Genomic DNA, 72089 nt, shown 5'->3' with positions numbered 1-72089 from the left:
GGTAATACCCGAGGAATACTTAGATTTCGCATTAATAAGTTACACTGTACATTCTTCGAATCCGATTCAACAGTCATTTACTATCCTACTTGCAACCACAACTATATGAATCCGTTCATCGCAGAATAACCATTTTCATTCAATTTCATATTTGGATTTTGACCTATCAGAATCCGACAAGTGGCATAATGAAGAAAACATTGTACAAAATAAAATTTGTTAGAAACAAACAAATTAACTATGAGAAATTTTGTTAAGAATCCACGCTAACCAAATCCTAGCTAACTGCTCCTAGCTAACTGATTACATTTTATTTATCGCAATTTACATTCTCGCAATTTTATTTATCGTCATTAAATTTCGGTTATTTACTTTACGCACTTTATTTATCGTTATTTAATTTTCTGTTATTTATTTTACGCACTTTAAATATCGGGACACGTATACAAGGTTTTGACATATCATATCGACGCATCTATATATATTATTTGGAATCACCATAGACACTCTATATGCAGTAATAATCGAGTTCTCTATACAGGGTTGAGGTTGATTCTACAATAATATATATAGTTTGAGTTGTGATCGAGTCTGAGACGTATACGGGTCACGATACGTATTAATTAGTTCGAATATTATATATTAAACTACATATGAATTATTGGACAAATAAAATGAATTAAAATACTGATTATAACATATGAAACTAAATAATTCTTCAAGTTTGCCACTAGATTTCATCTTAAACTTCATTTGTATCTTGACGATTCTAATTTGCGTTCAAACCTTTCATGATTCTTGAAAACACCTCAATCGGGAGGATGAACCAACCTCACTTCATCTACGGAAGAAAAGACTGATGTGTATTATTATGCATCTGAAAACTCTCGGAAACTGAGTAAACGTTTAACACGTATCTGTGCTAGCTCCTTTGGCGTTGTTATTATCGAAAATAACTTTACAACTCCTTTTCAAAATTAGCCAATTTTGTCACAGCTTCAACAAGTCAACTTTGACTTTTCGTTCTAAACAACCTTATTATAACCTTGATATATATGCTTGCTCTTTTATTGTTACCAGGGAACCTTCCATATTCCACCATATTACCATCAGCGTTTAATCATCTAAAAACACCATTCTTCTGAAACCACCTCGGATTGATAACCGACGATACAAATATGGCTGCATTAAATGCAAAGGAAACAGTAAAATTGTAGATGGCCTAAAATGGACAAGAGTTTGATGATAAAGAATGGAGTGTTGGGAACGCTCGATAGAAAATTTGGTATTGAAAAACGGATTGAGCTAACCGTGAAGGAGACCAAGGACAAATACAAGGACCAAACCCTATATTCAAAGAATCCATGTAATGCTGGATCCGATGAAATCTTTAGTGAATATCTTGCTCCTTATTCTAAACCCTTGCAGACAATAGTTTCTATCATCCTATGATCTTAGATATTCCGAGATATTATCGTATCTTTCATTATAAATATCCTCCATATTTCTGAAGATATTTTCATAACTATTCTTATCTGATATCATTAATCTAGTAGTGCTATCAGTGTTACATTATATAGAAACTGTTAGTTTCTATATTCTGTAAATTTACGAACTTAAAATATGAATGTTATTGAAGTAATGTTGGGAACTGAAGCATGAGTTAATATAATATAATGACACTTGATCAACGTGATTATATTACAGTAAGTCATGCTGAGTTTCTAAATGGAACATGAAGATTCACAGATTATAACGTCATCATGTGCCATGTTACACGACTCGTTCATTCTACTTCACCTCCGAACATATCAAGAAAATATATTCTTGATAGTTCTATTCTCAGTGATTCTGGTAATTTGACAAATCAAACCGTGCTATCACATTCCTTCCTGCTTAGAACATTATAATCATTCGAAACTCTATATCTACAAATTCTGGACTATTATTCACTTGACTTGAAGTCGGGAAGAGAAAACAAAAGCATAGAGCTTTGAAATATAAGGGAGAATATAAAGCCCGATAACAACACATAAATTTCAAACCGTGTATATCAATGTTTATCGCAACATAAAGACACGGGAGAATTAAAAACATTATAATCCCAAGGGTGAAGTAGAAGAAGGCAGATTCCTCCGGTGGGAATAGGAAAAGAAGAACGATCATTGCGATAGTCAGAATAAGAACAAGGATTAGAACCGAATTAAGCATTATTATAATCTTTTGGATATATGAACTGAGAAAGAAGGTATAGAAGTGGTGGAAACTAATGGAACGAAAAAGGTAAATTTATAATGGAAATATCAGACAGAGTAATCGAGGCAGATTACCGCATTTAATTATAGAGATCTTAATTTCCTTGTTCGCCGAAGAATCAAATCTTTTAGATTTCGAAGATTTTCTTCAAATTCCTTGAATTCCGGAATTCAACAAAGACAACGTCAAAAGTTAAGATGCACCTTACTTTCTAAATTCAACCCTGATTCTGTCAAAAGTTAAGATGAATTTTTACTTTCCTATTTCACTCTTTTGCGATAGTTTCACTCGTATTCTTAGAATAATAAAATCATTTTATCATTATTATTCAATAATGATAAAACTCTATTTATCAACTCATATTCGTCATGAAAATATTTTTATTGTTAACCATGACCACCTCACTCAAATTTCGGGACGAAATTTCTTTAACGGGTAGGTACTGTGATGACCCGGGAATTTCCGACAAAATTCAAACTTAATATTTATATGATTTCGACACGATAAGCAAAGTCTGTAATATTGAGTCTCGAAAACTTTGGAACAGATTACATGAATGCATTTAACCTTTGACCGATTCCGACGATTCACGAACAATTAATTGTAATTAGATATGTGTGTATGTATATATAAATAATAATTTAAAATTATAAAATAAACATTAGAAATAAATATGTAAAACAAGATACAAAATAATTAAGTGTAAATTTAAAATGAATCTATATATATATTTATGATTTCTATGTATAAATTATTATTATATGTATATTGTAATATATATAAAATTTATAAATAAAAGTTAATATATAATATATTATATCACATAATTAATAATACAAGATGAAATATAGTTATCATATTACTTCCATTATCAATGTGGATATATGTATTATTAATAGATTAGTTAATATATAGTATGTATATATATATATATATATATATATATATATGGAATTCGATATGTATAAATTGTTATATCAATATTATTATATTTACTTTCATTATTAATAGTAATGTTAATATCAGTAAACAATTATTTAATATACAGTATAAAGTTTATACATTTAGTTTATCATTAACATTAGTAGTAAGGTATTAATTTTATGTTATTAGGATTATTTGTTATTATTTTCTATGTTAACATTATTATTATTAATAATATTTATTAGAAAATAATACAATCTATTATCATTATCTTTAATAAAATAAATATTATTATTTGTATGATATTAGTATCATTATTAATTATTATTATTAATTATTATTAGTAAAAGTATTATTATTATTATTATTAATATATTTACATTAATTATATATTATATCTATGGAATCTGATATAAGGATCGTAATCTGTCCAACCTAGCTATCAGACTTATTGAAATTTTGTTTGTGTCGGATTTCTGTTAGGGGTCGACTTCATGGATCAATACAGACAACAAATAATCGTACAAAATTGCTTTTTACTTTTATTTTATTTAATTATTTTTTTTCTTCCTGAGTGTTAAATCTGTCGATGAAATTGGATATATAAAACGTTTAATTCTAGCTGTAAATAATATATCATGCCTTTACATTATCTTTCATCAATTATAAACTTCCCTAATAGTTTTAATTTATCAAATTTCAAAAGAAAATTCTGAATAACACACTGTATGCTCTGCTCGTAATTTTTTTTCCAAAAAGCTTGAATTTGATTTTTATTTCAAAATGTGTTAATGAGGTTTTGTTAGGAACTTTTTGTTAAATCTATCTGTAAAATATCATGGATCAATTCTTCCTATCAAGCGAGAATTTTCGAGTCAAAGTTTTTGAGAAATAAAGGTCAAACTGTGTTCATCAATCGAATTCTAGTTATTCTTTTCAATTCAGGTTAAATTAACGATTTGTAAAGTTTATAGGAGGTATTTGGAAACTATTTTATGTTATGATCAATGTCTGAAACTTTCTCAATCCCATAATCAATAATTTTTTTTATTCCCACGAAGAACAACAGCAGGTCGAGTTTTTTTTTTTTTTTTTTTATAATCTTTTTCTTTTTTCTTTGTTGAGTCTAGTGATATTCGCACATATAAATCATTTTCTATTACGATTATAAATAAAATATAAAAAAAATTTGATTGCATTGATATTAAAAGCTTGGCCGATTATAGTTCTGATTAAGAAGATGATGAGGGGATCAGTAAACGTACGAGTTATATTTTTTAGGCTGGACTATTAAAGCAGAAATAGTGAGATGGAGGGGTGGTGCGAGTGTGGGTTGAGGTAGCAAGGGGTCTCGGGTTCGAGTCCCGTTCGCGACAGTTTTCTTTTTAAGACTTTATTTGAGGTAGTTCCACTTTCTATTATTATTATTATTATTATTATTATTATTATTATTATTATTATTATTATTATTATTATTATTATTATTATTATTTGTATTGTTATTATTAATTGTTGTTATTATTAACTAGTACTAATATTATTGTTATTGTTATTGATATAAGTACTAGTTATTATTTATTATTACTATCATGATTACAATTACAATTATTATTATCATTATTGTTATTATCAATATTATTATCACTATCAAATATTATTACTAGTATTGTTATTATCGATTGGCATTATGGTATTATTAATTAGTATCAATATTATTAACAATAACATGATCAATAAGATTATTAACCTTGATATAGTTATATTATCATTATCTGTAGTATTATTATTAAGTAACATTATTCATAATACTATCAAGTAGCATTAGTATAAATAATGTTAATACTATTATCATTAAGTTTATCAGTTTAAGAATTATTATCATTATTATGATTATCATTTATCATTTTATAAATATTAGAACCAATATTATTAACATAAGTATATTATTAGTATTAATATTATTTTAGAGTTATTATTATTTGTATCATTAACAGTTATCATTTTCATTTTTGCTATTAGTATTATCATTATTAATACAATTATTATTATTATTAGTAAATCATTATTATTTAAATTATTATTTTAACAAATAAATCTTTTGTACACTATATATATATATATATATATATATATATATATATATATATATATATATATATATATATATATATATTATGGTATATACTAGGATTGTATTAATAATTCACATAACAAACTAATAAAATTTCATAAATACAATAGTAATCACAAATATATGTATATAGATATATTAATGTCACTAATTATATAAACGTTAATCATTATAAATATATATACATAAAATCGATATATATATAAAATATAACTTAAAATATAATATAAGTATACGTTTTAAAATGGAATTTAGAATAAATTCTACAAAACTATAAATATATAAATAATACATATTAATAAATGAAATTTTGTAATTTACATTATACGTATTAATAAATACACAATTGATATAGGTTCGTGAATCCGAGGCCAACCCTGCATTGTTCAAAATCGTTATATGTATTTTTACTACAAAATACATTGGGTGAGTTTCGTTAATCCCTTTTTAAATGCTTTTGCAATATATATTTTTGGGACTGAGAATACATGCGCTGTTTTTATAACTGTTTTACGAAATAGACACAAGTAATTGATACTACATTATATGGTTGAATGATCGAAATCTAATATGCCCCTTTTTATAGTCTGGTAATCTAAGAATTAGGGAACAGACACCCTAATTGACGCGAGCTCTAAAGATAGATCTATCGGGCCCAACAAGCCCCATCCAAAGTACCAGATGCTTTAGTACTTCGAAATTTATATCATGTCCGAAGGAGGATCCCGGAATGATGGGGATATTCTTATATGCATATTGTGAATGTCGGTTACCAGGTGTTCAATCCATATGAATGATATTTTTGTCTCTATGCATGGGACGTATGTTTATGAGAAATGGAAATATGAAATCTTGTGGTCTATTAAAATTATGAAATGATTAATTATGTTAAACTAATGAACTCACCAACCTTTTGGTTGACACTTTAAAGCATGTTTATTCTCAGGTATGAAAGAAATCTTCCGCTGTGCATTTGCTCATCTTAGAGATATTATTTGGAGTCATTCATGGCATATTTCAAAAGACGTTGCATTCGATTCGTTGAGTTCATCAAGATTATTATTAAGTCAATTATAGTAAGATATATTAGGAAATGGTATGCATGTCGTCAACTTTTGATGTAATGAAAGAGTGTCATTTCAAAAACGAATGCAATGTTTGTAAAATGTATCATATAGAGGTCAAGTACCTCGCGATGTAATCAACTGTTGTGAATCGTTTATAATCGATATGGACTTCGTCCGGATGGATTAGGATGGGTCTTCACAGTCCTCGCGATCCAAACCGCATGACAAGAGGGAAGATAAACTAACACGAACTCTTCGGGCTCCCAAGTAAATTCGGAACCTTTACTACGACGCCATTGAACTTTAAAAGTTCTCACCTCTTTATTTCACAACTTTTTGACCTTCTCATCGAGTATAGAAATCGGCTCCTCAATATACTCTAACTTATTGTTTAGCTCAATCTCGTCTAAAGGCACCCATGATGAATCATCCGCAAGACACTTACGGAGAAGCGAAACATGAAATGTATTATGGATCCCCGCAAGCTCTTCGGGTAATTCCAAATGATACGCAACTTCACCAACACGAGCTAAAATTTTAAATGGCCCAATAAACCGAGGAGCTAACTTTCCCCGTTTTCGAAACCGAATAACACCTTTCCATGGCGAAACTTTAAGCATCACCATGTCACCTTCTTGGAATTCGATCAATCGCCTACGTTTGTCGGAATACGACTTTTGTCTATCTTGCGCCTTTTTCAAATAAGCCCGAATCATATCAATCTTGCTATTCGTCTCTAAAACTAAATCGGTACTCCCGATTTCCTTTTGTCCCACTTCACCCCAAAAAATTGGAGTTCGACACCTTCGCCCATAAAGCATCTCATAAGGTGGCATCCCGATACTAGTATGATAACTATTATTGTACGATAATTCCACCAAATGTAAGTGCTCATCCCAACTACCGCCAAAATCAATAATACACGCCCGTAACATATCCTCCATTGTTTGGTTCGTACGTTCGGTTTGACCGTCCGTTTGAGGATGGTACGCTGTGCTCATATTCACTCTTGTACCCATATCTTCATGAAACTTTTCCCAAAACCGAGATGTAAAACGGGTATCTCGATCCGAAATAATAGATATAGGAACTCCATGCCTTGATATCACCTCCTTGATAAATAACTTAGCCAAGGTCTCCGACGATATCGCTTCTCGAATGGGAAGAAACAAAGCACTTTTCGTCAATCGATCAACTATCACCCAAATCGAATCAAATTGGGTTCTCGCCGTCTTTGGTAATTTTGTAATGAAATCCATGGTAATGTGCTCCCATTTCCACTTCGTGATTTCTAACGGTTGTAACTTACCATACGTCTTTTGGTGTTCGGCTTTAACTTGCAAACACGTGACGCATTGCTTGACATACTTAACAACATCACGTTTCATGCCCGGCCACCAATACTCTTTCCTCAAATCAAGATACATTTTCATCGCGCCCGGATGAATGGAATAATTTGACGTATGTGCTTCATCAAGTAGCACTCGTCGATAATCCCCCATCTTAGGCACCCACACTCTTCCTTGAAAGGACAACAAACCAAGCTGGCCTGAAGTAATAAACTCCAATTGCCCCATAATTCGTTCTTCGTGTTTGTTGTGAACGTAAGCTTCTATTTGAATCACACCAAGTTTTTCAAGAAAATTGTTAGTAATAATCATACGTAACAATTCCAATCGTAACGCCGGGTGATGAATCTTTCGACTTAACGCATCCGCGACCACATTCGCATTGCCTGGATGGTAAAGTATTTCACAATCATAATCTTTTACCACATCCATCCACCTACGTTGGTGATAATTCAAATCTCGTTGGTTAAAGTGATGTTTCAAACTCTTATGATCCGAATAAATCGTACTCTTGACACCATACAAGTAGTGGCGCCAAATTTTCAATGCATGAACCACCACCGCCAATTCAAGATCATGAGTCGGGTATCTCTTTTCGTGTTCCTTTAATTGTCGAGAGGCGTAAGCGATGACTTTACCCCTTTGCATTAGAACACACCCGAGCCCATTTAGAAAAGCATCACAATAAACCGTCATGTCTTCCACACCTTCCGGCAACACTAACACCGGAGCTTGACATAATTTCTATTTTAACAATTGAAAAGCAATTTCTTGCTCGTTTTCCCAGTTAAATCTCGCGTTCTTCCTCGTCAATTTTGTCAATGAAGAAGCGATCTTAGAAAAGTCTTGGATAAACCGACGATAATAACCGGCCAATCCGAGAAAACTTTGGATTTTCGTAGGCGTAGTTGGTCGTCCCCAACTCTTCACCGTCTCTATCTTCCCCGGATCTACTTGAATACCATCTTTGTTCACAATGTGGCCAAGGAATTGAACGTCCCTTAGCCAAAATTCACATTTGGAGAATTTAGCATACAACTTCTCCTTCTGCAACGTCTTTAACACACTCCGCAAATGATGTTCATGTTCCTTCATACTCTTCGAATAGATAAGTATGTCGTCAATGAACACAATTACCGACTTGTCCAACATAGGTTGGCACACTCGGTTCATAAGATCCATGAATGCCGCCGGTGCATTCGTAAGACCAAAAGGCATTACCACAAACTCAAAATGCCCATAACACGTTCGAAAAGCCGTTTTCTCAATATCTTCCTCACGGACCTGTATTTGGTGATAGCCGGACCGTAGGTCAATTTTAGAGAAATACGTTGCACCTTGGAGTTGGTCAAACAAATCGTCAATCCTAGGCAATGGATAACGATTCTTGATCGTCACTTTGTTCAACTCCCGATAATCGATGCACATCCGCATACTACCATCCTTCTTCTTCACGAATAAAACCGGAGCGCCCCATGGCGAAGCACTCGGTCGAATAAAACCCTTCTCGAGTAACTCTTGATTTTGATTTAACAACTCTTGCATTTCCGTCGGCGCTAAATGATAAGGAGTTTTAGCAATGGGGGTAGCCCCCGGAACCAACTCAATGCGACATTCAACTTGTCTTTCCGCCGGAACACCCGGTAACTCATCCGGAAAAACGTCTTCGAATTCATTAACCACCGGAATTTCACGAATGGGTGGTGGCTCATCAAGAGTATCAACAACATGGGAAAGAAAAGCCATGCCACCACTAACAAGGAAACAATGTGTCCGTGCAAAAGTGCATATCGGCACAAGTCTTCTTCGCTTATCGCCATGAATAATTAACTCTCCCCCACTTAGGATCTTCACACGAATGAATTTATCATGGCATGCAATATCACCCAAAGTCATCAGAATGAGATCGATCTTAAACATTTCGGTACCAAACACAACATTACAATCATTACAAACATCAACCCCTAGCACCGTCTTGCCATCCGCTATTTCAACTTCTACCGGACGACTTAACTTAGCTAACAGTTTATTAAGTTTAGGCACAAATTTTGGTGACACAAATGACAAGTTAGCACCACTATCAAAAAGTATCCTTGCTGTATTAGAATTAATCATGAAAGTACCTGAGACAACTTCGTTATATTGCTTAGATTCATCATTGGTCATCAAATAATTGCTACCCCTAGCCGTACCCGCCGCCTTCTCTAGCCACTTAACATTATCGTTGCGCAAATCGGGACACTCCGGCCTCTTGTGGCCTTCTTTACCACAATTAAAACAAGTAAGCTTGGTTGTAGATGATGGTTTCGGACATTCACGTGCCATATGGACCTTTTATCCACAATTGTAGCACGCATAAGAAAAATCTCCGGAAGCACCTTTCTTCACTCTACCAACACTCTCGGAACCCTTCTTGTTCTTTTTGTTTGAAAATTTCGAATGGATCGAATCTTCTATCTTTCTTTTGCCAAAAGTAAAGCCACTATTCCTCAACACGAGCGCCTCAAAACCTTTTGCCATATTGAACAACTCATCAAAACTTTTCACCACATTCACACTTATCTTCTCTTGATAACTATCATTTAAGATTCGATAGAAGTCTTCCTTCAACATTTTATCATTCCCGACATACTCCGGGCAAAATTGAGTCTTGGACAAAAACACGGATTTGAGAGTGTTCAAATCCATCGACCCTTGCCTCAAGGAACGCAACTTGTCCTTAAGCCTTGTAAGATCGGCCGAAGTTCGGTACTCATTAAAAAATTCCGCCTTGAATTCATCCCAAGTGAATTCCATGCATTGTTCTTCACCATAAAGTTGGATCTTTCCGTCCCACCACAACTTAGCATCGCCCTTTAACATACTACACCCGTACCTTGTCTTCTTATCGAGAGGACATTCACAAGTACGGAAGGCCCCCTCCATATCGGAGATCCAACGGGCACTCTTGAGAGGGTCTCGTTCACTTTCAAAAGTGGGAGGTTGATAATCCTTGAAATTCTTATAGAAAAAGTCTCGTCTTCCCACATTATCTTCGTGAAGAACGGCCTTAACTTGCTCCTTTACCACATTGACTAGTTGCTCGTCAATCGTATCTAGGAACATCTTCTTAACATCTTCGAGAAACTCCACCTTTTGACGTTTAAAGATGTCCTCAACTTTGGTTGTAAACTCGGAGTCCTCGCTCGTACCTCCATTATCATTTTCGGGTCCATTTCTCGTCTTCATTCTATAAAACGGAAAAGATTAAACAACGAAACGAAAGGACTTAACACATGTATATACATATACACCACACTACCCCATCTTGCTCAACAATCGTCGTACATCGCTTGTTTGACACGATTTGAACCTGTAACAATGGTAGCTAATCATTGTTACGCGAGCACGTCGCATTAACTTGCTAGTATAACGTCTATCTCTCTTGATGATTACCAACACAACACAAAACAATTAGCACAAGGTTAGTTCACATAAACCTAAGCACTAATCAACCCCCGGTCCGACCCGTCTTCTACAAGTCCCACATTAAACGCATACACATTAAAGTCTAAGTCTAGGCACCTATCTCAAGTAGCCTAAATCCCTTAAACCATGCTCTGATACCACTTGTAACAACCCAAACCAATAACCAACCGAATACGCGAAATAACTTTTTTTTTTAAGTTAGAAGGGTGCGCCACGCGCACCACCTCAGGGTGCGCGGCGTGCACAGGCCCAATTCAGTTCTGTCCGGTTTTGTCAATTTTCAAATAAAGATCTCCCACTTCCCGACATATTTAGACGAAACGCTTTTCACAACATGATATAATAGTTAAAACTCACACGATTCAATAATAAAATAAGTTTTACGAAACCGCGCCCACATATGCCGTAATACGAGTTTCGTACAAAAGTATAAGTTTCAACCAAATTAGTTTAAATTCCAAACAACACTAGAGCATGATGTTTGGGGTTAAGCTACCCAACTCTCGGTCAAACTTCAAAAGCTAACACATCCGAAAGCGTCCCCTATCAAAACAGGCGGGATCTCTAATCCAATCGTACGCCTTTACCCTTGTCAACGCTCGAGCCTATAAAAAGGTAAACAACGAGAGGGTAAGCAAAGCTTAGTGAATGCAATGATTATACACGTACATATATAATATACCTACTTGCAAACACTTACACACATACCGCATACATGCTAGCTACACAATTAGCTTATCGTCTTAAAATACAAGCTATTAACCTCCAATACCACAAGCTAGCAATACAATAGCATATATACAATTTGTACAATATAATATTCTTACGCTACAACACCATAATCATGGTTAACCAATCGTACAAGGAATGGTACTCGAATTTCACTTCGGTGTTCATAACAACCATTAGAGTACTTAACACGTCGTACACTAATCCCACGGGTGGCATCTTAACACGTCGATACTTCACCCTGAGTGGTGTCTTAATACATCGACACTTCACTCCTCATATTACTTGAGGTGGCATCTTAACACGTCGATACTTCACCTCGAGTGGTGTCTTAACACATCGACACTTCACTCATTACCTTTCATGGAGTGGTGTCTTAGCACATCGACACTTCACTCGTCATGTGAACGTGGTGTCTTAGCACATCGACACTTCACATCTCACGCTACACAAATAAATACATTATATACCTACGTATATAATTATTCCACTCACCTTAACGATTCAGTGACGGTTTTATACTTCCGCAAGCTTCAAAGCACAGTACCTAATATAATAAGTACTTCAATCAACACACAAACTAGTTGGACTAAATGCCAACAATTCACTTATGTGCGTTTAATGACTTAAATGCATTAAATGCCCCATTATCGCCAAAACCGTCCCATTAAGGTCAAGACCATCATAAATCACTCAAAGCTAGTGATTAAGATCCAACAACACTAACTAATACACAATAAGGGTATTTCATACCCATATTTCTCAACTAGGTCAATCATTAACATTTTGACTATTTTAAAAGCAACACACCCATTTTGAGTCATCTTCAAACCCAAACAACACCTATTTGCTAAATAACTAGGTGTGCTAGTAATTAACAACCAATTAAGACACATAAACACATTTATCATTTCAAAACCCAAGGTTAGTCAACTTTGAGTCCTCATGACTCAATTTTACCCAAGAATACCCAAAATCACCAAATATGGGTTTTATGTTCATCACTAACTCAAACCCTAACCCTTAAACAAATTAAAATAAGGAAATCAAGATTAGAGCATACCACCACAATCACAACGTAGCTAGTGATTAGATGAACAACTTTAATGCACGCACCTTGACCCGAAATCAACTTCTTCCTCTTGGATTTGAGCTTTCTCACTCAAGAACTCTTCTCTCTCTAGAATTTAAGTGGAATGGATAAAGGTAGGTGTTAATGGAGTTATGACACTCCACAAACAGATCTGGTGTCCTTTAACTCATTCCCAAGTGAATTTACCAAATAGCCCTTCCAAAATATCTCATTAAAAGAAACAGAATCCGGCTACAGTAAGGTTGCGCGGCGCGCTCCCTTAAGTGTGTGCGGTGCGCACAATGTGCTGGACAGTTTCTGACTTCTGTTTAATTACACAATTTCACCCACACTTCATGTACCCTATTTACATCTCTGTACAATAAATATTAGGGTCTTACATAATTCCATGTTTTAAATAATTGCGATGTTTATCTTTTTAAGTAATAAAGTGATATTTTCTTGTGTTATTTCATTGTTGTTGAATTCGCCTATTATATGCCAAAACGTTATGTGATTCTATTTTCTCTCCTTTATTGTCCATAGAAATAAAGGCATTGCATGATTTAAGTATGGGGAGGGAAGAAAAACACACTAAGTATACCCAATAAGTTTCAAATATCCTAAGACATATGCTAGTTTTTCTAGTTTCTCTTAGTTTACTTGAGGACAAGTAAAAGTTGAAGTATGGGAAATTTGATAACGCTCGAATTATACATATTTTATACATGCTTTCTGCGCGTTATCTTGTTATTTTAACATAGTTTTTAACACATTTTTGGATAAAAGCTAACAATTCTTGTAAAAAGGTGCTTTTAATGTGTTTGTTTAGAAAGTGTGATAAAACAGGTTAAAAAGTGAAGAAAAGAGCAAAAGTGTCAAAAATTCAAAAGGTGAGTCGCCGGCTAAGTACCCCAAGCCGTCGGCTAAACAGATAAAATCCAGAATGTTCCAGAATTTAAGTCCAAAATCGAAAAACTTGTTGACCAAGGAAAATCACTGGAGCTGCCAGCTGGGACCTCCAAGCTGCCGGCTAGGATTACTTGTATGTAAGGCTCAAATTCAAGATAAATATAAAAAAGATTTGATTTAATCCGGAAGACACACAAGCCGTCGGCTGGGATAGGCAAGACGCTGGCTAAGCAATGCGATTAAAGTTAATTTGGCGTGAAGATAAAGTTAAACTTGGAGATAAAGTCACCGACAAAGGGCTAGCCGCCAGCAAGAAATCCTGAGTCGCTGGCTCAGGTGTCAGTTTTTGAATGTTATAAATAAGGCCGAGTTTTTCAGTTGTTAATGTACTTTTCATTCCATTCTCTCAAGTTGAAAATATTTTATGTTTTAGGGTTAGATTTTAGTCTTTATACTCTTTGTAATCAAGATTATTCAAGTTTCATTACTTTATTCAAAGTATTATCCCTTTTAATTCTTGTTTTACTTTTATTATGTTCCTATTTATTGTTAGTTGTTTATATTCGTCTTAAACTATGAACTAAACGTTCATAGTGGTTACTTGGACAAAAACTTCAACATCAGGAATTTAAGATGAAGCCGTCGGCTGAGTCATCCAAGTCACCGGATCTTTACAAGCCACCGGTTGGGATACTCAAAGCCGCTGGCTTCGAGCTTAAATTTGTACAGTTTCTGGTTTTTTCTATAACTGTATGATTATGTTTCTGTGATGTTTATTTGTTCTATTTCATTCTGCCCTGATCAAGATTTGTGTTTGCATGCTTAATGATTAAGTAATAAGAGTTAGGATTAACTAGTACTTAATTCTAAGTTAGCTTTTACTCATTTAATTTAATCTTCTAGGTTAATCACACCAAACAAGGTATTTGAATTGCATGAAACTTAAGTTAAGATTATTGGTAGAATTGAATGAGAAAGATGATAATTTACACGTGCATAGTAATCTTGCTATTGTTAGGCCTAGTCAAAGAACCTTAGTTTATATACGTTTGATTGTCGATTGCATGAGAGCTTGATTAAGATTTGTTTAAGCTAGTAACTGGAGACGATCTAATTAAGTTTATTAGCTTATCTATTTGTCAGCCTAATTGCATGTTAACTTAGTCCCCATCATAATATTAAGATGATATGTATTATGTGATTATTCAAATGCTATGAATTAAGATGCTAACTTTGAACACCTAGCTAGTTGACATATGCTTTAGGTCCTACTTTGCATGTATTATGTAGTTTGTAGCTTAGCCTCTTAGGAATAGTAATTGGTCTCTGATTAATATGTGCTACTTATTAATGTAAGTATGAAACTACATATTAGATTCTTTCAATTGTTGTTAAGTCCTTGTAACCACCATCTCTTTTAATATTCTATATTTCCTATCATTTATATTCATTAGGTTCCTTAATTAAAATACTTATTTAATCACTTCTAATTCTTCCCTAAGAATTAGACTAAAGATAATTAGTTAAAAACTTGTATCCGATTCAACGCTCTCTTGAGACAATAACCTAAAATACTACACTTGACCGGGTTGTGTTGCTCGTTAGGGTGTTAAAAGTGAAATAATAAAGGTTATATAAATTTAAAAGTTGAAAAGAAACTAAGCACTCGCACACTTTTTGCACATCAACAAAGTACCTCATTAAGTAGCCCTAACGATTTTCAATTCACATAAAGAAATATGTTCAGTGACCATTGTCACAAAACACACATTATCCCATACACATAATTTAAATCACTATATTAACACATAAGGGTAAATTTGTCATTATCACTAGGCCCAAGTGGAGGTTGTTACATGATGGAATGGGGAGCTTTGTAGAAAAACTACTGGAGCATGAGTATTATAATGGATGGAATAATTTGAGACCACAGTACTCGACGATCTATTATCATAATATGAAGAAGAATCCAAATCTGGTTTGCCGCTAAAGATCGTAGTATAAAGCACCCACCTTTATGAAAATTCTATTATCATAATATGAAGAAGAATCCAAATCTGGTTTGCCGCTAAAGATCGTAGTATAAAGCACCCACCTTTATGAAAATTGTACCGATCAGAAAGATGTGTTATAACTTTTTTGACAACATCAGAGGGTGGTATTATGATAATCGTACTGAGGAAGCGATTATTGTGCTGAATAAAGGAAAGGATTGGTACACAAAATGGGTATTCAACCCGATGTGTTACAAAACTTCACGAAGAAGGATGTAAAGACTCTGCAATATCCGATGCTTTACGAGGGTTATAATATGGAGAAAGTGTTACAATTCCGAAGGGTGATAAGTAATGTTATACACATGGTATCCATACTTGATCAGCAGATGTGCAAAGTTTCGCCTATAGACCTAATGATCGATGTTCACAAGTTTTGTATGAGCTAGGTTCTAGGGGGAATTTGTTAGTGTATAATTGTTAAGTCCCTAGTTTATAACTTGTTTATTTCTTTTATGGTTTACTTAACGATTGTATTTGAACATTCGTATGTATATGTTCTTTGGCTATTATGTTGTTAGTTGATCAAATATACGTTCGTTAAAGTTTAAAATAAAGTTCCAACACATCCGTACATATGAGTATGTCATCCGTATGAATAAACCTAATATTTATGGATGAGCGAGACATTCGTACAGATCAAAGTCACGTCCGTACTGACGAAGATCAGGCCCTTTAAATAGGAGGTTACATGTTTCATTCAAGGGTTGCTCACTTTTGCACAACCCTAGCCGCATATTGGTCTCTATTTCCGTTCTCAATCATTTAACAACTCTAAGTATCAATTAATAACATTAAAACGTTCACTCTATTGCAATTTAACAGATAATTAGAAAATAAATTAAAGTTTTTTTTATAGGAAACCTAATATTAAAGATTGTACACTCAATATTGAAATAATGATTGATTTATTATGTTAGATTAATCTTACACTCTCTGTACTTATAAGTGTATAAAATGTCAATTTTACTCTTATAATAGTACATAATATATATTTTGTACACTTTTATTTGTAAGTGTGTTAAATAAATTTTACACACATGCAAAATAATTTGTCTGTAGAATTAATCTCTACCATTTATAAGTGCGTTGACAAATATAATTTGTACTCAATTTGAAATTGTGAACATATTTCTTTAAACTTTATTGTTCAAAAGTCATTATTATATACTGTAAAATGTAAAATGTAAATCGTAAATCATTGTTGTAATACATGCTTATCAATGTGTAAGAGTTTAATTAACCCTTATATACTAAAAGTCATGACCTTATATACTAAAAGTCATGACCAATTGTGTAGTTTTAGTTGTTTCCGATTGTAGTTATGAGTTTGCGTTCACATTACAATTGGTTCCTCAACTTCGGCTCAATTTACACAACAACCCCTCAGGTTTACACTTTTTCAGGGGTATAATGTGTAAACATATAATTTTATTAAAATGAAATAAACTAATTCCCCCGAATTTATAACGGGTCCTATCTTCTCGCTCGGTGCGAGTTATATTTTTTCGAGACCACCGTTCAACTCGAAAAAGTCTCACGAACCCAACGTGACTAACTATACGCGAAACGAACACTTTTTAAAAAACGCTTAACACAACGACATCCCGTATTTTTCTGTTCGCCGCAGGTTAAATTTTTCTGACAGCATCGTTACACTCGAAAAATTTTTATGAACAAAACGAAACCAACTACATTCGAAACGGACACTTTTTAAAAAACGCTTAAGACAACGACATCTAAGACGGCGCTTAAGACATGAGCCGTTTTTCCCTATGTAAATACACAACGCTACGTTAAATATGAATACACAGGCCGAAAGCCCCCGCCGCATCGCGCGGGCCGGATCCGGACTAGTTGTAACCATTTATAATTGTGTATATATAAAATATAAATAACAATTATATAAATTTTCAATAAAAGTAAAAGTGTATATAACAAATGATTGGCAAAACTTAAGGTGTTTTTTTAGCGAAAACAACATAAATATGATTTTAGCCTTTCTTGCTAGTATATGCAAGATAAACATGCATGATTTTGGCACAACGTAAGGGGTTTCTCATGTAATATATATTACGTAATAAATATATATTCCCACTTCTTGCAATTTAATGCAAAGGCAAATTAATCCTTCTCCTAGAGAAAAAAAAAAAAAAAAAAAAAAAAAAAAAAACATAAACAAATTAAGTTCAAGTTTTTAGCCTTTCTGCCTTTACATAATAAACGTACATGGTTCATATCTTCGTAATATACATACAATATACTTATCAATATCAGTTTTTATTTAGCATAAGTATAATACTATATAATTAAGTCTGAAATATGATCCAATTTCACGAAGTTTCATTATTTTTTATCTTCATTTTCTCGAGAAATGTCTTCCCATTGAGCTTTCGCGAGAAGAAATCCTTAAGGTACTGTTCCATAACGATTGTTTTATACATCGGCAAGTTCCTCGTGTTCTTTAGAAGGCTTTTGGCTGGTCCAACATCGGCTTCAAGCTTCGGATTAAAGAACATGGCTAACGAAATCCTCTTTTTCACTTCATTGACAGTCGCCCTATGCTCGATACTGTTGTATACACCATTGCTCATTATCTGTGTATCAATTTGAATAATTATAATTATCAAATCTCTAGTTCAATAAAAAACATTAAATAAAGAACATCTGTACATGTTTGTCTAAAAAAGTTAAATATGTACCAACTATTATGTCTCTATAATAGTTTGTAACGATTACTGAATTAAGTAACTAAGTTGGACGTATCTTCTGCTGGCCTATATGTTAAATGATTCTTGAATTTTTATATTCTTGACAAAGATATAAAAATTAAAATAAAACCATGTGTTTTGGTCAAACACTAAGACAGGAACACTCAAGTGATGGACCAACAACTTAACTATACCTGGTGTAGATGCTCTCGTACAAGTGGATAAATATTAAACATGTTTGAGAACGACAATCAACCATAAAGTTAGTTGGTGATCTGGTCTTTAAAATAAAAAGTAATCAACTATATATCCCACGTTTTAAATTCCATATAAACAATTATTTATTTATGCATTCATTTCATTTAATTAATAATAATAATTCTCATCTTGAACTTATGAAGAAGGGTAGCCAAAGTCCCTAACCTCAAGAATATCTCCAACATTTACGACGAATGCGTCTGGAAGAAAGCTAACCGGAATCCATACACCGTCTTTTTTGACTTGCAAGCCTTCGACGTCGTTTACTTGAAGAAGAATGGTTATTCCGGCAGCATCAGAATGAGGAGTTAGACCGATAACAAGGTCCGGCTGAGGACATGGCGGATAGTAAGTCATCCTCACCGATTGCATTCCGTCGTCAAAAACATCTATCATCTCTTGTTTTTCGATATCTACTGCTTCTCCCATTAAACCAAACAAATTCATGGCAAGTTTTTGCACTTCTTCCAAGTACTTCTCCATGGTTTCTCTATTACAATATTTGAAATTAGAGGGTTCTATATACTAATTGAACCACTTCAATTAGATATTTGATTAATAGTACTATACGTACTCGTGATCATCATATCATAGCAAACATTATTACGGAGTATTAATTAGTACGAAGTACTTTTTTTATAAAGTCTAACAAATACACCGAAAAGATTATTTTCATAATTATAGACATGTTGATACCTCTGTACTTGAATCCAAAACCTATTAGAAGACGGGTCACCTCAATATTGTGAAACGAATGGTCCTTAATATGATAAAATATTATTAGTATTGCACTACGTGACACATATATATATATATATATATATATATATATATATATATATATATATATATATATATATATATATATATATATATATATATATATGTCACGTAGTGCAATACTTGTGTGTGTGTGTGTGTGTGTGTTGAGATTAATATTGGCTGATTATTTATATCATGATTCTTTGTTGCACGTTAACTAGTGTGGTCTGTCACAATTGTTTAATAACTGAAGTTAAGAGATAGATTATATAAATCTAAAAACATAACATAAAACTAGAAAACGATAGAAGATATTTAGCTACATACCGTAGTATTGGAGGAAACTGTGGAAGTAAATGTGTTTTTCTTCTATGAACAGGATTAGTGATCATATAAAAGCGATCAGCCCAATCAACTTTCTGATCTTGAGTATGAAGTATGGTTTGACCATACCCTTGATAGTCACCTTCAATCAACTTGTACTTGAGCTTCTCTTCAACCGGCATGTCGAAAAACTTCACTACTTGTTCTTTCATTGTCTCTACCAACAATTTATCAACTCCATGATTCACCAACTACATGTTAATCAGTTTTATGTTTATTTAGTGTCATGTAATATAGAGACCGTACGTACGTAATTTAAGTTATACAACAGTATTTAACCTGAAAAATTCCCCATTCTTGGCATACAGAGCGCAATAATTTAAATTCGTCCTTATCAGATCCTAGTACGTTGATGAGATCGTTCATGTCAACGACTGGGATCGAGGGCAAAGGTGATGAGCTCGTAGAGACAAAACTCGGTTCTCTATGATCTTGAATGTAGCGGTGGGGGACATGCAACGTGAGTTCTTTTGCAAGCTCTTGGACACTCTTGCCATCAATTTTTTGCAATGATTTTGAGGAAATCATGTTTTTTAAGAATATGTTGTACGTTACTATACTTGCTAGCTTGTTTGTTTAATTATGCTACAACAAGTGAGAAGTGTGGTGAAAGGATAAATACTTGGTGTGCTATAAAATTATAAGATAGATTAGAAAAGGTATCCTCTAATATTTGCTTTAAATAGGAAAAGTATCGGTGCTTGAATTTGACATTAGTAATTACCACACATGCCATAATAGTTGCATGGGATTTGTTCAATACAACTAGAGTGTTACGGAGTACATTACTATTCGTAGCTTTTATTTTAACTTGTTTTACATGCAGTTTTTTGACCTTGTAGGATAAGTTGCAAATAATATTTTATTCAGCTTTCATATCAAAAATACATCGTAGTATCTAACATATTGACTAAGAGAACATGAAGTGGACATTATCCTTTCTTTGTTACACTTGAGAACGCTGCTTTTTCTTCCTCCTATTCCTTGACATCTGGAACGTCTCTTCGAATAACAATTAACAAGTGGCGAAGCTTAACACTAATTTTGAGGTGTTAAGTCAACAAATATATGATTTGCATTGACCCTTTTAACTGATGTAAGGGAGGTGGTATAAGCATATAAATATCATCCTTCTCATCAACTGGTAGAGCTTTTGATAACAAATCACTCACACTTTAAGGGTAATCACCTTCCCTCTCCCTAATCACTCCCTAAAACATGAAACCTAATCTTTGCACCAAGTTGTTCTAGAAATCAAATTCTAAACTTCATCTTCATCATAACAGCCTTCATATTCATAAATACATATACAGTAAGAGTTCCCATGTTTATCAAATTCAAGCATTAAAACAAGAATTCAATTGAACTTGATATGGTTGAAAAACCGTGTGTACTTTTACCAATTTCAGAATAACGCAGCGGATAGTTAAAATAATAATATTTTATTATTTCATAAAAATATTTACAAGATTATATATTCATATATTTAATAAAACATGCACACGATTAATTTATCCAATGATCCAATTACACCACTAATAATTGTCAAAATATGTAATTCACAAAGTGGGTAAACGATATACCTTTCTTGAAGAAACTAATTGAAGGAGAGAAACCTACGATCAAAAATATGATCGTCTCTTAGGATAGTCCACACTACACTTTCAAACAACGCCAATGGATGCTAGTCCAAACCCAAGTAACAAATTAATCAACCCTTGATTAATTTTATGAAACAACTAAATAATACTCCGTACTATTTAGTCGTCTTTCTTTTCAAAAGGAACTAAAAATATTATATGAGATTGTTTTATTTTTCTCTGTTTTTCAAATCTTTTTTCATCTTTATATATATATATATATATATATATATATATATATATATATATATATATATGCAAAAGTAAACCACTTGATTTTAAAACGGGTAAACATGATTGAGGTTTTAACTTCTTTTGTAATTCCCTTTTTCAAAGTCGTATTTCCCAAATACATTAGGGGTATGTTATGTAACTTATAATTAATAATTTCTATCATGTCGCTTTCATGTGAATAGTAAATTAATTAATTTCGTTTCGTTTACTATTCATATGAATAGTAAATGAATTAATTTCGATTTACTATTTTGTTACTTGAGTAATATATATACATCATATATATATTTTATTTGACGTCTCGGTGTATATGTGTGTGACCCCGAAGGCTCAAATGAAGTTGGCCATATAGTTATATGTTATACCTTGCACATTAATCCTACAGACTTCCACTTGTGCATGGCACAACACCAAGTAACTATACAAACAATGGTAAGCGTCTAGCAACACGTCATTGTCCCCAAATTCATGTGAGGGTAGTTTCTCAAAACTGTTTATGGTACGTTTTAAATGTCATTCGTCCTTTTGTTTCAGATACTTTAGTTAAACTTGAGATATGGATCATCAGTCATTCTCATTTGTTTAACAATTTTGTTTCTCGATCTTAGAACTGAATTAGATCACCAAATTAATTAAGTATCATCTTAATTACATCTGGGTGCGGCCACACAAATATCTTATTCATTCATCGAGGAACTCAAAAGTATCTAACTCCAAATATTTTAGAGGAACAAATCCTATATTGCATACACGTGTCTATCACGAGCTTTACATTATACCCAATAATGACCTTTATAACAGCCTTATTCAGGACAGCGTTTAACCATATCAAAATACAATGCTACACTCATCAAGACGGGCGTGCATCTTAAGTCTAAGGACACGAAGACATAATCACTAAAAGATTTACTACTGACTATGATCCATGTAGTGACATCTGATGGTTGGGTCATTCCAATATTCATCATCAATGAATACATATGAATTTTGGTCTCAACAATTTAACTATTCATCATCAATGAATATAACCAAAATTTTACATTAATCTTAATTCATGTTATTCCCAAAACATGACCGATTATGGAGATTTTGAATAATCAACAATTATTCATGGATTAAACATGCTAAAATAGAACACAATGATATAAATGAAAACGACCATATCAAGTATGTCAATTCATTAATATAAAACTGCTTAATGTTCCAATAATATCCAAATATTAAATTACAAATGAAAAATATCAGCAGCATAACGAAGTCCAATACTACTAGCATGATCATAATGCTTGTTGTGCGTCATGGGCCTCGTGAACGGGTCAGCCACATTATCATTTGTATGAACCTTTAAGAATACTAATATCATTCCTCTTAGTGAATTAATGAAATATAGTCAAACTTTTGAAGAAGTGTCAGATACTTAAATGTACATGTGATTCTTTTAAAAGTATATTAACACTCGAACTATCACAGTACATATTATAGAAGATTAAATGTTGTGTACTACTCTGAGTATAACAATAAACTTCCTTATCCAGATAGCTTTCTGAGTAGCTTCTCAGTCAACAATGTATTCTGATTTTGTTGTAGATTGTTCAATAGTGCTCTGCCTAGAGCTCTTCCAATCAACTGTCTTGCCCATCATGACAAAGAAACAACGTGACTGGATCGAGAATCATCTTGATCAGTTTGGAAACTAGAATCAGTATAAAACTTAATACTTAACTCTTCTTCCAAACCACCGTAAACTAAGAACATATCATTAGTACTCTGCAAATACTAAAGAATATTCTTAACAACAATCCAATATACTTCATCTGGATTATGTTGACAATGACTCGTCAAACTCAAAACTAATGAAACATCGAGCATAGTATATATCATGGCATACATATTGGATCATATAGCCGAAGCATATGTGATACATTTCATTTGTCTCATCTCATCTGCTGTGATAGGACTTTTGAGACCTTCTCATGGTTATGCCCTTTTGTATTGGCAAAGCTCCATGCTTAGAGTTTTGCATGCTAAATCTCTGCAAGATAATGTATGTACTTTGATTCAAACCAATAAGCCAATTGAATCTATTGTATAGATCCTCATTCCAATAATATAAGTAGCTTCATCAAGATCCTTTATGGAAATACATTTTCCAAGCCAAGACTTGACATCTTGCAAATTGGAATGTTATTTCTAATAAGTAATATGTCATCAACATATAAGATCAAGAAGACTACTCTGCTCCCACTAGCTCTAATGTAAACTCAGGGCTTATCTTGGTTTTGAGAAAAATTAAACACTTTGATTTTCTCATTAAACTTAAGATTCTAGCTCCTAGATGCTTGCTTTAATCCATAAATAGATTTTAGAAGCTTGCATACTTTATTAGGATGTTTAGGATTCATAAACCCTTCCGGCTGAACCATATATACGTCCTCGCTTAGGTCGCCATTTAGGAAAGTGGTTTTTACATCCATTAGCCATATTTTATTATCATGAAAAGTAAACATGGAAATAAGTATCCTAATTGTTTTAAGGCTCGCGACTGGTGAAAAACTTTCATCATAACCTTTTGTCACCAATCGAGCTTTAAAAGTGTTTACATTACCGTCCATATCAGTCTTCCTTTGAAGACTCATTTTTTTTACCTCATTGTCTTACAATTGGGTAGAAGATCAATCAAGTCTCAAACTTGATTATCCTTCATGGACTGCATATCTGTATTCATAGAATCTAGTCATTTTTAGATTCAGGGTCTGATATGGCCTCACGCAGCTAGAGGGTTCATCATAATCCCTTAGTTGAGGTTTATTTGAATTAATCAGATAATTAAACCTCATAAGCCGATGAGTTCTACTAGATCTATAAAGTGCAGGTGTAACACGTTCTGGCTCACCAACAGTGCGCTTAGTTTCAACGTGTGGATTGCTAGTGCTTACTGAAGGTATGTTACTTTAAAGTACTTGAATTTCTTCAAGATCTACTTTACTCCCACTGAATTCTTGTAAGAGAAGATCTCTTTCCAGTAATTCAGCAGACCGAGCAGAAAACACGTTGTCTTCAGCTTGGTAGTAAAAGTAGTAACCCATTGTTTCCTTTATGTATCGTACAAAGTAACATTAGATAGTTCTGGGTTCTAATTTGTTTGAAGTGCCATGCTTCACGTACGCTTTACAACCCCAGACTTTCAGATAAGACAACTTAGGATTCTTCCCATGCCATAACTCATATGGTGTCTTTTCTACCTTCATAGTTGGAATCACATTGAGTATGCCTGCAGCAGACTCTCATGCATATCCCTAAAAGACGGTAGTAGAGAAATCAGACTCATCATAAATCAAATTATATCAAGTAAAGTTCGATTCCTCTTACTCAGACACAACATCGTGTTGTGGTGTGTAAGGTAGAGTGAACTATGAGACAATCCAACAATTCTTTAGGTGGTTCAAAAACTCTTGACTCATAAACTCACTTACTCCATTGGAGCGAAGTGCTTTAATGGTCTTTCCAAGCTGATTATCTACTTCATTTTGGAATACTTTTGAATGTTAAAATAGCTTTATATTTATGTTTCAGCAAGTGAACATAATCATAGCTACTGTACTCATCAGTAAATGTAATGAAGTAAAATTAACTGAATCTATACATTGTTCTTAAAGGGCTACATACAACAGTATGTATTAGTCCTAAAAGATCTTCAGCTCTTTTACCTAAATCGGAGAAAGAAGCATTTTCATTTTTTCACATAAACATGACTCGCATACATCAAATGATTCAGAGTCAATTGATTCCAAAAGTTCATTAAATTGGAGTTTTGAAATGCATTGTTTGTTTATATGACCAATATGACAATGTCATAGATAGGTCTTATTCAAGTCTTGCTTGAAGACTTTGGCGATGTAGGTATACACAGAATTCTCATTTGAAATTACACTATGCATATCAATTTCAAAAATACCATCACGTGGATAGGTATTAAGATAAATATATTATCCTTAGAAACTGAAATACTTAAGTGTGTAAATGCAAGTTCAAAACTAACATCTTTCAAACTATGTCTCTCGCAGTACTGAGAGCATAATGCTATTGTTCCAACAAAACAATAAGACCACTTAGAGAAGTAAGTTCAAAGGTACCAATAGCTTGAACAAAAGCTTGATCTCCCTTGCCTACTTGCAAATCCAGTGTGTCTTTCTTCAGCCTATTACTTCTTCTCATTCCCTTCTATTGTCACAGGTGTGAAGGCCACAACCAGTTAACAAAGATCTAGGAATCACTAGAAGAAGTATATAACTATATATGGAATATACCTGATTTGCTAGTCTAACCAGCGTTTCCTTTTCTCAGCTCAGATTGGAAGATAGGACAACTTCCTTCTCCAATTGCCAACTTTTCCACAATGGAAACATTTGGCGTCTTTTTATTGGGCTTTCCTTCTTGGAAGGTGGAGTATTTTTCCTAGAAAAATGATTTGTCATTTTCTTTCCACAAAGTATTCGGCTTATTCTTTTTCACCCTTCAATCCTATTTCTTCCTGATCATCGAACAACATTCGATAATCATTTTGCTGAGCAGCAGCAACTGCCACAACAGGAAGAAAGGATATGGGTTTTAAACTTTATTCAACTTCCAATTATGCTTGAGAACAATTCTCAGGTTGCAGTGCCAGTCTTGGAAGTTTGAACATTGAGTTTATCCTTCTCCAACAAAGAAGGAAGTGTGTTTTGGTTTACGTTTTGATTATTTGACATCTACAACAGATATAAGATTCAATAAATTAACTATCCAAGTTTTTATAATATTTTTAAAAAACAATTAATTTACGAAAGCCTAAGATCCACATAGAGGTTCTATAGCCACATATGTTGACCAGCTAGCAGTTATGGAGTCTATTGGTAGGTAGCGGGTACCAATTGCATTACAAGTACAACTCTTAGATCTTTATGGGACCTAGGGATATATGTAGTCCAACAAACCACTATTATCTAATGTCATGTTTGTCCCATCATTGCCTCGAACTCAGGTCTCATCGTGAATAAGATTAAGTCGTCCAATTTAGAAACAGTGAAAATTCACGCTAGTCTCACTGGATCAAAAAATCCACCTCGTGGCTATAATTCAGCCTAGTCTCACTAGATCAGAAAAATAACGAGGAGTGTTTGCAAGCTCATTAGATGGCATGACTTAAGTTTGACGGGTATTTTGAAAATGTTTGTGTTAACGAATAATGCATGCACACAAGATTCGCTACACTATTAGTTAAAAAAACATTTTAACCAATTGTATATGTCGATTATGTTTGTGATCTAATTTGTTATTTAATTTATAGGATATAAAAATAACAAATACACAAACGTGTATCGTTTTAAAACAGTTTTAAAAGATGTCGTCCATATATATTTTTTGACTTTCAAAATCATTTAACATTAAACTCGTTAGAGTTTAACTTATTTTAAAATCATCAATTTTAATCTTTGAAACTCGTTTAGAGATTTATTTAATATTTTCATCAAAAACATATATAACTCGAGTCTCAAAATTATTTAACTTTAAACTCGTTAGAGTTTAACTTTTTTTAAAATCATCAATTTTAATATTTGAAACTCGTTACCAGTTTTATTTAATGTTTTCATCAAAAACATTTAGCATATATTATAATCAACAATTAAATATAAATGCGTAAAATAAAACACAATCATGCATCACACACACATAGCCTAGTCCAAAAATCCTATGCTTGATCCAATGAGCCGACATGAGATCAAGAGGTCAAACTAAGGGTAATATCGTAGCTCCCACTTAATTCAAGAATCAAGTGAAACCTGACAAACGCCATCGTTATCAACTTGACCTGTTCGCCATCTTCTAAGTCAAAATCCAAGTTGCATCTTTATCTTTAATCTTCATTTTATTACATTTATTTAAAATTGAAAAGTACAACTAATCTAATACTTTTACAATTTAGAATAAACTTAAATACAATACTATAAAAATGTAAAATAAATATAATACAACTTTGGCTTCAAAATGGCCTTTCTAATAAAATAAATAATCAACATGACATAATATTAACGTAATCAACAATCACATATAATCAAACACATAGGTCGGGACATTACGGGCTATGTATGCAATCACAATTTTAATAACTACATTATTAAAACCTATATATGGCTTGTCCATGGTTATAATGCATGTGTATAACCATGGAATATAACAATCAACAATTATAATAAATATTCAAGCCATAACAATTAAATTTACAATTTAAAATAGTGATATTCTTTCAATCATATTTGTGCGTCATGAGGTTAAGTCTAAATCAACCGCGTTGACTTTTAAAACCAAAAAGGTTTCGACTTTTACCAATTCACCACAAAGCTAAATCTAAAAAAAATCACGCGACAATTAAGATGGTGTAAAAGCGGCTCGGATACCATTGTTGGAAAATCGTGTGTACTTTTACCAATTTCAAATTAACACAGCGGATATCTAAAATAATAATCTTTTATTATTTCATAAAAATATTTACAAGATTATATATTCATATATTTAATAAAACATGCACACGATTAATTTATCCCAATGATTCAATTACACCACTAATAATTGTTAAAATATGTAATTCACAAAGTGAGTAAACGATATACCTTTCTTGAAGAAACTAATTGAAGGAGAGAAACCTATGATCAAAAATATGATCGTCTCTTAGGATAGTCCACACTACACTTTCAAACAACGCCAATAGATGCTAGTCCAAACCCAAGTAACAAATTAATCAACCCTTGATTAATTTTATGAAATAACTAAATAATACTTCGTACTATTTAGTCGTCTTTCTTTCCAAAAGGAACTAAAAATATTATATGAGATTGTTTTATTTTATATATATATATATATATATATATATATATATATATATATATATATATATATATATATATATATATATATATATATATATATATATATATATATATATATATATATATAATATATGCAAAAGTAAACCACTTGATTTAAAAACGCGTAAACATGATTGAGGTTTTAACTTCTTTTGTAATTTCCTTTTTCAAAGTTGTATTTTTCAAATACATTTGGGGTATGTTATGTAACTTATAATTAATAATTTCTATCATGTCGCTTTCATGTTAATAGTAAATTAATTAATTTCGTTTCATTTACTATTTATATGAATAGTAAATGAATTAATTTCGATTTTAATTTTGTTACTTGAGTAATATATATACATCATATATATATTTTATTTGACGTCTCGGTGTATATGTGTGTGACCCCGAAGGCTCAAATGAAGTTGGCCATATAGTTATATGTTGTACCTTGCACATTAATCCTACCGATATAACACTTTGCGTACGAACTAAACATTCATCGATATAGAGCTAGAGTTTGTGTTTGAACATATTAAATTCATTATCAAAGTATCAATTTTCTTCACATTTTTTGTTCAAATTGGGTTTATGTGATTTTAAGTTTAAAAACTCAAATCGAAGGCTGGCATTGCATCATAATCATCACACGAACCTACAACAACAACACAAACAGGTTTTCAGTTCGTGATATTGCTCAAATTTGAAGAACACAATCGGATGTTAAAACCGAAGTGATAGTGGTCCACAGAACATTTGAGAGCTTCTTAACAAATTCTGTAAAAGTGTTTATGTTCAAATTCATCGACTAAACATGTTTGAGCCATAAATGTCATCTGAAAAACATCATGAATAAAACTCCTAATTTTAAATCATTTTGGCATCGTTTGTTCATCAACAGATCCAAGCAATTAAAACGTGTAAAGACGTTTAGAACCGATTTGTATTAGTTACAGGAAGGTGTAAAAATAAATTCAAATCAGTTTTCTGTCCAATTTCAATTGGAATATTAAAATTGTAGATTTTGGTCAGAATTTCCGGATAACTCATATATTCATCGAAAAAATCAGTTACTCACCAGAAAAGTAGGTTATAATACTCACGCGTATGATTCACAATCAATTGATTCATTTGCGTACTTGTAGTCACATATCTGATTCATCTATGTGTTTGTACTCATGCTTTGAGATTTGCATGTATCCGATAAGACAATTCTCACGCGCGCAGGGACAAATTGAAAATCATATTTTAGTTTTAATGTTTTTTTTGTAAGTGAAGAAAATAAAGAAGCAGCGGGTTGTGATGTCTGGTTCTGCGTTAAAGTGAAGCAGAGTCCTACATTGTGTTAAATGGGCCCAATTAAAGAAACAACTCAAGCCCATCTCTATTAAATCATATGACCTCTTTGTTATTAAAGCTCAATCATCTTAACATTTGGTCATAGTCTATCCAGGCCCATTTGTTTATTGAGATAAACCCATTTTAAATTCAGAAGTCCCACTCCATGTAGGTTGATATCAGTTAACCTAAAGTTAACCGTGGTTTAACTCTCCAGTTAACTTTCGAATGGAATAGAGAAGTCAATAAATACAACGAATCTCGTTAAAAATTTTAACAGAACTTTAAGAAGCTCGACAGCTCGTATACTTTTGGGATTAACTAACTCTTGAAAAATTTCAAGTTAGATTCAATTCGATGACATCGAAATAAAGTTTATCTTCGTTGGTTCCAACAACACAAAGTGTCAGAACACAGTTGGATCATAAACTGTGTACAAAACAACATGAACTTCAAAGGCGAAATCACAACGTTCAAAGATGAGAAAGCATCATTCTGTAAAAAAATTTAATGTTGAAAACTCAAATTTCGGAGATGGAGTTGAGCTTATCTAAAAGAGACTTACCGGAAGAGAATTTATAAACTCAACAACAAGCATCACAACAAGTTTACACCAAAGTTCCAAATTCGTCTCAACTTTAATCATTGAAGAGATACAAGATTCTGATGAGATAAGTGATTCGGAGTTGGATCGATCTGATAAAGATATGCTAAACATGATGTTTTCGGTCTCAAAATCCATTTAAAGAAATTTATAGCAAAAGATGGAATTGATAGGTACATAAGTCCAAATCCGAAGTGCACCAAGCCACATATTTTAATTCAAAATGTTCTTTCAATTATGGTTGATAAGAAGGTTCCTTCATTATAGATCTCCAAGATGCAAATATGGAACTTGAGGAGTGTTTGACCATGGCAACTCCTAATCTTAATGGAAAAGGGTACACTCGGGATGTTGAACGAATTAAATATGAATGAAAACCCCCCATGATGCTCGTACTGCATGGTTTTTGGGCATACTAACTCTCAATTTTCCAAAGAATATATATGTGAATGAGGATGTACACATTCTTTATATTGATGGTTTTCAACAGGTAAAGGTAAAGGCTGCAAAAGCTAAGGATGCTGGTAAAATAAAGGAAATACCATTAAAAGGGGTGTTAATACGGGGAAACAATAATCTACTAGGGTATATTAGCTGAAGCCACCAAACGCGAGTACTAGAGGTGTTAGTACTAATAAGAAACATGAACAAAGTAAACGGAACCAAGTGGATAACGTGTCGATGTCTATAAGTCAAGTGAATGTTCATAATAATTTTGGAGTGCTTAAAAACGTATAATCTAATGAATGAACCAAGTAATATAGAATATGATGATGAGGAAACTACCCTGTTTATGGCTGGGAAGAATGTTTCTAAGGCAACGACCCTGTTTGGCGTAGAATTGGGTGTAACACTGGTCATATTTTTTAAACACAATGAAATACTTTAATATTTATATAACGATATTAATTACATAAATCTATGTAATTAGGTTTAGGTTTAGGTTTCCACAACGGTCTTACATTATTACAAAACATCATGTCGCAAAAGTATACATTAGAGTCCACTGCTAAACATGTCTTCAATCTCTATCACTAGCCAAACTGCAATACCTAAAACTGTACGGGTGGAAATGTGGGGATTAGCACTCGGCTAAGTGATTAGAATCTATCTAACAGAACAAGCTTGTGCACCAAACATGCAGTCCACAACAAAATCATGCTATTGACCAACTAGCATACTGTTGGTTGATAACTCAATGATAATATATATTGTTAAACTTTGTTTTGATGATGAAAACTTGCTAAGAGTGATTACATGTGAAATTAAGTAAACACGTATGTTCATAAATCTACTTTTCTCTAGCAAATAACAAAAACACATAAAACGTGAAAGTGTCAAAAGTGTCGTTTTAAAAATGCAGCATGTCTGTGGTCTAAGTCACGGTCGACCGCAGGTTCGACCGTGAGTGTTCTGTACCACGGTTTCTGAGAAACGTGGTGCACGGTCGACACCACGGTGGACCGTGGTTCGACCGTAGATGTTCTGATCAAATCTTCTATCCAAATAAAGTTTGATCACCTCGGGGTATCTATAATCCATGAAACCTTTTTTAACATTCCTAATATAGTTGCCCTTTTCATATTCAAAAGAGTTTCGGTCACTACGATACTAATCTTAGTTAATCACACCTAATGATGTATCTAGACATATTTAGGATGGTCACCAAGTCCCATTAGGAGATGCTCCTTCTTAATACATGTGGCGGCATATTGAGTGTATGTTATGCTAATTTATTTAAATGACTTGTGTGACTAAGTGTGCTCTATAATATCTATAAAAGGTCATTAATTATCTAGCATGATTTATGAATTTTAAATATGATGAATGATTGCTTTCTTGAGGTGAACTTAATGTTCACATATGCTTATTTATCCATTGATGACATTATATTTCAATAGTTAATTAATGCATCACATTTAATCTTAAAAGCAAGACATGTTAATATTGATATTTAGATTATTTAAGCTTAATTAAACATGTTTTCTTGAGTCAAATAATCACATGCATGCTTCCAAGTTTAAATATTGACACATGCATGTAAGTGTTACAAAAAGAGTTTTGGAAGCTTACTTGCTTAAACATGTTTATTTGAGTCAATGATCACATGCATACTTACAAGATTAAATGTTGACACATGCATTTACCCTTTTTGGTAATTAATGACACAATGCAAGGACAGTGTGACTTTCCCATTTGCAAGCTCATGTCAATCTCAATGAATACTTCCAAGATAAAAGGGGTTAAACAAAGTGTTCCATGAGTTTTTGGCTTCATATTGCCGCCACTTAATAGGGAAAATCGCCAAAAAGTGTAGTTTACAATGGCTTTATAACAAATCTATTTTTAGTACAGTAGGTACACAGTCGACCTTGAGGTGAGCCGTACAATACCTAGCCTGGACAGTTTTTCTCTTGCCTATAAATACCAAGTCTTGAAATCAATAAAGACCACCTCTTGCAAACGTAGTTCCAAATATTCATTAAGTGATCTCCTAAGCTTCATTTACATATACTTAGAGATCATGAGTAAAAGAGATTCTACTTAATTAGTAGAATCATAATGTAAACTTTATACTTATCATTTGTATCTTTTAAGTTTACTTTGTGAGACAATTTCTTAGGGGGTCAAGGAAGTTAAATAATTCTTGTGATAGAAAACACCATCTTACTTAGTGATTCAACTTCCTTTTAGGGATCTAGGAAGTTGATTAATTTCATTAGGATTTAATACTTGTTTAAGGTGAAGACAAGTTTGATCTAAGTAAGGTTGGTGTGATCTATTGAAGAACTATGAGAGATTGAGTTAGTAGATTTGATCTTGTGATAAGAACATCATTTTATCTAGTGATCCTTCTTCCTTAAAGGTGTGTTAGGAAGTTGTTCATATTTCCATTGGGAAATTGATGCTTGTCCAAGGTGAAGACGAGTGTAATCTAGGGATAGTGTAGGTGTGGCTTATTGAAGATCATTTGGTGTAGACGGATCTCCACCGAGTTTAGAGAAATTCTTAGTGAAGCTAACTCCCAATTAGTGAATCGGGGAGTGACTTAAGGAGGATTAGTTAACATCCTCCTGAACCACTATAAATCCTCGTATTTGTGCACTTACATTCTTTACATACTTATATTAACAAACACGAACGCTTCCACACTTAGAACTTATGTTTTAATTGTTAAGGCTTGGTTAGTGCTCAATCATGCATTAGTTTTGTTTCTAGATGAATTAAGGATGATTACTTAATCATACATAATACTTGATCATAATACTTGTTTAGTTGATGTATTTAACTTCATAAATACATAAGGGTGTTAGTTTCTCAAGTTAAGAGTTTGCGAGGATATACTAGGGTTTCTACAAATTGTGAGAATGTGTGTGATAAATTTGGATCAATCAAGACCTAAATGTAACCTTAGGGTTATACAAACCCTAAAAACAAATCAAGATTCACTATATCGGATTTACTTGTCAAGTTGGAAATTCTAAATTAGGAAAGTTAGGTTAAACAACCTGGTCAGAAAAGTTAGGGTCGTGACATTGATTGATTGCCTTGCTTTGAATCTTACATGTTAGCACATTCTTATTTTGATATCATGCTATAATTGACAACTAATATGGTGTCCTTGCATTATTATATGCTTGTCATGAAAAACTTTATGATCAAAATGCCTAAGTTTCCAATAATCTAAGGGAAACTTCAATGCATCCAAAGGTAAGTACACTTTCTCTTAAACTTTTTACCACCATGTATGGTTCAACGAGGAGCATTCTCAAGGGCGCGCTTAGTTCCAGGGGGAGCTAACCTTTTTGCTTCGACAAAAGGGGGATAAAAATGTATGGTAAGTAACGTTAACACCTACGTGTTTATGGTATAACAATGGTAATCACTTACATGTTTGTCATCATCAAAAGGGGGAGATTGTTAGTTGACAACTCAATGATAATTTTCATACATTGCTAATCTTTATTTTGATGATGATAACTTACTAAGAGTGATTACACATTGAATTAAGTAAACACGCAAGTTCATAAATCTACTTTTTCTCTAGCAAATGACCAAAACACATATCGCGTAAAAGTGTTAAAAGTGTCGTTTTACAAATGCATCATGTCTTCTGTCTAAGTGATGGTCGAACGCATGTTCGACCGTGAGTGTTTTGAACCATGATTTCTGAAAAATGTGATGCACGTTTGACACCACGGTAGACCGTGGTTTGACCGTAGATGTTCTGATCAAAACTTCTATCCAATTAAATTTTGATCACCTCGGGGCATCTATAATTCACAAAACCTTAATATAGTTGCCCTTTTCATATTCAAAAGAGTTTTGGTCACTGCGACACTAATCCTAGTTAATCACACCTAATGATGTCTTAATGACATTTTAGCTTATGATTAAGGAAAATACATAAGTGTTGAAAAGATATTATTGATCCTAAAATGTATTAGGAGATGCTCCTCCCTAATACATGTGTCGGCATATTGAGTGTACGTTATGCTCAATTTATTTAAATCACTAGTGTGACTAAGTGTGCTCTATAATATCTATAAAAGGTCATTAGTTATCTAGCATGATTTATGAACTTTAATCATGATGAATGATTGCTTTCTTGAGTTGAACTTAATGTTCACATATGCTTATTTGTTCATTAATGACATAATATTTCAATGGTATATTAATGCATGACATGTTAATATTGATATTTAGGTTATTTAAGCTTAATTATACATGTTTTCTTGAGTCAAATAATCACATGTATGCTTCCAAGTTTAAATGTTGACACATGCATGTAAGTCTTATAAAAAGAGTCTTGGAAGGTTAATTGCTTAAACATGTTTATTTGAGTCAATGATCACATGCATACTTCCAAGATTAAATGTTGGCACATGCAGTTAAGTCATACAATGAGTTTTGGAAGATAGCCATTTGTCAAGGAATAATGACATGCATTTACCCTTTTTGGTAATCAATGACACAATGGAAGGACAATGTGACTTTCCCCATTTGCAAGCTCATGTCAACCTCTATGAATACTTTCAAGATCAAAGGGGTTAAACAAAGTGTTCCAGGTGTTTTTGGCTTCATATTGCAGCCACTTAATAGGGAAAATGGCCAACAAGTGCAGATTACAATGGCTCTAAAACGGATCTATTTTTAGTACAGCAGGTGCATGGTCGACCGTGACGTCAGCCGCACAAGGCCTGGACAGATTTTCTCTTGCCTATAAATACCAAGCCTTGGAGTCATTAAAGACCACCTCTTACAAACACACTTTCAAATAATCATTAAGTGATCTCCTAAGCTTCATCTACATATACTTAGAGATCATGAGCAAGAGAGATTCTACATAATTAGTAGAATCATAATGTAAACTGTGACGACCCGAAAATTTCCGAACAAATTTAAACTTAATCCTTATTTGATTTCGACACGATAAACAAAGATTGCAATATTGAGTCTCGAAAAAAAAAACTTTGGAACTATTTCATTATACCCTTTGACCTTTTACTGTTTCCGACGATTCATGAACAATTGTGTGTAAATAAATATGTAGAGTAATATACGAAATAAATAAGATGTATTAAAATAAATATGTAAATATAAATATAAATTCAGTACACAATTGATATTGTATGTATGTTGTAATATGCACAACAAATATAAATAATAAATATCCAATACTCAATAAAAGGGATCATATAATATATATATATATATATATATATATATATATATATATATATATATATATATATATATATATATATATATATATATATATTACATCAAATTAATTATAAGTTAAAATAAAGTTATTATAGTAACATTATTATTACTTACAATATTTATGTCAATATTAGTATTATTAATGTTATTTTAAATATATATACAATCTGCAAATGTGAATTTGATATCTATAAATTGTTATAGTATTTCTATTACTAATATTATTATCATTAATAATATTATTATTATAATTAGTATTATTATCCTTAATATGAAAAATATTGTCATTATTTTTATAATTAAAATCAATATTATTGTTATAATTATTAATATAATTATTATTAGTATTATTATTATTAATATTTATTAGAAATAATACATTTTGTTATCATTAACCTTAATAATTAAATCAGTATTATTATTATATTAATATAATTATTATTATTAGTAATATATTTATTAATTAATGATATTTATTATATAAACTATAAAATAAGGAAAAACTTGTACGAAATTAATTACATGTACCTATCCCACTATTTTTTTTCAATTTATTTGTCTGGGATCTTTAATACAATTCCAAAAAAATCGTTATCCTTCAGAATCAATTGTAGAGACAGATGAAATATAATTTTCCTAATTTTTTGTATTTTTATTTTTGTACCTGTTCTTGATTGAAAATGTCGACCTTTAAAATTACAATAAAACACGATTAAAATCGGTGTTAAAGGAGACCACTGAATCAAAACTATCAACTATCAATTCCAGAAACCCTTAACAGCTTATAATTATAAATTTTTTTAAAAAAAAAGAGGAAGAACAATAGTGAACTGTTCTGTTTTTATATCATTATTCGAACACTTCGATTTCTAACCAAACTTCAAAATGTAAAACTGCAGTTTTGTTAGGATTATATTACTAAATATTTCTTCAAAATCTCAGGATCCAATCTTTCTTATCGAGTAAGAATTTTCGAGTCAACGTTTTCGAATTTAAAGTCAACCGTTTTCTATTCTTTAAAATTCGGATTCATTTGGATGTTTAAAGTGGAATTAATGACTCAGAGAGTTTCTATGATAAAATTAGAATCTATTTCGTGTTGAAAAGATTTTCCAAAACGTATTAAAAATCACAATCAAGTTTGTAGTTCTTGTTGTTGTGTTCGTGAAACAGATACAGCAGGCCATTTTTTTTATTTATCGATTGTTTAATTTAATGACAGTATCCAATTTGGGTTGTGTATAAATCAATTTCAAGTTTTAAAACAAAACAAGAATTCGTTGTTTTAATGGGGTTGGAGCTTCTGGTCGATTTAATAGGAAGAAGAAAGAACCAGTTGGATAAATGGAGTTAAACTAAAAATGTTTCAAACTATAACAGATAAACAAACATAGCTGGGTGGCTAGGAGAGTTGTGGTATGAGTGGGAGGTCATGGGTTCGAGTCTTGTATGCGACAATTCTTTTATAGGATGCTTTTTGAAAGCGTATACATATTTCATAATTATTATTGTTATTGTTATTATTATTATTATTATTATTATTATTATTATTATTATTATTATTATTATTATTATTATTATTATTATTATTATTATTATTGCTAGGTTATTTATTATTATTAACAAAATTATATCATAATTATTAGCATTATCATTAAACATTATTAGTATTATTATTACAAACATTATTATTATTAGTATTATCTTTATCATTAACATTAAAATTATCATTATTATTAATATTAGAATTACCACAATTTTTATCATAATTAGTATTATTTTTTTTTATCATTATTATTATTATCACTATTAATATATTAAATGAAGATTTTCTATACAAAAATATATTATGACATAAAATCTAACCATATTAATAACTTTGTAATAAATATTAATTAGCTATATAAAGATAAATATATCTAACCAAGTTATTAATAATAAAACACATGATATAAAATAACAAATAATTTCATTAATAATATATATATTTGTTCGATTTCCATTACATGTATTAATATACATGATTGAATAATAGGTTCGTGAATCCGAGGTCAAACCTACACTTGTTAAATGACGGCATATGTATTTTTACTACAAAATACAGTATAGTGAGTTTCATTTGCTCCCTTTTTAATTGCTTTTGCAATATAAATATTTTTGGGCTGAGAATACATGCGCTAATGTTATAAATGTTTACGAAATAGACACAAGTACTTAAAAATATATTATACGTTGAGTCGTACCATTGGCATATTTCCCTGTAGCTTGGTAACAACTATTTACATGGGTATTGTAAACGCGAATCCTGTTGATAGATCTATCTGGCCTGACAACCCCAACCGGACTGGACGACCAGTATTCAACGGTTGCACAGTACTTCGTTTCGGTGACTACACTTGGTACGGTGTAGTGAGATTTCATAATAAAGGGAATATGCGACGTGATTAAATGTTAAGTATGGTTACCAAGTGCTCAACCACTTAGAATGCTTTACATACACTTACGAGTGTATTATGTTTATGATTATGAAATCTTGTGGTCTATTAAAATATTGAAATGATTGTTATGATAAACCTATGAACTCACCAACCTTTTGGTTGACACTTTAAAGCATGTTTATTCTCAGGTACGAATTAAGTCTTCCGCTGTGCATTTGCTCAATTTAAGGACATTACTTGAAGTCGATCATCGCAATGGGACCAAATGTTGATGACTTCGTCCAGGTGAATAAGGACGGGTCGTCACAGGTGGTATCAGAGCGTTGGTCTTAGCGAACCAGGTCTTGCATTAGTGTGTCTAGCTGATAGTTGTTTAGATGCATTAGCGGGTCTGGACTTCGACCGTGTCTGCATGTCAAAAGTTTTGCTTATCATTTCGTGTCGAAAATTACCTGCTTATCATTCTAAGTCTAGACACGTCCTACTGCCTTTATTGCATAGATAGTGTACCGACAAATCCATATCTTAGCGTATCTGCTAATTCATATCTTAGAGTATCTATTACGATAAACTTTGCCTGATATCTCCCGTAAATTTCTCCGTAATTTAAGGAATCCTGGTACTATATATATCTATGCATATTATGCATTGAGAATACCATCCAACTATCAGTTGCTGTCACTAAACGTTTCATACCAAAAATATTTTTCTGTGATCACGAAAGATGGCCTCTACGAATCGTCCAAGTTCCTCTGACTCCGAAGACAGTGTGATGGGAGCACACCAACCAATCAACTACCGTGATTACTAGAGAAGATGGGGGTGGGTTAGCGACATACTCACCCTATGGAGAAGGGAAGAAGGTGTAGTGACCCGAACTTTTCCATGTTTATATATATTAATTGAGATTGATATTTACATGATTAAATGTTTCCAACATGTTAAGCAATCAAACTTGTTAAGACTTGATTAATTGAAATATGTTTCATATAGACAATTGACCACCCAAGTTGACTGGTGATTCACGAACGTTAAAACTTGTAAAAACTATACGATGACATATATATGGTTAAATATATAGTTAACATGTTTTTATTATAAGTATGTATCTCATTAGGTATTTTAACAATGAGTTATATACATAAAAATGAGACTATTAATTTAAGAAACTCGAAAACGATATATATAACGATTATCGTTATAACAACGTCTTACTAGGTACATATGAATCATATTAAGATATTGATACACTTGGTTAATTATGTTAAATGATAAGTAAATATATTATTAAGTGTATTAACAATGAAATACATATGTAAAAATAAGACTACTAACTTAATGATTTCGAAACGAGACATATATGTAACGATTATCGTTGTAACGACATTTAACTGTATATACATCATACTGAGATATATTATATATCATAATATCATGATAATATAACAATTTAACATCTCATTTGTTATAATAAACAATGGGTTAACAACATTCAACAAGATCATTAACCTAAAGGTTTCAAAACAACATTTACATGTAACGACTAACGATGACTTAACGACTCAGTTAAAATGTATATACATGTAGTGTTTTAATATGTATTCATACACTTTTGAAAGACTTCAAGACACTTATCAAAATACTTCTACTTAACAAAAATTCTTACAATTACATCCTCGTTCAGTTTCATCAACAATTCTACTCGTATGCACCCGTATTCGTACTCGTACAATACACAGCTTTTAGATGTATGTACTATTGGTATATACACTCCAATGATCAGCTCTTAGCAGCCCATGTGAGTCACCTAACACATGTGGGAACCATCATTTGGCAACTAGCATGAAATATCTCATAAAATTACAAAAATATGAGTAATCATTCATGACTTATTTACATGAAAACAAAATTACATATCCTTTATATCTAATCCATACACCAACGACCAAAAACACCTACAAACACTTTCATTCTTCAATTTTATTCATCTAATTGATCTCTCTCAAGTTCTATCTTCAAGTTCTAAGTGTTCTTCATAAATTCCAAAAGTTCTAGTTTCATAAAATCAAGAATACTTTCAAGTTTGCTAGCTCACTTCCAATCTTGTAAGGTGATCATCCAACCTCAAGAAATCTTTGTTTCTTATAGTAGGTTATCATTCTAATATAAGGTAATAATCATATTAAAACTTTGGTTCAATTTCTATAACTATAACAATCTTATTTCAAGTGATGATCTTACTTGAACTTGTTTTCGTGTCATGATTCTGCTTCAAGAACTTCGAGCCATCCAAGGATCCATTGAAGCTAGATCCATTTTTCTCTTTTCTAGTAGGTTTATCCAAGGAACTTAAGGTAGTAATGATGTTCATAACATCATTCGATTCATACATATAAAGCTATCTTATTCGAAGGTTTAAACTTGTAATCACTAGAACATAGTTTAGTTAATTCTAAACTTATTCGCAAACAAAAGTTAATCCTTCTAACTTGACTTTTAAAATCAACTAAACACATGTTCTATATCTATATGATATGCTAACTTAATGATTTAAAACCTGGAAACACGAAAAACACCGTAAAACCGGATTTACGCCGTCGTAGTAACACCGCGGGCTGTTTTGGGTTAGTTAATTAAAAACTATGATAAACTTTGATTTAAAAGTTGTTATTCAGAGAAAATGATTTTTATTATGAACATGAAACTATATCCAAAAATTATGGTTAAACTCAAAGTGGAAGTATGTTTTCTAAAATGGTCATCTAGACGTCGTTCTTTCGACTGAAATGACTACCTTTACAAAAACGACTTGTAACTTATTTTTCCGACTATAAACCTATACTTTTTTTGTTTAGATTCATAAAATAGAGTTCAATATGAAACCATAGCAATTTGATTCACTCAAAACGGATTTAAAATGAAGAAGTTATGGGTAAAACAAGATTGGATAATTTTTCTCATTTTAGCTACGTGAAAATTGGTAACAAATCTATTCCAACCATAACTTAATCAACTTGTATTGTATATTATGTAATCTTGAGATACCATAGACACGTATACAATGTTTCGACCTATCATGTCGACACATCTATATATATTTCGGAACAACCATAGACACTCTATATGTGAATGTTGGAGTTAGCTATACAGGGTTGAGGTTGATTCCAAAATATATATAGTTTGAGTTGTGATCAATACTGAGATACGTATACACTGGGTCGTGGATTGATTCAAGATAATATTTATCGATTTATTTCTGTACATCTAACTGTGGACAACTAGTTGTAGGTTACTAACGAGGACAGCTGACTTAATAAACTTAAAACATCAAAATATATTAAAAGTGTTGTAAATATATTTTGAACATACTTTGATATATATGTATATATTGTTATAGGTTCGTGAATCAACCAGTGGCCAAGTCTTACTTCCCGACGAAGTAAAAATCTGTGAAAGTGAGTTATAGTCCCACTTTTAAAATCTAATATTTTTGGGATGAGAATACATGCAGGTTTTATAAATGATTTACAAAATAGACACAAGTACGTAAAACTACATTCTATGGTTGAATTATCGAAATCGAATATGCCCCTTTTTATTAAGTCTGGTAATCTAAGAATTAGGGAACAGACACCCTAATTGACGCGAATCCTAAAGATAGATCTATTGGGCCTAACAAACCCCATCCAAAGTACCGGATGCTTTAGTACTTCGAGATTTATATCATATCCGAAGGGTGTCCCGGAATGATGGGGATATTCTTATATATGCATCTTGTTAATGTCGGTTACCAGGTGTTCACCATATGAATGATTTTTATCTCTATGTATGGGATGTGTATTGAAATATGAAATCTTGTGGTCTATTGTTACGATTTGATATATATAGGTTAAACCTATAACTCACCAATATTTTTGTTGACGTTTAAAGCATGTTTATTCTCAGGTGAATATTAAGAGCTTCCGCTGTTGCATACTAAAATAAGGACAAGATTTGGAGTCCATGTTTGTATGATATTGTGTAAAAACTGCATTCAAGAAACTGATTTCGATGTAACATATTTGTATTGTAAACCATTATGTAATGGTCGTGTGTAAACAGGATATTTTAGATTATCATTATTTGATAATCTACGTAAAGCTTTTTAAACCTTTATTTATGAAATAAAGGTTATGGTTTGTTTTAAAAATGAATGCAGTCTTTGAAAAACGTCTCATATAGAGGTCAAAACCTCGCAACGAAATCAATTAATATGGAACGTTTTTAATCAATAAGAACGGGACATTTCAGTTGGTATCCGAGCGTTGGTCTTAGAGAACCAGAATTTTGCATTAGTGTGTCTTATCGAGTTTGTTAGGATGCATTAGTGAGTCTGGACTTCGACCGTGTTTACTTGAAAAATGATTGCTTAATAAATTTTGTTGGAAACTATATATTTTTAACATGTGAATATTATGTGATATATTAATCTCTTAACGCGTTTGATATTATGTGATAGATGTCTACCTCTAGAACAAGTTCCATTGACTCACCTAATAATAATGAAGAGTCAAATGTAAATTGGAATGATTCGTGGACTGATTCACAAGTTCCCGAAGAGGAACCGGAAGAAGAGTCGGAACCGGAAGAAGAATCGGAACCGGAAGAAGAATCGGAACCGGATGAAGAAATAGAACCGGTGGGGGAAATAATAAAACGGTTAAGTAAAAGAAAATCCTCAACCAACCGACCAAGGTTAATTATGGTCAATGGTGTTTCCGCCAAGGAAGCAAAATATTGGGAGGATTACCAATTCTCCGATGAATCGGATTCCGACGAGAATTCCGATGATGTTATAGAAATTACCCCAACTGAATTTAAAAAGGCAAAAGAAAATAATAAGGGAAAGGGCATAAAAATAGAGAAATCTAATTCCAACCCCGATGAACTTTATATGTATCGTCAACCCCCGAAGTCCTTAAGTTGTAACAATGACCCGGGAACCTCTAAACCACCAGGTTTTTCTAAACCAATGTGGATCACGACGGCTCGTATTAGGGGAACATCATATATCCCTAGAAACTTGGCAAAACGAACCAAAACCGAAGAAGAAGAAACAAGCGAGTCGGAATAAGATAGTTGTATTCGTGTGGCGTAATATATGTAATATAGTGTGCTTATGCTTTATGATATATGTAAAAATCGCTTGTATTAATAAGTATATTTTTTTTTATGAATCTAACTCTTGTCTATTTTACAGTATAAAAACACAAAATGGATAGACAACCCAATATTTTAAGAGACCTACCCGGAGACATGATTGATGAAATCTTGTCTAGAGTCGGCCAGAATTCCTCGGCACAACTATTTAAGGCGAGATCAGTTTGTAAGACATTCGAAGAACGTTCCAAGAATGTCTTGGTTTATAAGAGACTTTCGTTTGAAAGATGGGGGATATCACATTGGGAAACCCATAAGTTACGATGTGTTTACTTTGACGCATATATTGCGGGGAACCCAAATGCTATTTTACGCAACGGGTTAAGAAATTATTTTGACTCAATATATCCGAATATTGGACTTCGTGATTTAGAAAAAGCGGCTAACATGCAACATAAAGAAGCATGTTATGCTTACGGATTAGTAATGTTCGCTTCTCACCAAAGTGAGAACAAGAACATCGGGCTACAACTATTAAACAAAACGTTTCCACAAGTGACGGAGTCGGTAATTGGGGTAAGAAATGAGGTTTTTAGATTATTACGGGACTGTTGGACATTACGTAACCCTCGTCCATTTGACGACGTTACAACACGCTGTCTTATCAACGGCCATGACGGTTATGTTGCACAAGACCAAGGATGGGAAGTGGTCCTAGTAAAACCAGAATGCATGACTTGTTTCTGGACGTATGAATTATGTGTCTTTATTGCCTTTGCTGAACGACTTGTGTACTAGCTAGAATTATCTTCACAACTATCTTGTATCAAAGTTATTGTGTGCTATATTTCATGTTTTATGTAAAATAAGCGGTATTGTAAGTTTGTAAAATATTGTGTAAAAGTTTGAACGCGAAATATTATTATAATCAGTTTTTCATATAGAATTGAAGTAGTTGAATTGTATATTAGCTACTAAGTATGAACTTAACGGGTAAGTACTACCCGAATTTAAACTTATAAAATGCTAATATGAAGAAAAAACTTTTATAAATGAGTTCATATTATGCTACGAAATACTATTAACTACTCTTAATATTCTGTATGATTAACTTGTTCCATTTGACTATTTTGAAGGAAATGGCACCGACTACTCGACACACCGTGAATATGAATGAAGAGGAATTCCGTACTTTTCTAGCTTCAAACATAGCCGCAGTACAGGCTGCGCTACATACCAACAATAACCTTGGATCTAGCAGTACAGGAAATCGTGTAGGATGCACCTACAAAGAATTCACTGCCTGTAAACCTTTGGAATTTGATGGAACCGAAGGACCGATCGGATTAAAACGGTGGACCGAGAAGGTCGAATCGGTGTTTGCCATAAGTAAGTGTACTGAAGAAGACAAAGTGAAGTACGCTACGCATACCTTCACAGGTTCTGCGTTAACATGGTGGAATACCTATCTAGAGCAAGTGGGACAAGACGATGCGTACGCACTACCGTGGTCAGCATTCAAGCACTTGATGAACGAGAAGTACCGTCCGAGAACCGAGGTCAATAAGCTCAAGACAGAACTTAGAGGGTTACGAACCCAAGGATTTGATATTACCACGTACGAAATACGATTCACAGAATTGTGCCTATTGTGTCCGGGAGCATTCGAAGATGAGGAAGAGAAGATCGACGCATTTGTGAAAGGATTACCGGAAAGAATCCAAGAAGATATAAGTTCACACGAGCCCGCCTCCATACAACAGGCATGTAGAATGGCTCACAAACTCGTGAACCAGATTGAAGAAAGAATTAAAGAACAGACTGCTGAAGAGGCCAATGTGAAGCAAGTCAAAAGAAAGTGGGAGGAAAACGGTGATAAGAATCACCAATACAACAACAACAGCAATTACAACAATAATCGCAACAATTATCCCAACAATCGCAACATCAATCGCAACTACAACAAACGGCCCAACAACAACAACAATAATAACAACAGCAACTACAACAATCATCCCAACAACAATAATAACCGCAACAACAACAACAATCAGAAGCAGCTATGCCAAAGGTGTGAAAAGAATCACTCGGGGTTCTGCACCAAATTTTGCAACAAGTGTAAAAGAAATGGTCATAGCGCGGCGAAGTGTGAGGTCTACGGACCAGGGGTTAATAGAACGAAAGGAACAAATGGTGTCGGAACGAGTAATGGTGGAGCAAGTAGTGTCGGAGCAAGTTATGCCAATGTAGTTTGTTATAAATGTGGAAAACCGGGCCACATTATTAGAAATTGCCCGAACCAGGAGAACACGAATGGACAAGGCCGTGGAAGAGTTTTCAATATTAATGCGGCAGAGGCACAGGAAGACCCGGAGCTTGTTACGGGTACGTTTCTTATTGACAATAAATCTGCTTACGTTTTATTTGATTCGGGTGCGGATAGAAGCTATATGAGTAGAGATTTTTGTGCTAAATTAAGTTGTCCATTGACGCCTTTGGATAGTAAATTTTTACTCGAATTAGCAAATGGTAAATTAATTTCAGCAAATAATATATGTCGGAATCGAGAAATTAAACTGGTTAGCGAAACATTTAAGATTGATTTGATACCAGTAGAGTTAGGGAGTTTTGATGTGATAATCGGTATGGACTGGTTGAAAGAAGTGAAAGCGGAGATCGTTTGTTACAAAAATGCAATTCGCATTATACGAGTAAAAGGAAAACCCTTAATGGTGTACGGAGAAAAGGGCAACACGAAGCTACATCTTATTAGTAATTTGAAGGCACAAAAACTAATAAGAAAAGGTTGCTATGCTGTTCTAGCACACGTCGAGAAAGTACAAACTGAAGAAAAGAGCATCAATGATGTTTCCGTCGCAAAAGAATTTCCTGATGTATTTCCGAAAGAATTACCGGGATTACCCCCACATCGATCCGTTGAATTTCAAATAGATCTTGTACCAGGAGCTGCACCAATAGCTCGTGCTCCTTACAGACTCGCACCCAGCGAGTTGAAAGAACTACAAAGCCAATTACAAGAACTTTTAGAGCGTGGTTTCATTCGACCAAGCACATCACCGTGGGGAGCTCCTGTTTTGTTTGTCAAGAAGAAAGATGGTACATTCAGGTTGTGTATCGACTACCGAGAGTTGAACAAACTTACCATCAAAAACCGCTACCCACTACCGAGAATCGATGACTTATTTGATCAACTACAAGGCTCGTCTGTTTATTTAAAGAATGACTTACGTTCCGGGTATCATCAAATGCGGGTGAAAGAAGATGATATTCCAAAGACTGCTTTCAGAACACGTTACGGTCATTACGAGTTTATGGTCATGCCGTTTGGTTTAACTAATGCACCAGCTGTGTTCATGGACCTTATGAACCGAGTGTGTGGACCATACCTTGACAAGTTTGTCATTGTTTTCATTGATGACATACTTATTTACTCAAAGAATGACCAAGAACACGGTGAACATTTGAGAAAGGTGTTAGAAGTATTGAGGAAGGAAGAATTGTACGCTAAGTTTTCAAAGTGTGCATTTTGGTTGGAAGAAGTTCAATTCCTCGGTCACATAGTGAACAAAGAAGGTATTAAGGTGGATCCGGCAAAGATAGAAACTGTTGAAAAGTGGGAAACCCCGAAAACTCCGAAACACATACGCCAGTTTTTAGGACTAGCTGGTTACTACAGAAGGTTCATCCAAGACTTTTCCAGAATAGCAAAACCCTTGACTGCATTAACGCATAAAGGGAAGAAATTTGAATGGAATGATGAACAAGAGAAAGCGTTTCAGTTATTGAAGAAAAAGCTAACTACGGCACCTATATTGTCATTGCCTGAAGGGAATGATGATTTTGTGATTTATTGTGATGCATCAAAGTAAGGTCTCGGTTGTGTATTAATGCAACGAACGAAGGTGATTGCTTATGCGTCTAGACAATTGAAGATTCACGAACAAAATTATACGACGCATGATTTGGAATTAGGCGCGGTTGTTTTTGCATTAAAGACTTGGAGGCACTACTTATATGGGGTCAAAAGTATTATATATACCGACCACAAAAGTCTTCAACACATATTTAATCAGAAACAACTGAATATGAGGCAGCGTAGGTGGATTGAATTATTGAATGATTACGACTTTGAGATTCGTTACCACCCGGGGAAGGCAAATGTGGTAGCCGATGCCTTGAGCAGGAAGGACAGAGAACCCATTCGAGTAAAATCTATGAATATAATGATTCATAATAACATTACTACTCAAATAAAGGAGGAGCAACAAGGAGTTTTAAAAGAGGGAAATTTAAAGGATGAAATACCCAAAGGATCGGAGAAGCATCTTAATATTCGGGAAGACGGAACCCAGTATAGGGCTGAAAGGATTTGGGTACCAAAATTTGGAGATATGAGAGAAATGGTACTTAGAGAAGCTCATAAAACCAGATACTCAATACATCCTGGAACGGGGAAGATGTACAAGGATCTCAAGAAACATTTTTGGTGGCCGGGCATGAAAGCCGATGTTGCTAAATACGTAGGAGAATGTTTGACGTGTTCTAAGGTCAAAGCTGAGCATCAGAAACCATCAGGTCTACTTCAACAACCCGAAATCCCGGAATGGAAATGGGAAAACATTACCATGGATTTCATCACTAAATTGCCAAGGACTGCAGGTGGTTTTGATACTATTTGGGTAATAGTTGATCGTCTCACCAAATCAGCACACTTCCTGCCAATAAGAGAAGGTGACAAGATGGAGAAGTTAGCACGACTGTATTTGAAGGAAGTCGTCTCCAGACATGGAATACCAATCTCTATTATCTCTGATAGGGATGGTAGATTTATTTCAAGATTCTGGCAGACATTACAGCATGCATTAGGAACTCGTCTAGACATGAGTACTGCCTATCATCCACAAACTGATGGATAGAGCGAAAGGACGATACAAACGCTTGAAGACATGCTACGAGCATGTGTTATTGATTTCGGAAACAGTTGGGATCGACATCTACCGTTAGCAGAATTTTCCTACAACAACAGCTACCATTCAAGCATTGAGATGGCGCCATTTGAAGCACTTTATGGTAGAAAGTGCAGGTCTCCGATTTGTTGGAGTGAAGTGGGGGATAGACAGATTACGGGTCCGGAGATTATACAAGAAACTACCGAGAAGATCATCCAAATTCAACAACGGTTGAAAACTGCCCAAAGTCGACAAAAGAGCTACACTGACATTAAAAGAAAAGATATAGAATTTGAAATTGGAGAGATGGTCATGCTTAAAGTTGCACCTTGGAAAGGCGTTGTTCGATTTGGTAAACGAGGGAAATTAAATCCAAGGTATATTGGACCATTCAAGATTATTGATCGTGTCGGACCAGTAGCTTACCGACTTGAGTTACCTCAACAACTCGCGGCTGTACATAACACTTTCCACGTCTCGAATTTGAAGAAATGTTTTGCTAAAGAAGATCTCACTATTCCGTTAGATGAAATCCAAATCAACGAAAAACTTCAATTCATCGAAGAACCCGTCGAAATAATGGATCGTGAGGTTAAAAGACTTAAGCAAAACAAGATACCAATTGTTAAGGTTCGATGGAATGCTCGTAGAGGACCCGAGTTCACCTGGGAGCGTGAAGATCAGATGAAGAAGAAATACCCGCATCTATTTCCAGAAGATTCGTCAACACCTTCAACAGCTTAAAATTTCGGGACGAAATTTATTTAACGGGTAGGTACTGTAGTGACCCGAACTTTTCCATGTTTATATATATTAATTGAGATTGATATTTACATGATTAAATGTTTCCAACATGTTAAGCAATCAAACTTGTTAAGACTTGATTAATTGAAATATGTTTCATATAGACAATTGACCACCCAAGTTGACCGGTGATTCACGAACGTTAAAACTTGTAAAAACTATACGATGACATATATATGGTTATATATATAGTTAACATGTTTTTATTATAAGTATGTATCTCATTAGGTATTTTAACAATGAGTTATATACATAAAAATGAGACTATTAATTTAAGAAACTCGAAAACGATATATATAACGATTATCGTTATAACAACGTCTTACTAGGTACATATGAATCATATTAAGATATTGATACACTTGGTTAATTATGTTAAATGATAAGTAAATATATTATTAAGTGTATTAACAATGAAATACATATGTAAAAATAAGACTACTAACTTAATGATTTCGAAACGAGACATATATGTAACGATTATCGTTGTAACGACATTTAACTGTATATACATCATACTGAGATATATTATATATCATAATATCATGATAATATAACAATTTAACATCTCATTTGTTATAAAAAACAATGGGTTAACAACATTCAACAAGATCATTAACATAAAGGTTTCAAAACAACATTTACATGTAACGACTAACGATGACTTAACGACTCAGTTAAAATGTATATACATGTAGTGTTTTAATATGTATTCATACACTTTTGAAAGACTTCAAGACACTTATCAAAATACTTCTACTTAACAAAAATGCTTACAATTACATCCTCGTTCAGTTTCATCAACAATTCTACTCGTATGCACCCGTATTCGTACTCGTACAATACACAGCTTTTAGATGTATGTACTATTGGTATATACACTCCAATGATCAGCTCTTAGCTGCCCATGTGAGTCACCTAACACATGTGGGAACCATCATTTGGCAACTAGCATGAAATATCTCATAAAATTACAAAAATATGAGTAATCATTCATGACTTATTTACATGAAAACAAAATTACATATCCTTTATATCTAATCCATACACCAACGACCAAAAACACCTACAAACACTTTCATTCTTCAATTTTCTTCATCTAATTGATCTCTCTCAAGTTCTATCTTCAAGTTCTAAGTGTTCTTCATAAATTCCAAAAGTTCTAGTTTCATAAAATCAAGAATACTTTCAAGTTTGCTAGCTCACTTCCAATCTTGTAAGGTGATCATCCAACCTCAAGAAATCTTTGTTTCTTACAGTAGGTTATCATTCTAATACAAGGTAATAATCATATTCAAACTTTGGTTCAATTTCTATAACTATAACAATCTTATTTCAAGTGATGATCTTACTTGAACTTGTTTTCGTGTCATGATTCTGCTTCAAGAACTTCGAGCCATCCAAGGATCCATTGAAGCTAGATCCATTTTTCTCTTTTCCAGTAGGTTTATCCAAGGAACTTAAGGTAGTAATGATGTTCATAACATCATTCGATTCATACATATAAAGCTATCTTATTCGAAGGTTTAAACTTGTAATCACTAGAACATAGTTTAGTTAATTCTAAACTTGTTCGCAAACAAAAGTTAATCCTTCTAAATTGACTTTTAAAATCAACTAAACACATGTTCTATATCTATATGATATGCTAACTTAATGATTTAAAACCTGGAAACACGAAAAACACCGTAAAACCGGATTTACGCCGTCGTAGTAACACCGCGGGCTGTTTTGGGTTAGTTAATTAAAAACTATGATAAACTTTGATTTAAAAGTTGTTATTCTGAGAAAATGATTTTTATTATGAACATGAAACTATATCCAAAAATTATGGTTAAACTCAAAGTGGAAGTATGTTTTCTAAAATGGTCATCTAGACGTCGTTCTTTCGACTGAAATGACTACCTTTACAAAAACGACTTGTAACTTATTTTTCCGACTATAAACCTATACTTTTTTTGTTTAGATTCATAAAATAGAGTTCAATATGAAACCATAGCAATTTGATTCACTCAAAACGGATTTAAAATGAAGAAGTTATGGGTAAAACAAGATTGGATAATTTTTCTCATTTTAGCTACGTGAAAATTGGTAACAAATCTATTCCAACCATAACTTAATCGACTTGTATTGTATATTATGTAATCTTGAGATACCATAGACACGTATACAATGTTTCGACCTATCATGTCGACACATCTATATATATTTCGGAACAACCATAGACACTCTATATGTGAATGTTGGAGTTAGCTATACAGGGTTGAGGTTGATTCCAAAATATATATAGTTTGAGTTGTGATCAATACTGAGATACGTATACACTGGGTCGTGGATTGATTCAAGATAATATTTATCGATTTATTTCTGTACATCTAACTGTGGACAACTAGTTGTAGGTTACTAACGAGGACAGCTGACTTAATAAACTTAAAACATCAAAATATATTAAAAGTGTTGTAAATATATTTTGAACATACTTTGATATATATGTATATATTGTTATAGGTTCGTGAATCAACCAGTGGCCAAGTCTTACTTCCCGACGAAGTAAAAATCTGTGAAAGTGAGTTATAGTCCCACTTTTAAAATCTAATATTTTTGGGATGAGAATACATGCAGGTTTTATAAATGATTTACAAAATAGACACAAGTACGTGAAACTACATTCTATGGTTGAATTATCGAAATCGAATATGCCCCTTTTTATTAAGTCTGGTAATCTAAGAATTAGGGAACAGACACCCTAATTGACGCGAATCCTAAAGATAGATCTATTGGGCCTAACAAACCCCATCCAAAGTACCGGATGCTTTAGTACTTCGAGATTTATATCATATCCGAAGGGTGTCCCGGAATGATGGGGATATTCTTATATATGCATCTTGTTAATGTCGGTTACCAGGTGTTCACCATATGAATGATTTTTATCTCTATGTATGGGATGTGTATTGAAATATGAAATCTTGTGGTCTATTGTTACGATTTGATATATATAGGTTAAACCTATAACTCACCAACATTTTTGTTGACGTTTAAAGCATGTTTATTCTCAGGTGAATATTAAGAGCTTCCGCTGTTGCATACTAAAATAAGGACAAGATTTGGAGTCCATGTTTGTATGATATTGTGTAAAAACTGCATTCAAGAAACTGATTTCGATGTAACATATTTGTATTGTAAACCATTATGTAATGGTCGTGTGTAAACAGGATATTTTAGATTATCATTATTTGATAATCTACGTAAAGCTTTTTAAACCTTTATTTATGAAATAAAGGTTATGGTTTGTTTTAAAAATGAATGCAGTCTTTGAAAAACGTCTCATATAGAGGTCAAAACCTCGCAACGAAATCAATTAATATGGAACGTTTTTAATCAATAAGAACGGGACATTTCAGAAGGTACTCCATATCATGAACCGAATCTACCACCTAACCTTGGAGTACTCGACCCGCTCACCGGCGAACCTGTTCGCAACACCGTTTATACCCTTTTTGCGAGAATTTTTCGTCTTGAGACTACCATTAACGGAACTAGAGAAGATATCCGATCTCTACCTCACACTGATAACCAACCAGGGTTAGTAGAAGAAGTTAAAGAACTTCGAGCTCGAGTGCTAACCTTGGAGAATATGGTTCAAAACTTACAAGCACCAGCATCATCACCGGCACTAACAGTACCACCAACAACAACATCCGCGTCACCAGCTTCGACATCTCATTCTGTACCTCGAGTATAATCATCGTTCTACATCGATTATCTTCGCTCGACATGGCGATTACGTAATTTATAAAGTTTTAGAGATTATGTAATCTAGTATTAACGAATAAATCAAATGAGTTTAATATCTTATTGACTCATTAAATCTATGATTACATCTGAAGAAAATATATATGTAGATATGTTTTCATAAAGATTGTAATTAAAAATATCTCTCGTACAAACTGTTAATTGTGAAAATATTTTAACGGGTAGGTAATACCCGAGGAATTTTTAGATTTCACATTAATAAGTTACATTGTATATTCTTTGAATTTGATTCAACAGTCATTTACTATCCTATTTACATTCACCGATATACGAATCTGTTTACCACAAAATAACCATTTTTTTTTATTCAATTTCATATTTGGATTTTGACTCCTCAGAATCCAACAAGTGGCATAATGAAGAAAACATTGGACAAATAAAATTTGTTAGAAACAAACGAATTAACTAATTGAAATATTGATAAGTATCCACGCTAACTGTTCCTTGCTAATTGTTCCTAGCTAACTGATTATATTTTATTTATCGCAATTTAATTATCGCAATTTACATTCTCGCAATTTTATTTATCGTCATTTAATTTCTGTTATTTACTTTACGCACTTTATTTATCATCATTTAATTTCTGTTATTTATTTTACGCACTTTAAATAACGGGACACGTATACAAGGTTTCGACATATCATATTAACCCATCTAGATATTTATCTTGGAACAACCATAGACACTCTATATTCAAATGACGGAGTTAGCTATACAGGGTTGAGGTTGATTCCAAAATATATATATATAGTTTGAGTTGTGATCAATACTGAGACCGGTACACGGGTCACGATACGTATTAATTAATTCGAGTATTATATATTAAACTATATATGAATTATTGAACTGCTAACTGTGGACTATCAACTGTGGATTACAAACATTGGACAATTAAAATGAATTAAAATATTGATTATAACATATGAAACTAAACAATTCTTCAAGTTTGCCACTTGATTTCATCTTAAACCTCATTTGAATCTTGATGATTCCAATCCATGTTCAAATCTTTCATGATTATTGAAAACACCTCGAGCGAAAGCCGCACTTCATCTACGGAAGAAAAGATTGATGCATATAGATATGCATCTGAAAAACTCTCGGAAACTGAGCAAACGTTTAACACGTAGCTGTGCTAATTCCTTAGTGTTATTATTACCCAAAATAACCTAATAGTTCCTTTCAAAGTAGCAAATTTTGTCACAGCTTCAGCAAGACAATTTTGACTTTTCGTTCAAAACAACCTTATTATAACCTCGGAATATATGTGTACTCTTTTATTGTTACCGGAAATCTTTCATATTCCACCATACTACCATCAGCATTTAATCATCCCAAAATGCAATTCTCCTGAAAACACCTCGAGTTGATAACCGATGACCCAGATCCGTTAACTTTAAAAATGATGATGAAGCAGCATGTTGTAGATGGTCTTAATAGCCAAGAATTTAATGATAAGGAATGGAGTGTTTTGAAACACTCAATAGAAAATTTGGTACTGAAAAACGGATTAAGGAAAAACCATGAAGGAAATTGTGAACAAATCACAAAGACTAAGCCTGTACTTAAAGAATCCAGATGATTCTGTATCCGAAGAAATATTTAACGAATATCTTGCTCCTACATATTCTAAATTCTGTGGACAAATTTCTTCATCATCTTCTGGTCTTAAATATTTCAAGATATCATCTTATCTTTTGTTATAAATATCTTCGGTATTTCTGAAGATACCTTCATAAATATCTTTATCAGAAATTATCTATCTCCTCGTGCTATCTATGTTACATCATAAAAGAAACTGTTTTAGTCTCTATATTCTTTAAAATTCAAGTTAAATTATAAATGATTTCCTAGAGAAGTGTTGGGAACTGATGCATGAGTTAGTATAATATAATGCGCTTGGCCAACGTGATTATATTACAGTAAGTCATGTTGAGTTTCTAATGGAATGTGATGATTCACAGTACCATCCTCATGTGCCATGTTACACGACTCTTACATTCTATCTAATCTTTAAACATATCAAGAAAATATTTCTTGATGATTCGGTCTTTTCCAGAATAACCTGGTAATTTGACAAATCAAAATCGTGCCATTACCATTTCTTTCTAAGAGCATTAGCTATGTTCATTTCAAATTTCATACCTACAAATTCCGGATTATTGCTCGCTTGACTCGAGGACGGGAAGAAGAAACGAAGGGACAAAGCCCCAAAATAGAAATTGGGGTAAAAATCACAGCAATTGAGATAGAGCATTAACTGTGGATGACAATAGAAGACAGAAGCAGGGACATCGAAGTATAAGGGAAGATATAAAATCCAACAACCACCCAGAAATTACAAACCGTGTATATCAATACGTATTGCAACTTAAAGACACGGGAGAATGAAAAACGCTATAGCCCCAAAATAGTAGTAGAAGTAAATAGATTCCTCCGGGGGTAGATGAAAAAGGAGAATGATTGATATGAAAATCAGAATTATATCCAGAATTAAAACTGGATGAAGCATATTGACTGATAAGTTGGAAGTATGAATGGAGGAAGAAAATATAAGAATGGTGGGAATAATGGAATGGAGGAGCTTAATTTATAATGGAAATATCCGACAGGGTAATCGAGGCAGATCACCGTATCTAATCATAGAGATCTTGATTTCCTTATCCGCCGAAGAATCGAATCTTTTAGATTTCGAAGATTTTCTTTAAATCCTTTAAATTCCGGAATTCAATCCTCCATGTCAAAAGTTAAGACACACCTTATTTTCTAAAATCAACTATGACGACCCGGAAATTTCCGACCAAATTTAAACTTAATCCTTATTTGATTTCGACACGATAAACAAAGATTGCAATATTGAGTCTCGAAAAAAAAACTTTGGAACTATTTCATTATACCCTTTGACCTTTTACTGTTTCCGACGATTCACGAACAGTTGTGTGTAAATAAATATGTAGAGTAATATACGAAATAAATAAGATGTATTAAAATAAATATGTAAATATAAATATAAATTCAGTACACAATTGATATTGTATGTATGTTGTAATATGCACAACAAATATAAATAATAAATATCCAATACTCAATAAAGGGGATCATATAATATATATATATATATATATATATATATATATATATATATATATTACATCAAATTAATTATAAGTTAAAATAAAGTTATTATAGTAACATTATTATTACTTACAATATTTATGTCAATATTAGTATTATTAATGTTATTTTAAATATATATAAAATCTGCAAATGTGAATTTGATATCTATAAATTGTTATAGTATTGCTATTACTAATATTATTATCATTAATAATATTATTATTATAATTAGTATTATTATCCTTAATATGAAAAATATTGTCATTATTTTTATAATTAAAATCAATATTATTGTTATAATTATTAATATAATTATTATTAGTATTATTATTATTAATATTTATTAGAAATAATACATTTTGTTATCATTAACCTTAATAATAAAATCAGTATTATTATTATATTAATATAATTATTATTATTAGTAATATATTTATTAATTAATGATATTTATTATATAAACTATAAAATAAGGAAAAACTTGTACGAAATTAGTTACATGTATCTATCCCACTATTTTTTTTTATTTATTTGTCTGAGATCTTTAATACAATTCCAAAAAAATCGTTATCCTTCAGAATCAATTGTACAGACAGATGAAATCTAATTTTCCTAATTTTTTGTATTTTTCTTTTTGTACCTGTTCTTGATTGAAAATGTCGACCTTTAAAATTACAATAAAACGCGATTAAAATCGGTGTTAAAGGAGACCACTGAATCAAAACTATCAACTATCAATTCCAGAAACCCTTAACAGCTTATAATTATCAATTTTTTTTAAAAAAAAGAGGAAGAACAATAGTGAACTGTTATGTTTTTATATCATTATTCGAACACTTCGATTTCTAAGCAAACTTCAAAATGTAAAACTGCAGTTTTGTTAGGATTATATTACTAAATATTTCTTCAAAATCTCAGGATCCAATCTTTCTTATCGAGTAAGAATTTTCGAGTCAACGTTTTCGAATTTAAAGTCAACCGTTTTCTATTCTTTAAAATTCGGATTCATTTGGATGTTTAAAGTGGAATTAACGACTCAGAGAGTTTCTATGATAAAATTAGAATCTATTTCGTGTTGAAAAGATTTTCCAAAACGTATTAAAAATCACAATCAAGTTTGTAGTTCTTGTTGTTGTGTTCGTGAAACAGATACAGCATGCCATTTTTTTTATTTATCGATTGTTTAATTTAATGACAGTATCCAATTTGGGTTGTGTATAAATCAATTTCAAGTTTTAAAACAAAAGAAGAATTCGTTGTTTTAATGGGGTTGGAGCTTCTGGTCGATTTAATAGGAAGAAGAAAGAACAAGTTGGATAAATGGAGTTAAACTAAAAATGTTTCAAACTATAACAGATAAACAAACATAGCTGGGTGGCTAGGAGAGTTGTGGTATGAGCGGGAGGTAATGGGTTCGAGTCTTGTATGCGATAATTTTTTTATAGGATGCTTTTTGAAAGGGTATACATATTTCATAATTATTATTGTTATTATTATTATTATTATTATTATTATTATTATTATTATTATTATTATTATTATTATTATTATTATTATTATTATTATTATTATTATTATTATTATTATTATTATTATTATTATTATTATTGCTAGGTTATTTATTATTATTAACAAAATTATATCATAATTATTAGCATTATCATTAAACATTATTAGTATTATTATTACAAACATTATTATTATTAGTATTATCTTTATCATTAACATTAAAATTATCATTATTATTAATATTAGAATTACCACAATTTTTATCATAATTAGAATTATTTTTTTTATCATTATTATTATTATCACTATTAATATATTAAATGAAGATTTTCTATACAAAAATATATTATGACATAAAATCTAACCATATTAATAACTTTGTAATAAATATTAATTAGCTATATAAAGATAAATATATCTAACCAAGTTATTAATAATAAAACACATGATATAAAATAACAAATAATTTCATTAATAATATATATATTTGTTCGATTTCCATTACATGTATTAATATACATGATTGAATAATAGGTTCGTGAATCCGAGGTCAAACCTACACTTGTTAAATGACGGCATATGTATTTTTACTACAAAATACAGTATAGTGAGTTTCATTTGCTCCCTTTTTAATTGCTTTTGCAATATATATATTTTTGGGCTGAGAATACATGCGCTAATGTTATAAATGTTTACGAAATAGACACAAGTACTTAAAAATATATTCTACGTTGAGTTGTACCACTGGCATATTTCCTTGTAGCTTGGTAACTACTATTTACATGGGTATTGTAAACGCGAATCCTGTTGATAGATCTATCGGGCCTGACAACCCCAACCGGACTGGACGACCAGTATTCAACGGTTGCACAGTACTTCGTTTCGGTGACTACACTTGGTACGGTGTAGTGAGATTTCATAATAAAGGGAATATGCGACGTGATTAAATGTTAAGTATGGTTACCAAGTGCTCAACCACTTAGAATGCTTTACATACACTTACGAGTGTATTATGTTTATGATTATGAAATCTTGTGGTCTATTAAAATATTGAAATGATTGTTATGATAAACCTATGAACTCACCAACCTTTTGGTTGACACTTTAAAGCATGTTTATTCTCAGGTACAAATTAAGTCTTCCGCTGTGCATTTGCTCAATTTAAGGACATTACTTGAAGTCGATCATCGCAATGGGACCAAATGTTGATGACTTCGTCCAGGTGAATAAGGACGGGTCGTCACATAAACTTTATACTTATCATTTGTATCTTTTAAGTAATACTTATCATATGTATCTTTTAAGTTTACTTTGTGAGACAATTCCTTAGGGGGTTAAGGAAGTTAAATAGTTCTTGTGATAGGAAACACCATCTCACTTAGTGATTCAACTTCCTTAAAGGGATCTAGGAAGTTGATTAATTTCATTGGGAATTAATATTTGTTCAAGGTGAATATAAGTTTGATCTAAGTAAGGTTTATGTGATCTATTGAAGAACTATGATAGATTGAGTTAGTAGATTTGATCTTGTGATAAGAACATCATCTTATCTAGTGATCTTTCTTCCTTAAAGGTCTGTTAGGAAGTTGTTCATATTTTCATTGGGAAACTGATGCTTGTCTAAGGTGAAGACAAGTGTAATCTAGGGATAGTGTAGGTGTCGCTTATTGAAGATCATTTAGTGTAAACGGATCTCCACTGGGTTTGGAGAAATGCTTAGTGAAGATAACTCCCGATTAGTAAATCGGGGAGTGGATTAAAGTGGATTAGTTAACATCCTCCCAAACCACTATAAATTCTGGTATTTGTGCACTTACATTCTTTACATACTTGCATTAACAAACACGAACGCTTCCACACTTAGAACTTATGTTTTAATTGTTAAAGATTTCAAAAATGTTTTAAGAAACCATTAAGTAACTATTCATCTCCCCTCGAGTTACTTACACATACAAATAAAGATGATACGAGGATCGGCGGCTTGTATGGGAACATGATCTTAACTGATCAAGCTAGTGTCTACCGATAGTCCATCCTGCTGAATCGATACACACACAATAGAAAAAACCCAACCTCCACGGCCCTGGTTGACCTCATACAAACACTGCCTCCACAAGCCCGATTTTGAATCCCCCACCTGCATAGGCCCGGCTGGTGTCAAGCACAGTGAGCACCACATAACGACAATAATCATGCAATATCTACCATGATAACCATTATCTAAACATGGCAATTGTAAATTACTAAAGCATGGTAATAGAGTAAACACAGTAGCATATCATGCTACTTAAACTCTATCCGGAGATAGACCCACTCACTGATTACCAACTACAGCTCAATTATCTAACTTCTGAGCTTCTTCCTTATTCTTATCGCCTGAGAACAATATAAACCAAGTTAGTATATTGCTCTAATAAAAAATTAGACACACGAGTAACATAATGGCTAAAACCGATACTTAAAATAAATTTCCCAAAAATTACACTGTCGGTCCTTTGTCATAGACACTCGGTCGACTGTCATAGACAAACGGTCGACTGTCATAGATAAACGGTCGACTATCAAAGCAAAGACAAATGATCGACTGTCAAAGACAAATGATGGATTGTCAGAGACAAACGGTCGACTGTAAGAGACAAGCATTCGACTGTGTTCTTCAACTACACCAGTAGCAAACTTTTGGGCTTTGAGCCAAATTCACCAAATCTCGATCCTAGACACGATTTTGACCTCAAAACTGAACACAACTTGTTTATAAAACATCTTGAGACATAAACCCACAAGTTTTACACCAAAATAACAACAATTTGAGCAATTTGATACCAAAATTACTTTTTGAAAAAACCTAACATAAACAACCAATTTGATACAGATTTAGACAAATTGACACAAATCTTACCTTGTTTGAACCTTTGAAATCACTAGACACTGATTTCAAACACAATTCAACACCTAAGATCAAGATCTGGCACTTCAGGGTTTCAAAAGAAGGTGAAGTTAGATACAGGAGTGTTTGGTGAATTTTCTAGAAAAATGATTTAAGGAAGCAGATCATAGTCTTATAAGGGATTAAAACCCAATTTCCCATATCACACGGATATTTACTAGTAATATGATATTTTTCGTACATCATTAGGCGACCCTAACGAAGTCCAATTTAATTTAACAAACATGTTCTGTGACCCTTGTTAAAATTGGTCTTAACCAAATAATCAGATTACACCAAGTATAAATATAAATTAAAAACACAATAAAGCACATAATAAAACCCTAAGGGGAAAACTGTCAACTTACATCTAGCCCGAGTTTTAGTGCATTGAGATGGTTATAATTGGAAGTTTTTGTTTTGTTTCGTGTCTTAATCTAGGTGTTTCATAGGTGTTTTAGTTTGCTAGGCATGTGTTAAGTAGGATCTAGCTAGGTCTCTTTGGTTGTTTGCGAGGTTGCAAGGCGTGTTTGTAGTCATTGTTCTCGTTTTGTAGTTTTATTATTTTTGATAAAAAAATATTTATCGGGTTAAACTCTTTACTAAAAATTAATAATAATAAAATTTGAAGATCAATTAAAGTACAACACTTAACTACACTGGCAAAATATTTGAACTAACAGGGATGATGCCTAACATAACAAATCTAGCTCCCTAAAAACTGACTTAATATCCAACAACTAAAACAAACCAATCTATATATAAACTAGTCTTACAAAACTGAGTTTTACCGTAACATGTTACTTCTGCTATCTTACAATCAATAACTACGGAGTAAAATATTTTACGTACATCTAGTTATACGTGTCTCCAGTGAAGCGGCAGATCCCTTATCATTTCCACCAGTCGCGTGTTATTTATCGTTACAAATCTAACCAAAATAAAATTAGGTATATTAATATTACTTCCTCTTTCTAGCTATCACTATAAATATTTACATTTGATTTTCAAACGCTATTTTTATCAACTTTGATCGTATATATTTTTATTTGTATCATATAATATTTTATAAAATTTATATGAAGGAATTGGTTATCAAAGTTACAATGAAAGATTCTGAAAGTCAAATGTGAAAACTAATAGTAGAACGAGAGGAATAATAATTACGGAGTTCTAATTATTAGATTGTTTTAAACATAGTCTTAAGGGCTATCTTTAAAAAGATATTTAATGTTTGCATGGTAGTACAAAAAGGTTAGTGAAGTAGTAATAACTAATAAGCAAGTTAATGAGGTAGTTATTACTATGATACAAGTAAACAATGTATATCCTAAAATCTTAAAGATAATCTTAGAAAATTTCTATTCCTAATTATTATTATATGCAAATAAATAAAAATATGTGAATTATTTTATTCAAAAAATATATCCACGTTTATTAAATATTATATAATATATAATTATATATATTAAGAAAAATGACCTGAAAAAGTAACTTTATTTACTCAATTTGACAATTAAGGTAACCTCAAATTTGGCTAAGCCCAAAAAGAATTGTAATTAAATTTTTGCTTACAAAAAGGATTGTGTGTTCAAATTTTTTAAAATTGAGGTAATATCCAATGAAAACAAAATCTAAAATCACGAATTACTTTGAGACTTGAAACGGATTCCTAGAGCTTCGACTATCATAAATTGTGAAGTAACTAGATCCAAAAAATCATGAAAAACAATGAATCGACTTGTTCATCTCGATTCATTATTTTTCATGATGTTTTGGATCTAGTTGCTTCACAAGAAATGATAATCGAAGCTCTAGGAATCTGTTCCAAATCTCATTTTGAAGTAATTCATGATTTTAGATTTTGTGTTGATTGGATATTACCTCAATTTTAAAAAATTTGAACACGCAATCCTTTTTGTGAGCAAAAATTAAATTGCAATCCTTTTTGGGCTTAGTTAAATTGGAGTTTACCTTGATTGTCAAATTAAGTAACTTAGATTTACCTTTTCGGGCAATTTTCTCTAAATATTATATATTATATATTATATATTTATATTATATTTATATTATATATATATATATATATATATATATATATATATATATATATATATATATATATATATATATATATATATATATATATATATATATATATATATATATATGTATATATATTGATATCGGCTAAAAAGTCACGTTTTTACCCCCGATATTGAGTCTCAAAAGCATAAAGTTCAAAACTTTATCTGCAAAATAATCGCTTTTTCGATTAAATTTGTAGATAAAGTAATTACGAAGACGATGCAAAAAAATCAAGAGAATCGGAGCTAAAACGAAGATTCTCGAGCGGAAACGGTGAAAGCCAAGAAATCAAGTTACGATCCAGGGAACAGGCAGGCCAAACGGCTTTCCAAACAGCCTGCCAATATGTAAAATGGCTTGCCATATGGCCTTGGCAAACGAGCACATAAAACAGCTTGCCCTTGCAAACGGGCCTGGTAAACGGCCTGCCAAACAGCTGCCAGCCGTTTGCCAGCCATTTTCTAACAAAAATCCTACTTTCCAGGGGTTTAGACATACCCCCTGCCAGGGGTTTACACATACCCCCTATGCAAACCCCCTGCAAACCCCTTGCCAGGGGTTTTTCAGCAAATTAATTACAATTTTGCCACCATGCATTTCCTATAAATGGGGACTCCATCCCACCATTTCAACACACACCAATTCTTCACTTCTCTCTCAAATATCTCTCTATAGTAGCTCTCTAGTGATCTATAGGAGATTAGTTCTCTCTCTACTTTCTCTCTCTAGATTCTAGAGAGAAAAGTACAGAGATTAGGAAATGTAATTATCTCTCTATTGTCGCTCTCTAGTGATCGATAGGAGATTAGTATGTAGTTAGTAGTAGAAGCTATCATGCATTGTAACGCTATGGATATTATGAAGAAATACAAGTGCTATTCTGTCAACATTATTCGGTAATATCTATCCTTTTCTTTTATTAATTTATTATAATATTCTTGTTGGATGTTTGTGATTTATTAATATTAGAAATGCTTGTTGCCATGATGTGTGAGTAACTGCTTGTTTGTTTGTCATGATTTAATAGTGTTGGGTAGGGATGATTATCATTTCGTATTCGCTTTCTGTCTATGATATTAAACCTCGTTATTATCGTCCTTCCACCAATAAACGTGATTAAAACCTTTTATAAAGTCGACTATTATAAAGGTAATTAGTTATCTGTGTTTATACATTGGTCAAGGTATGAACCCATCGGAAATACTATAAAGTACATGGGGAATTACCGTATGACCAGATCAAGATATTGGTCAAGAGTATAAGACTCGAGGAAATACTGTTGCAACAGTAGAATACAGTGTTGATGTACTATAAGACTACTTGAGCATGGTCAAGGTTGGAAGCTATGGAACCACTATAAGTCTAGTACATGGTGGATAACTAAGGGATTTATTGGGTAGATTTAAGTAAGGGCTGGTTTAAATTATAAATGAGAGTTTAACGCACTACAATACAAACTAAGCTTATAAATCTTTAAGGATGACTGAGAATCATCAGAGGTTCTAATTTGTCTACAAACCCTTAGATTTTACCAAACCATTGGCAGAAAGGAAGTCGAAACACAATAATAACCAATCACTTGGCTGATGCACTAAGGTGTTAAAATGGACTTCCTTATTAGTGAACCTTTAGGATGGTTTAACCTACTTAGACCGCTAAGAATTCTTCCGACACATCCTTTCTTCTATCTGATATCATACGTTGTACCCATCCGATGACATCCACACTTACCTGCCGATAGTTCGACGATGGAACCACACATCACTCTCGCTGACATCACCAAACCCTCGTTAGAAGGACGAGGAGGACCGATACTCTATCCAGAGGTTAACGGAGCGTCTTTTGTGCTTATGCATAGCATCATACAACTCATTCAGAATTACTGTCAGTTCCATGGCTTACCAATTGACGATCCCAACTCTCACTTAGATAGATTCCTCTCGTTATCCAACTCATATAAGCAAAACGGGGTTGAACAAGATGTTGTTCGTCTTTATCTGTTCCCCTATTCCTTAACTCTTCATGCAAAAGCCTGGTTCGAATGGTTAGAACCCAAGTCTATCACCTCATGGGAGGAAATGGCAATAAATTTCTTAATCAAGTACTTTCCCCCATCAAAACAAATCAGACTTATAAATGATATCGTAAACTTTCAACAAGTATGCGACGAATCACTCTACACTGCATGGGAAAGATTCAAACATTTGCTTCGAAGATGCCCGAACCACCTTCTTGAGAGCTCTGATCAGATTTTGACCTTCTACAATGGTCTGAAACAAAACAATAAGTCTACTCTTGATGCTGTTTCTCAGGGTAACTTCATAAACTTCACTGCTGACGAGGCCTGGAGTGATCGAGGAGATGACTATGCACCATCACGATTGAAACACGGAAGAGCAAATTTCATCAGCAACACCGCTATTCGCCTTCGATCCTATCGAAAATAAAACCATTAAATTTCTCTCAGACCAAATAGAAAACCTCGCCAAAGAAGTTGGAGAGCTAAAGAAACTCCCGCAACATGTGTCTCAAGTGCAATTATGACAAAATTGTACTGACCCACATCTGGCCAAGGTATACGAGGCTGAATGTGAGGACTCTGTTGTCTACTCCGATAAGATCCTAGCTCATCCGTACAACCAACCTACCAACTCTACTACCCCACCAGAGACAAGTCCAGACGATGTCCTACTGCGAATCATCCACATGATCACAGCAAGACAAGACGCAGCTGACTTAGTCATGACTAATCACTTGAGTAGTCTTGAAAATCAAATAACCAAGCTAAATCAGCGTCTCGATTCTCTAGGTTGTCCTATAAATGACTTAAAGGTGGCATATAGCCAACCTTCAGTTTCTTCTAAGGAGAAGAAACTAACTAATACCCGTTCGGTAGTAGTAATTGAGTCATCACCTAAACCTACTAGGAAAACACCCATTTCATTCCCAAGCCATCTCAAGCAAAGACATAACAAGATAAATCTTTCAAGCTTGACGGTATATTTTTGAACACCGTGTCTAAAAATCCTCATAGTAAGAAGTATTTTAGGAAACTCCTATCATCCAAGGATAAGGTACCCGAAGTACCCAATGTCCCGCTAAACGCGAATTGTTCAGCCATTCTCTTAAATACTCTTCCTGAAAAACTAGGGGATACCGGACTATTTACCCTTCCTTGTTCTATCTAACAATTTGGTACTATCTATTCTCTCGCTGACCTTGGTGCCAGCATCAATCTCATGCCCTACTCACTGTTCCAGAGACTCGAAATTGAAAACCTTAACCCTACCAAAATGAGCATCCAGCTAGCTGACCAATCCACTAGATATCCTAAGGGAATAGCTGAGAACGTCATGTTTAAGGTAGACAAATTCCTTTTTCCGACCGACTTTGTGGTTATGGACTATAAAGAAGACATGAAAACTCCTATCATCTTAGGAAGGCCTTTCATGAATACAGCCAAAGCGATCGTTGACGTTTACTCACGGACTATCACCTTGAGAGCCCGTGGAGAAGAGGTCACTTTCATGATTGACTAGTATGTATGTCCTTCTGATGGGAACGACGAAGTAAATACCATCTCCACTAGGAAAGTCACCTTTGATTCCGAGAATGAAGAGAAGAAGATAGAAGTAGAAGACAAGAAGAATAACCAATCCATGCATACCCAATCTTCACTCCCACCTTATTTTGGTCTTTTAATGACTGGAGAGGACTTCGTTCTACAAGAACTCTCTGAATCAATTATACTTGAAGCTCCCGACCGGAGTGATGAGGAGGTGGATGAAGAAATTGAAATGGAGAGCCCGGATGAGAAGAAAGAGATGGAGGATTCTAGCATTGAAGTAGTGGTTAATGTTACTACCACATTGGAGACGTCAATGGACATCGTCCCACCTCCATCCTTAGAGTACAATATTACGACCAACCTGAAGTCACAAAGAAGAAAGACGGGTTTTACGTCAGGGCTACCCTATAAACCATCACTCAAATACATAATGACATACACATCATGGAGTGATGAGGACCGCTTTGACCATCCCGTTCCAATAAAGGAGGTAAAAGAAGTTGATAGCTTGGTTATACCTCAAGTTAAACAAAGCACTCTCTTCAAACCACCTTCTCCTTTCATTGGACATACCTTATTCTATGTCTGCTTTAATCTCATCGGGATGTTCCAATATTACCTCTTGTGTCTACTAATGGATGCAAGGGAGCCGCCTAGATTTCCTGCGAAATAAGGCTAGAGTCAGGCTCGTGACTCGAACAAAAACAAGCGCTTCTCTGGAGGCAACCCGTGTGTTTATTTTTCTATAGCTTTAGTAGTAGTTAGATTATGATAAATTAGGGTAACTGAATAAATGAGAAAAGTGAAACTTAAAATAAAATTTGCAACGTTTCTTAGGACTTGTCTTGAGCTTAAATGCACTATTTGCTACATTATTTCAAAAGTCTTAAAATTAAAGGCAGTCAACACTTTAAGTGTGAGATTAAGCTTTTTAGTCATACACTGATTTGTTGAATTTTCAAAAACCTAATTTTGAAACACTCAAGTTTTCAAATAACTTTTTCATCAAAACGCAAATCAATGAGTCTATGGCTTAAAGCTTAATCACCTATCTATGTTTGATCTTTTTAATTTTTACAAGTAATAGATAGTTACTGATGCCTGTGGTGGAGACTCTTTGAATAATGATGAAACGACAAGGAAACCCTTTGATTATTTCATTGCAAGTTATTGGTGGATGGTGTATGGAGGATGATAACGCCCTAATGAGCTCGAGTACACTTCAAGAAGACCGATTTAAATCTAGCTGAAGATGGTTCCGACTTAGATCCTCAGCCCACAGCCGTACCCACGGGGAGTAATTCGTTTCTTTCTGTCTGTTTGTTTATCTTGCTTTGTTATATTTCTAAACTATACCCTATCCTAAGCTTATCACTAAATGTGAGATTCCAACCCAATATTGAGCTTAGATACATTTTCTGACATGTTCAAACACTAACTGTGAGATTTTAGTCTCTAAAAACTGAGAATGAACATTAGGGACAATGTTCTTCTAAGTGTGGGATAGCGGTGTAGTACACCGTAATTAGCTACGGGATGCTCGAAAAATGTTCTTAACATAAAATTTTACTAAGCTTTTCGAGTATACCTACTATTTAGATTCTTTGCCCTCAACCTAAATTTCTTAAAAATTTTGACTAAATGATACTTTCTGAAAAAGTACTTTCGAAAATCAAGCGTGTTTGTTTTAAAATTAATACAAATAAGGACATAAATCTTCTTAAGGATGAACTGATTCTCTAAAAGAGCATTGCATGACTAGGCATTATCGACCCAGTATAATTGTTGTGAGGCACCCCAAAAATGGCCCAATAAGCATTCATTTTTTATGCTTCATTATCTTTTCCTTTGAGAGTGCGATGTTAGCATTTAGAGTTAGAACTTGACCTTGACATACATTTTGAGGCCAATGGTTAGTAAGCGCCATACATGGTTTAGGTGCGATACTCCTTCCGAAATCATTCTGAATAGAGAAGATAGAAACCATCTGTTTCCGTTTCCACTCCACGCATTTAAACCGACCAACTCACGTCAAAGAGTTGATGAGTCAGAAAATACTCACCCTAAATTCACTATCAAATACGTTACCCTTTCCAACCTCTTTCCTTTATCATTTCCAAAATCTAGAAATTCAAATAGATAGATCGACCAAGTTTACTTCAAACACTTATCGAAAAATTCTGAAATTCCAGATTTTTTTTATAGGTCAAAAAACCTATTTCTGGTGAAATACCTTTTCTCTGGGCACAAGAAGAAATAAACAAAGTTATGAAGATGGGATATGCAAAAAAAAAAAAAAAAAAAAAAATAGTTGAGCGAAGTCTCAAAAATAAAGAAGAGAAAAGTCTTCAAATAAAAGCATATATCCCCCAAGAAAATGAAGATTGTGGCCCAGGAGGATTGTAGAAAAGAAGCAAAGTTTTCGCAGAAAATCAGTACCCTCTAAAGGAACTCATCACCAAAAATAGAGTACCATCTTTCCTAGATAAAGTATATCATCATGAAACTAAAATCTATCGAATCTCTATAAATTTCAATGATTCGAAAATCACACTTTTCGCCATATCAAAACCTTCGCTTTTCTCCGCAAACCAACCTTTAAACCCGCTCTTCCTCTTGAAAGAATGATTAGGGAGAAGATCAGTGTCGTCCTTATCTAACCGGTGGAGATTTTGGTCAAGCCTATGACAATACTTGCAACATGACTGGCTATGAGCGAATTCATTTCATAGATTGATAGGGAACCCCAAACACTTGAGTGATTTGAGTGACCCGTGTAAGGAAGCCAATGTCATGTAACCTCCCCCCATGCTTGCAAAGATAGTTTCTAACCTTTTAGAAGACGGTTTGTCTGATCTTGCTCTTATAATAAATAACAAGCCAATTGAATAATAGAACGGAAACCTCAGAAGCATCTTTGAATTCAAAATAAAAGAAAGGTTTGCTTGAGGACAAGCAAAGTCTAAGTGTGAGATATTTGATATCGGATAAAAAGTCACGTTTTTACCCCCGATATTGAGTCCCAAAAGCATAAAGTTCAAAACTTTGTTGGCAAAATAATCACTTTTTCGGTTAAATTTGTAGATAAAGTAATTACGAAGACGATGCAAAAAGAATCAATAGAATCGGAGCTAATACGAAGATTCTAGTGCGAAAACGGTGAAAGGCAAGAAATCAAGTTACGACCCAGGGAACAGGCAGGCCAAAGGCTTGCCAAACGCTTGCCAAACACCCTGCCAGTATGTAAAACAGCTTGCCATACGGCCTTGGCAAACGGGCACACAAAACTGCTTGCCCTTGCAAACGGCCAGCCACTTTCTAACAAAAATCCTACTTGCCAGGGATTTAGACATATCCCATGCCAGGGGTTTAGACATACCCCCTATGCAAACCCCCTGCCAAACCCCTTGACAGGGGTTTTTCAGCAAATTAATTACAATTTTGCCACCATGCATTTCCTATAAATGGGGACTCCATCCCACCAGTTCAACACACACCAGTTCTTCACTTCTCCCTCAAATATCTCTCTATAGTCACTCTCTAGTGATCTATAGGAGATTAGTTCTCTCTCTACTTTCTCTCTCTAGATTTTAGAGAGAGAAAAGTACAGAGATTAGGAAATGTAATTATCTCTCTATTGTCGCTCTCTAGTGATCGATAGGAGATTAGTATGTAGTTAGTAGTAGAAGCTATCGAGCATTGTAGCGCTATGGATATTATGAAGAAATACAAGTGTTATTCTGTCAACATTATTCGGTAATATCTATCTTTTTCTTTTATTAATTTATTATAATATTCTTGTTGGATGTTTGTGATTTATTAATATTAGAAATGCTTGTTGCCATGATGTGTGAGTAATTGCTTGCTTGTTTGCCATGATTTAATAGTGTTAGATTAGGATGATTATCATTTCGTACTCGCTTTCTGTCTATGATATTAAACCTCATTATTATCGTCCTTCCACCAATAAACGTGATTAAAACCTTTTATAAAGTCGACTATTATAAAGTAATTAGTTATTTGTGTTTATACATTGGTCAAGGTATGAACCCATTGGAAATACTATAAAGTACATGGGGAATTACCGTAGGACCAGATCAAGACATTGGTCAAGAGTATAAGACTCGAGGAAATACTGTTGCAACATTAGAGTATAGTGTTGATGTACTATAAGACTACTTGAGCTGGTCAAGGTTAAAAGCTATGAAACCACTATAAGTCTAGTACATGGTGGATAACTAAGGGATTTATTGTGTAGATTTAAGTAAGGGCTGGTTTAAATCATAAATGGAAGTTTAACACACTACAATACAAACTAAGCTTATAAATCTTTAAGGATGACTGAGAACCATCAGAGGTTCTAATTTGTCTACAAACCCTTAGATTTTACCAAACCATTGGCAGAAAGGAAGTCGAAACACAATCATAGCCACTCACTTGGCTGATACACTAAGGTGTTAAGAAAGGTTGGATATTATCTATATAAGGCTATGCTACTTTATTCGTACGTCCAAGGTATGCATTGCATCCAAGATGGGCCGCTTATATCCATAAACCGGATAAAGCATCGGGAGTTGAGCATAGTCCATCCGATCAGAATCTTCAAAGCCTAGTTCCTCGTGACATGCTAACCGAGAAACCTCTTAGTAGGGAATCTAGTGTTCACACCAATGTATATCTGTCAAAGGAGAGTCTCATAATCATCTCGACACTACGTTATCTTAAATCATGGTGAACCACGTCCTCTCTGTCCTTAGCTGTTGCATGCTAGCTAGCTTATTTTAATTATATTGCTTTAATATTTTAAATACAATTATAAATCAAATCAACCCAACTATTGCCTTTACACAATTTGATATTCCGGATAAAAGTGGTGTCTAGAATAAACTGGTTGGACTTGGTTGTTGGATTTTCCGAACAGTCGCCAATTTATTGGGACCAAAAGGATCCTGCCTCTCCACACAAGGTGTACCTAGCCACTAGTCTTGGATATTAAATTTCAGTACAAACCCATCTTAATTACTAAATTATCTAGATAAGCTCTGTTTCAAATTCGACCGCTCAAGGAACGACCCTAGGTCATATTTTCCCTTGCTAACCCATAGGAAGGAATAATAGATTTAGGCCCAGCATATATAAATTAAACAATCAGCTTCTTCTGTTGATATCCTGAATTGACATTTTGCGACCTAACGACACCCCATAAATAA

General features: G+C 33.1%; 1 protein-coding gene across 1 annotated transcript; it reads right to left on the bottom strand.

Annotated features, from left to right (window-relative positions):
- Nucleotides 1-18285: 18285 nt before the first annotated feature.
- On the bottom strand, nt 18286-20605 carry LOC139871390 (oxoglutarate-dependent flavonoid 7-O-demethylase 1-like). The gene is made up of 4 exons (XM_071859107.1): nt 20357-20605; nt 20021-20268; nt 19097-19421; nt 18286-18559 (listed from the first exon to the last, which is right to left on the bottom strand). Exons 1-4 carry the CDS (start codon nt 20603-20605, stop codon nt 18296-18298), a joined length of 1086 nt encoding a protein of 361 aa, XP_071715208.1. The 3' UTR covers nt 18286-18295.
- Nucleotides 20606-72089: the final 51484 nt, after the last annotated feature.

Source organism: Rutidosis leptorrhynchoides, chromosome 1, assembly GCF_046630445.1.
Source record: "Rutidosis leptorrhynchoides isolate AG116_Rl617_1_P2 chromosome 1, CSIRO_AGI_Rlap_v1, whole genome shotgun sequence".
Classification (NCBI taxonomy): Eukaryota; Viridiplantae; Streptophyta; class Magnoliopsida; order Asterales; family Asteraceae; genus Rutidosis; species Rutidosis leptorrhynchoides.
Note: the sequence above shows the minus strand (reverse complement) of the source record. Positions and strands in the feature narration are given on the sequence as shown.

Excerpts from the sequence above, each read along its gene's own strand:
- LOC139871390 (XM_071859107.1), bottom strand. The coding sequence starts at position 20,605 with ATGATTTCCTCAAAATCATTGCAAAAAATTGATGGCAAGAGTGTCCAA. Across the intron at positions 20,269-20,356 it reads AAGAATGGGGAATTTTTCAG|TTGGTGAATCATGGAGTTGA; the intron begins GTTAAATACTGT and ends ATTAACATGTAG. Across the intron at positions 19,422-20,020 it reads CAGTTTCCTCCAATACTACG|AGAAACCATGGAGAAGTACT; the intron begins GTATGTAGCTAA and ends ATATTGTAATAG.